Genomic DNA, 72,089 nt, shown 5'->3' on the forward strand with positions numbered 1-72,089 from the left:
TGTTTTCTAAAAATCGAATTGTTGCTTCATATTCCAGGACGGTTTTGAATGTCAAGTAGTGTATTATAGATGTTAATCCAACGATGTGAAAGGACTGTGGCCTGGTGATCATTTGAATTCAATTTCGTTTCATAATTAGTATTGTGGCCTGTTTCAACTTGAGCCATATTTCTGGGCTCACTTTGGCCTAGTGGCGTGAAGCCCTGCCAGAATAGCGCAAGACCCATTGTTGATCACTTAATTGCTAAGAACTGAAAGTTGGCGTATGTTTGGGCCCTGAAGCTCGAGCTTCTTGTGAATCGGACTGGGGCCCAACAGACTGAAACCCCATTGGACTGCTGAATCATAGCCCTAAGGTTTGGGCCTCTTTGAATGCTTCTAATGATAATTGATTGGTTAACTAATAAATTAGGGCCTTTAGAGACAAATAAAAATAGAAGAATATAGTTGCTTTTAGGTGGGTTTTTTTTTTTAATAAAATGAGACGAGCCTCGCCCAATGAAATATAAAATTGCGGGGCCCTCAGTAAAAGCTAAAAAATATTTAGAAATTCGGGACGGGCCGTTCAGCGAATTTCACGGCCTTCCTCAAAATAAATATGCGTTAGATTCTTTAGGCATGATTTTAATAAAATTATCTTCCTAAACTCGGGTGCGCATTGATGCGACCCAAATCCAAATCTCAACGAAGTCGAAATGTGTTAACAACCACGGGTGCATTGATTGCGACGTGGTTCGAGACGCGTTTTCACGACGTTGCAATTCTTTTAAAATAATAACAAAAGTGGTTTGCGAATAAAAAGCACATAAGCTAGCATGTATTTAAATCAGATAAAATCAAATACAACAGTTAAGCAACCGTGCTAAAACCACGGAACCCGGGAATGCCTAACACCTTCTCCCAGGTTAACAGAATTCCTTATCCGGATTTCTGGTTCGTAGACTGTGATACAGAGTCATATTTTTCCTCAGTTCGGGATTCAACCGGTGACTTGGGACACCATTAACCTCCCAAGTGGCGACTCTGAATAATTAATAATTAAATCCCGTTCTGATTGTCCTTTAAGTGAAAAAAACTCCTTTACGCCCTCGCGGGCGTAGGTGAAAAAGGAGGTGTGACAACTGCAATAAGAGTTGAGGATGAAACCTCAAGTTGACACTCGCCCATTAAGAAAGTCTATTAATTTATGATGAATGTCCAGGGTTAGGGTTCAAGGTTGGGGTTAGGGTTCAGGGTTTATAGACTATTAAAGAAGTTTATCAACGACTAGTGGTTGATGGAAAACAGCTAGTACTGTTCAGGAAATTAAAACATGCCCATGTGGCATATCCTTAACCATATATATTTTGACCCGTTGAAATTATCTATTTATTCCATTTAAAATTACCCATTTGACCGGCCATGTAACCAAAATAAAATTGATTATACTTCAACTATATTTTTTTGACGCGTTGAAATTAACCCATTTGACTCATTTAAAATTACCTATTTCACTTGCCATCTCAAAAAAAAAAATTGATCATATTTCAACCCCAATTTTTACTTGCCAAAAACATTATTCAAACAATTGAAAAAAATGAGTCAAGGGTCGAGTGCATCCTTTGGGTAGAGAAAGAATTGTCACTGTGGCATGGCTGCCAGTCAGTTTACAGCTACAACTCCTATGAATGTTGGTAGGTGATTCTCAAAATGTTCCAAAACTAAGGTAAGATAAATTTCATAGATTCGCCTCTTTTCCACAATTATCTGCTAGATCCAAGGATTGAACTTGAAAATATATTAGCAATAGATGTTCATGAGGAAGATGATAATGATAGAGGGATTGAACTGGAGGGAGGGCATATTCCTGTAAACTTTATAATTGGAGGGATGGTTAAGATGAATGAAATGAGGCTGAATAAGTGGGTTATGCTCTTGTGCGTTATTATCGGATTTGTTGCAGCTTGGATGATGAAGTGAGAAGGAATATTGGTCTGTCATTGGTAGAAATAGTTTAATTACTGTAAATTTATTTTGTTGCAAATATTTTGGATCATGTATTATTGTACTGATGTAATGTTAAATTTGTTGAAATTATTAAATGCAACTTTGAGTCTATTACACAACCAAGTAGCTAGTTTATTGATAGACCCAGTGTCTATTACGCAATCTCTAGCTAGCTGATGTAATGTTAAATTTGTTGAAATTATTAAACGCAACATTGAGTATATTACGCAATCAAGTAACTAGCTTAGATGGACCCAGTGTCTATTACACAACCTCCAGCTGCCTGATGCAATGTTGTATTTGATGAAGTTATTATTAGAGACTTCGAGTCTATTACGCAATCAAGTAGCTAGTTTATTGATGGACTCAGTGTCTATTACAAAATCAAGTTGCTAGTTTAGTACTAGACACATTTTCTATTATGCAGCCTCTAGATGCCTGTTGTAATACAAAAAGGAAGTGCTAAGGAAATAAAAATTATAGCATCAATAGTTAATCGACAAAAGGTAGTTTAATTACATATAGGTTGATACAAATATCACAAATTACTACAAGTTCACCCAAAATAATTTTGTCCCATGACCAACACAAACATAAATTACACTAATAAAATTAAGAAGGGGTCCATCCTTCCGCTGAAGATATCCATTGTAAACTTTTCCCTGAACAACTCCATTCTCTTGTTATTAAGTTGCACCAGTGGTGTATAGGTTAGGAGGAAGTCAACGACCTTAACTGCATTGGCTCCACTGTTTTCACTACAATAATCAAAGACACAATTAGTTATTAAAGAAACTAGAGGAATGAGTAAAACATAATGGATGGTACATCTAATTTACCTTTGTTGAATGTATGGCACATCCATAATACGCTCCTAGGACCATTTTTTCGTAAGCAAATCTTATCCTAAATCTATAAACTGCCCAGTTTTATATAAATCCTAGGCATTATGAGTGCGAGAGGTTGTACAAGTTCTTCTAGTTTACCATCATCATACAAATTGATATTGTTATCGTAAATTCGAATAAAATCCTCTGTCAAGTGAAAATAGCAGGTACAAAATACTTGTTATCAATTTACCACACACAATACATCACTTTAGCCTTGCACCACTCCACAGCACCAAGTTTTGGCATACTTCCTTGAGGATATAGCATCAGGGGTGCAAGGCACCAGTCCTGAAAAGCATCAATTGTCTGACAAAGGTCCAAATCATTTCCCTCATTGCCGGCAGCCTCCTTTATCTTATCCCATGCAGTGCATATGTTGTTGCATAATGCAATATTCATAACAACATGACTAACTACAAACATAAAGGCGTGGGCATTTTATGTTTCGTACACATATTAGTGCCAAAAGTTTTTTCATATGCTAAATATTATAAAATATTACACGTTAAATATGGATCTACTTAAAAAAGAAATACACGCCATGATTAAAGGGCTTACAAAAATTAAAACAGATGGGTTAGCAATGCACAGCTTCTCAAAAACCTCCAACCATAGCTGCCAGTCAAGACATTTTTGGGAAACTTCTCCTTTTTGTCAAACCATTCACTAAATAGTTTCTTATCTTCCTTCGAAACTTGTTGAGTATGTTTACCTTTGGTTTCTTCTTCTTGATCTGTTTTAGCTTCCTCATCTTGCTTGCAGAAATTGGAGCATTCCTCAATCTGTTTTGCAATCTTGTAACCATGTACCAAGGTGACTCAACTACTTTATAAGGTCTCTCATTCTAATTGTGCATCTCCCCAAGTATATTCAACACCTTATCCAATTTGTCATTCACAACCTCAACTCTTCGCACACATATGTATCACTTGGCTGAGCATTGCATATCCTGCATGATCCTCCTCTACCAATATCAGAAAAACCATCAACAAGTGGTAAACTAGAAATACTCCCACCCAAAGGGTCATTATCAGCAAAGTGAACTTCATCATTAGTCTCTAAGGTCACTTCATCATGTACCTTTTTAATGGCAGTCACCTATTCCAAATCAATCGCTAACTGGTCAATTATAGGATCCGCTACCTCATCGTCGTATGGTACTAAATTCTTCATGTAGTCCATATCCATCTCACGGAGTGTAGGAATAAGGTAAGGGTACACCTCCTGAAAAATAACATAGATAGAAGTCGATAGACAAGCAATACAAAAAAATTAACAGTCTCCTACTTTGGTTGATTCTAATCTACTGGTGGAGTGTTATTGCACTCCCTATCTTACCACACCAGGGTCATCAACTTTATTCTTAAAGGAATCCCAATCAGGGTGAGATGTCACTTTCTTGTTGTGCCATCTCAACATCCTTGGCAGCGACATCGGTATGACCTTTGATTTCTCGGCACTATGACCAAATAGTGAAACTGCTTCGTACGCCCATGCCTATACTTTTTTCATGAATCAAAAAGTATTAATTTTTGTCTGCAGTAAATAAAATAATAGTACTCAAGTGTAAAGAAATTTTAAGAAGGTTTTTTTAATACTTACCGTGAATGCCCATGGAAAGTCGTACAGGGCATAACTAGCTGATTTGGACTTTTTACCAGAGATTTTATTTTTCTTCCTCTTGATCACATATGATTTGTACATTAGCAACATGTCCTTCTTCGAGTACTCAATCATAATCTCAAAACACTCCTTGCCCCATAGATATTTCATGAAAACTTCTAAATTATTAGCCATACGAATCCACTTCTTATCGATGCGTGATATGTTATCCCTTGCAAGCAAGATTGAATGGACAAAACACACCAATGAAATCTAAAACCTCTCGGCTATGTCAAACCTTTTGGACTTCACTTGCTTCAAAAGCAGCTCTGCATCCACCCCCTTCCCTCTAGACTGGCAAACTTTCTCGCAGAATGTTTCGCCATCATCCATTGCTTTCTTCATTTCTTCTTTACTCGGTTTGGCACTATAGTTCAATACAGTCATCATAACAAACATGTCACGACCTAGATTTCCCACCGTCGGGATCGTGATGGCGTCTACTCGTGAAAGCTAGACAAGCCAACTACTATGATTTTAACACATTAGCAATCAACCCAAACAGACGTAAATAGTAACTAAAACTAAGTAGATATAAAGTGCGGAAGTGTTATAAAACACTCAAATACTCCAATACATGTCTACCCAAGAATCTGTTGTCACAATTTCACGAACATCTGCAAATTTCTACAAATACTAGTTTAGAAAGAAGAGTTCAACTGTTCTCGAAATCAAAAGAGACAGCAATAAGCTAAAGCGGGAAAAAAGGGGACTTCAGGCTCTGCGGATGCCAGTAGATCTACCTTGGTCTCCCTGGATGGAAGGCAGCTACCTCAAGCTTCTCACCAAATTCGGAACTAAAATCTGCACAAAGAGTGCAGAGTACAACATCAGTACAACCGACCCTATGTACTGGTAAGTGTCGAGCCTAACCTCGGCGAAGTAGTGACGAGGCTAGGACACGACAACCATATAAACTTTTGCGATTAAATCATATACAAATAGAACAATAGAAACGGGAAATAACATGTAAAGATGGGAAGGGGGACATGCTGCGGGGAATATCAAGGTCTAACAATAAACCAATAGAGAAGCATAATGAACATCATATTTGTATCAACAAGAATAATGAAACAGTAACACGTGCAAAGCATCACCCTTCGTGCTTTTACTCTCGTTCTCACCATATGAAACAGCAGAAATGGCACGGCATCATCCTTCATGCATTACCTCTCATAATCATGGCACGACATCACCCTTCGTGCATTAACTCTAAAAATATCGGCACGACATTACCCTTCATGCATTAACTCTCAATTCATGGAATGGTATCACCCTTCATGCATTAACACTCACAATATCGGTACGGCATCACCCTTCGTGCATTAACGCTCTCTCACGATATCATGCATGACATCATCCTTCGTGCCTTACACTCTTCCTCACCCAAATAATTAAAACAATACGTCCCGACAAGGGAATCAACAATAGATACAATAATATCCTAGCAAGGGATTCAGCTATAACCAATATCGTTTCAACAGTTACTTCACAAGAGGAATCTCAACTCGAGCCAATGCTCAACAATGGTCAATTACCAAGAAAATTACCACAAGTTTTGTTCAACATTGATAATCATCAATTTAGGAACAAATAGTACATTATAGAGTCACAATAATCATGGTATAAGACTCATGGGCATGATTGACACCAATGTATAGATACTCATCACCACACCTATATGTCGTACTCAATACTAACACGTAGCAAATAAGACTACAACTCCTATTACCTCAGGCTAAGGTTAGACCAAACACTTACCTCAATTCCACGGACAAGATTAAGCCTCAATTACCTCTTTACCTCTCGGTTCCACTTCCAATCCGCTTGTATCTAGTCATAATTTACTTAATAACATCAATAAATGCTAAATAAACCAATTCTAATGCATGAATATAGATTTCCGAATGTTTTCCCCAAAAAGTCAAAAATTGGCCCCGAGCCCGCTTGGTCAAAACTCGAAGTCCGAACCAAAACCCGATTACCTATTCACCCACAAACTCAAATATGCAATTGGTTTTGAAATTCGACCTCAATTTGAGGTCCAAATCCCCAAAATTTGAAAGTCCTAATTTCTACCCAAAAATACCCAATTTCCTATGAAAACCCCTAGATTTTGAAGTGAAAATTATGTAAAAAGATGAATTAGATTGAAGAAGATAAGTTAGAAATCACTTACCTAAGATTTGGAGAAGTTTGAGCCTTTGAAAAAATCGGCTAAGGATGTTTAAGGTTTGGGAAAAGTGAAAAGTAATGAAAAATCTCGTCTGAAATCTCACTTAACAGGTGCAGTTATTGCAATTGCGATCAAGGGTTCCTAATTGCGAACCCAAGAAATTTCAGCTCCCTTCGCATTTGCGACAATTACGTCGCCTTTGCGACTACTGTGACCTTCATATTTGCGAAGAAAAAGCTCGCAAATGCGAACAAGGCTGGCCAGGGCATTTATCGCAATTGCTCTCAGCCCCCTCGCGATTTCCAAACCTGACAGGCTCGCAATTGCAAAGCCTGACCTTGAAATTTCAAATGTTATGCAAATCAAAATTTTTCTAAGTCCAAACTCACTCCGTGGCCTATTGAAAACTCACCCGAGCCCTCGGGGCTCTAAACCAAACATGCACGCAAGTCTAAAAACATCAAATGGACTTGCTCGTGCGACCAAATCATCAAAATAACATCAACAATTACGAATTTAACCTCAAATTCATGAAATTCACAAGATAGTTCAAATTTTCCATTTTCTCAACCTAGGGTCCGATTTATATCAAATCAACTCTGATTCTTATCAAACTTCACATATTCGACTTAAATATTATTTTAAACCTGTACCGGGCTCCAGAACCAAAATACAGGCCTGATACCATCAAGAACATACATCATTTCATTTTCAAAAGTCTTTATATTTCCAGCAAATAGTTTTCTTTAAAAAATTCTTTTCTCGGACTAGGGACCTCGGAATTTGATTCTGAGCATACGTCCAAGTCCCATATTTTACTACGGACCCTACGGGACTGTCGAAACACAGGTCCGGATTTGTTTACCCAAAATATTGACCGAAGTCAACTTAATTCCATTTTAAATGCAAAACATAGCATTTTTCTCAAATTTTCACATAAGGGCTTTCCGGATATACGCCTGGACTGCGCACACAAATTGAGTAGAGATAAAAGGAGGTTTTCAAGGCCTCGGGATGCAGATTTGACTTCTAAAATAAGAGATGACCTTTTGGGTCATCACATTCTCCACCTCTAAAACAACCGTTCGTCCTCGAACGGATATAGAAAAATACCTGAGTTGGAGAAAAGATAGGGATATCGGCTCCGCATATCAGACTCAGACTCCCAGGTCACTTCCTCAATAGGCTGACCTCTCCACCGCACACGAACTGAACGGAAACTCTTCAATCTCAACTGACGAATCTGCCAGTCTAGAATAGCTACCGGCTCCTCCTCATAGGTTAAGTCCTTGTCCAACTAGACAGTGCTGAAGTCTAACACGTGGGATGGATCCGTGATACCTCTGAAGCATGGACACATGAAACACTAGATGCACAACAGATAAACTCGGCGGCAATGCAAGTCTGTAAGCCACCTCTCCCACTCGATCCAGAATCTCAAAGGGACCGATGAACCTAAGGCTTAGCTTGCGCTTCTTTCAAAATCTCATCACGCCCTTCATGGGCGACACCCGAAGCAATACTCGCTCTCCGACCATGAATGCCACATCGCGAACCTTACGGTCGGCATAACGTTTTTGCCTAGACTAAGCTATACAAAGCCTATCCTGATTGATCTCAACCTTTTCCAAGGAATCTTGAACTAAATCTGTACCTAACAACCGAGCCACCCCCGGCTCAAACCACCCAACTAGCGATCAATATCGTCTACCATATAATGCCTCACAAGGAGCCATCTGGATGCTCGACTGATAGTTGTTGTTGTAGGCAAACTCCGCTAATGGTAAGAACTAATCCCACGAACCTCCAAAGTCAATAACACATGCTCGGAGCCTATCCTCTAAAATTTGAATAGTACTCTTGGACTGTCCATCCGTCTGAGGATAAAATATTATGCTCAACTCGACCCGAGTACCCAACTCGCGCTGAACTACCCTCTAGAAATACCAGGTAAATTGCATACCTCGGTCAAAAATAATAGACACGGGCACACTATGAAGACGAACAATCTCCCGGATATAGATCTCGGCTAACCTCTTTGAAGAGTAGGAGACTGCCATAGGAATAAAATGCGCTGACTTAGTCAGCCTATCAAAAATAACCCATACTACATCGAACTTCCTCTGAGTCCGTGGGAGTTCAACAACAAAGTCCATAGTAATGCGCTCCCACTTCCACTCAGGAATCTCAATCTTCTGAAGCAAACCACCAGGTCTCTGATGCTCGTACTTTACCTGCTAATAATTCAAACACCGAGCTACATAGGCAACAATGTCCTTCTTCATCCTCCTCTACCAATAATGTTGTCGCAAGTCCTGATACATCTTAGGGGCGCCCGGATGAATAGAATACCAAAAGCTATAAGCCTCCTCTAGAATCAACTCTCGAAGTCCATCCACATTAGGCACAAAACTCGACCATGCATCCTCAAAACTCTATCATCTCCCACCTGCTTGGCACCACTGTGACGCACTGTGTCCCTAAGAACAAGCAAATGAGGATCATCATATTGCCGATCTCTGATACGCTCAAATAATGAAGACCGAGTGACTGTGCAAGTTAAAACACAGCTGGTCTCAGAAACATCCAACCTCATGAACAGATTGGCTAAAGCCTGAACATCCAAAGCAAGCGGTCTCTCACCGACTAGAATATACGCAAGGCTGCCCATACTGGCTGACTTCCTACTCAAAGCATCGGCCACTACATTGGCCTTCCCCGAATGATACAAGATGGTGATATCATAATCTTTCAATAGCTCCAACCACTTTCTCTGCCTCAAATTGAGCTTCTTTTGCTTGAATAAATACTGCAAACTCTTGTGATCTGTGAACACCTCACATGACACGCCATATAAATAATGCCTCCAAATCTTGCGTGAACAATGGCTGCTAGCTCCAAATAATGAACTAGATAATTCTTCTCATGAATCTTCAACTGTTGCGAAGCATATGCAATAACCTTGCCATTCTACATCAACACAGCACCAAGTCCAATACGAGATGTGTCACAATAAACTGTATATGGTCTTGAACCTATGGGCAATACCAACACCGGCGCCGTAGTCAAAGCTGTCTTGATCTTCTAAAAGCTTGCCTCACACTGATCTGACCACCTGAACTGGGCACCCTTCTGGGTCAACCTTGTCATCGGGGCTGTTATAGATAAAAATCCCTCCACAAACCGACGGTAATAACCCGCCAAACCCAAGAAACTCCGAATCTTTGTGGCTGATGTGGGTCTAGGCCAGTCCTTGATTGCCTCTATCTTCTTCGGATCCACCTGAATACCCTTTGTTGATATAATATGACCCAAGAAGGCAACTGAACTCAACCAAAACTCACACTTCGAAAATTTAGCATACAACTGACTGTCTCTCAAAGTCTGAAGAACAACTCAAAGATGTTACCCAGGCTCCTCTCGGCTGTGGGAGTAGATCAAAATATCATCAATGAAGACAATCACAAAGGAATCCAGGTAAGGCTTGAACACCTGATTCATCAAATCCATAAAGGTTTCTCGGCATTTGTCAACCCAAATGACATCACTAGGAACTCATAATGCCCATACCGAGTGCGGAAAGCTGTCTTAGGGAAACCGGATGCCCTAATCCTGAATTGATGGTAGCCAGATCTCAAATCAATCTTCGAAAACACTTTGGCACCCTGAACCTGATCAAACAAATCATCAATCCTTGTCAATGGATACTTATTCTTGATTGTGACCTTGTTCAACTACCAATAATCTATGCATATCCTCATCGACCCATCCTTCTTCTTAACAAACAATACCGGCGCACCCCAAGGCAAGACACTAGGTCTAATAAAGCCCTTGTCAAGCAAGTCTTGCAGTTGCTCTTTCAACTTTGGCGGGGCCATACGATATGGCGGAATAGAAATGGGCTAAGTGCCCGTAGCCAAATCAATACAAAAGTCAATATCCCTGTCGGGTGGCATCCTCGGCAGGTATGCAGGAAAAACCTCTGGAAACTCCCGAACAACTGGCACGGAATCCATAGAAGGTACCTTAGAACTAAAATCACGAACATATGCCAAATAAGCCAAACACCCCTTTTCAACAATACGCCGCGCCTTCATATAAGAAACAACCCTATTGACAGAATGACGAAGAGTCCCTCTCCACTCTAATTTAGGCAAACCCGGCAAGGCTAAGGTCACAGTCTTGGTGTGACAGTCCAATATGGCATGATAAGGTAACAGCCAATCCATCCCAAAAGTGACATCAAAATCGACCATGTCGAGAAGTAGGAGATCTACACGAGTCTCAAAAACCCCAATAATAACCACACACGAGTGATAACACGATCTACAATAATAGAATCACCCACCGATATGGACACATATACAACAGCACTTAAGGAATCACGAGGCACAACCAAATACGAAGTAAAATAAGATGACACATAGGAGTATGTACACCCTGGATCAAATAGAACTGAAGCATCTCTACTACATACTGAAACCGTACCTGTGATAACGGTATTGAATGCCTGGGCCTCAGGCCTAGCTGGGAAAGCATAACATCGGGGTTGGTCCCCACCACTCTGAACTACATCCCTGGGACAGCCTCCTACTGGTTGGCCTCCACCTCTAGTAGCCTGACCTCCCCCTCTAACAGCCTGATCTCCACCTTTAGCACCTCGACCTCCACCTCTAGCTGCCTGGCCCTTACCTCTAGATGGCCGAGCGGGCGTTGGAACACCCGGTGCATGAACCATAGCACGGGAACCTTGGTGCTGAGAACTGCTTGATGCTCGAGGGCAAAATCTAACAATATGCCTCGTATCACCACAAGTATAACAAGCCCTCGGCTGTTGGGATTGCTGACCAAGACGGCCTGAGTAACCACCCTGAAAACTCTGGAGCGGAGGTGCACTGATAGGAGCTGGTAATGCACTGTAAGGTAGTTGATTTGAATACTGCATATGTGAACCACTGCCACCTGGAGCACCATGAGAAGCCTGAAGTGCTGAATGAAATGTCCTGGGAGGATAGCCCCTACCAAAAATATTCCTGCCTCCAAACGAGGCACCACTGAACCTGCCAGAATGACGAGGCCTCGTGTCAGACCCCTGGTCGCTCCCTTGATCTAGAACCATCTCAACTCTCATGGACACATTGGCCGTATCCTGAAAAAAAATCTCGCTCCCTGTCTCCTTAGCCATCTGCAATCGAATAGGCTGAGCGAGTCCCTCAATGAACCTCCTTACTCTCTCTCTCTCTCTATCTCTCTCTCTCTCTCTCTCTCTCTCTCTCTCTCTCTCTCTCTCGGTGGGAAGTATAAGAAGAGTATGATGAGCCAAGTCAATAAATCTGGTCTCGTATTGAGTGACGGTCATAGAACCATGTTGGAGACACTCAAACTGCCTCTGATAGTCCTCCTTCTGAGTGATAGGAAGAAACTTCTCCAGAAATAGCTGAGAGAACTGATCCCAAGTCAAAGCCGATGACCCAGCTAGTCTAGCCAAACAATAATCCCTCCACCAAGTCTTGGCGGAACCTAACAGACGAAAAGCAGCGAAGTCGACCCCATTGGTTTCCATTATCCCCATGTTCCGAAGAACCTTGTGATAGTTGTCCAAATAGTCCTGGGGATCCTCAGAAGATGTACCTCCATATGTGGTAGTAAAAAGCTTGGTGAACCTGTCCAGTCTCCATAAGCCATCAGCAGACATAGCTGACCCATCACCGATCTGTGCCACAACACCCGGCTAAACTACCCCAACTAGATGAGTTGCCCCTACTGGAACTGTCTGGGCGGGAACCTCATCCTCAAACTCTAGCTGAGGCTCTGCCTCTGCCTTTGCCTCTAGCACGGCCTCGGCCTCTGCCCCTAGTAGGAGCTACTACTAGGGGGTCGGGCTGTTGGTCAGCTGATGAAGCGGTACGTGTTCTCACTGTCTGCGAAAGAACAGAGTGGAAGTTCAATTAGCATTGAGAAATCAAGTCGCACTACAGGAAAGAATAGATGTGAAATTATCCTAAACTTTGTAGCCTCTAGGGGATAATCACAGATGTCTCTGTACCGATCCTTCAGACTCTACCTAGCTTGTTCGTGAATTGTGAGACCTAGGCAACCTAAAGCTCTGATACCAACTTGTCCCAATTTCAAGAACATCTACAAATTTCTACAAATACTAGTTTAGAAAGAAGAGTACAATTGTTCTCAAAATGAAAAGAGACAACAACAAGCCAAAGTTGGAAAAAGGGGGACTTCAGGCTCTATGAATGCCAGCAGATTTATCTTGGTCTTCCTGGACTGAAGGCAGCTACCTTAAGCTACTCACTAGATCCGGCACCAAAATCTGCACAAAGAGTGCAGAGTGCAGCATCAGTACAACCGACCCCATGTAATGGTAAGTGTCGAGCCTAACCTCGGTGAAGTAGTGATGAGGCTAGGGGTGACGACCCGGCCAGTCATATCATGAGTTACCGCTCCATTTCTCCCATTTCAGCTTCTTTACTCTTCGTTGTCCGTATTTTATGTGATTGAGTTTATTAGTTCGAGTTCGGAGAGGATTTGGTAAGAAATGAGACACTTAGTCTATTTTAAGAATGCTTAAGTTGGAAAAGTCAACTGGATGTTGACTTATGTGTTAGAAGGCTCGGAAGTGAGTTTTGATGGTTCGGTCAGCTTTGAGAGGTGATTTGTTACTTAGGAGAGCGATCGGAATGGGTTTTGGAGTTGTAGAAAAGATTTAGGCTTGAATTGGCGAAATTGATATTTTGGCAAATTCCGGTTGATAGGTGAGATTTTGATATAGGGGTCGGAATGGAATTCCGAGAGTTGCAATAGCTTCATTGTATCATTTGGGATATGTGTGCAAAAGTTTAGGTCATTCGGACGAGATTTGATAGACCTTTTGATCAAAAGCATAATTTAAGAGTTCTTGGAGTTCTTAGGCCTGAATCCTATGTTAAATTGGTGATTTGATGTTGTTGTGAGCATTCCGAAGTTTTGAGCAAGTTTGAACGATGTCATGAGATGTGTTGGTACAATTGGTTTGAAGTTTCGGGAGTTCCGGGTAGGTTCCGGGATGTTTTAGTGCAAAAATCATAGTTGTAGCAGGTCTACAGGGGTTGCAGGCCCCAGAACTCACCCATGCGGTCCGCACAAAAATGAGTGTGCCCGCGGTGAGTGTTGTGCAGCCCACACAAAAGGGGGTGCGGCCGCGGTAGGTGTCGCGCGAACCGCACAAAATGGTGTGCGGCCGCGGTGAAGAACATTCTGCTGGTCCTACTTCGGAAGCTCATATCATTTGATCCACAAGGAATTTTGAGGTGATTCAAAAACAAAAGTTGTAGCCCTGTGTATCTCGTTTCCAGAAAGGTGATGATATCGCAATTTGGACATCTGTAGCAATAGTTATGGCCAAAATGCTAAAGCCTGTCACTGTAGAGGGAGGCCTATGCGGCCGCACGTTGCCTTTGTGCGAACCGCACTGGCTTGCGCGGACCGCATGAGTTTTGGTGCAGCCCGCGGTAGCTGAACCTGAGGGGTACCTATAAATACGAGGTTTTGGGTTTTATTTAATATTTTGACCTAGAGAGCTCGGATTTTGGCGATATTTCGAAGGTTTTTCAAGAAATTCATCGGGGTAAGTGATTTTAACTCAGATTTGGCTAGAATACATGAATCTATCACTGAATTCATCATTTAATTCATGATTTGAGATGGAATTTGGGAAGAAAATTGTGAAACCTTTCAAAAATGTAAAATGATGATTTGAAGGACCAAATGGTATCAGAATTGGATAATTTTGGTATGGTTAGACTCGTGAGGGTATGAAGATTCTGAAAATGTAAATTTTACCCGATTTTGATACGTGGGCCCAGGGCTCGGGTTTTGCTAATTTTGAGATTTTTGATATATTCGAATGTTTTCGCTTGGGCTTTGTTCCCTTAGCATATTGTGACGTATTCGTTCTGATTTTGGATAGATTCGACGCGTGTGGAGGCCAATTCGAGGGGCAAAGGCGTCGCGAGCTAGAGAATTAGCCAGTTCGAGGTGAGTAATGGTTGTAAATGATGTCCTGAGGGTTTGAAACCCCGGATTGCACATCGTAGTGCTATATTGAGGCAAGATACGCGCTGGATGATGAGCGTGGGGTCTTTCACTACTGGGGATTGTGACTTGGTCCATCCCGATTGATGACTTTACTGAATATTTGACTGAAATTCATTTGTTATCATCATGATTTGGGTTGATTGTCATATTTGGGCTTCGTGCCAACTATTTGAACCCTTCGGGGATTTTTATCACTATTTCCTCACTACTTGACTTATTATTTGAACTCAGTCCTGTTCATATCTACTATTTTACAAACTTAGCCACTTTTACTCATATTTGAAACTTAAATGATATTTCTACATCATGTTTTGGGCTGAGAACTACTGTTTTACTAATGCCCAAGGGGCTTATGATGATTTCTGGACTAAGTGAGGCCGAGGATCATATGTGAGTATATGCTGAATGATATGAGGCCGAGGGCCTGAGATACTATTTATGACATGCGGTGGCTTGAGTGATGTGAGGATATGCTGAGTGATGATGCCACGAGGTGGCTTGATATAGCGCTTGGGACGTAAGGGGCCCCTCCGGAGTCTGCACACCCACAGTGAGTGTGGGTACCCATGTGATTTGAAACAGTGGTAACAATGACACTGTATGATGCAATTTGGTCAGGTAACAATGGTTGACCATTATGCTGAGTGATTGTAAGGTAGCCCGAGGGGCTGATACTATGTTGAGCGATTGATACTGTGCCCGAGGGGCGGATTTCTACTTGTTAATTACCTGTTAAATTACCTGTATTACTTGTTTTAAAAAGGAATATCATTTGATTTCTTCACTGATTTATTGTTTTAAGTGATTTTACTACTTGATATGGAATTACTTTGTGCCTTTACGTGTTTTCATACTTTCAGCCATTATTTGTAATTATTACTCACTAAGTCGGAGTACTCACATTACTCCCTGCACCATGTGTGCAGATTCAGGTATAGCAGAGGCCGCACCTGAGTGCTGATTCCTTCCAGGCTAGGCAGTGATTTGGAGTTACGAGGTTGTTGTTGACGTCCGCAACCCCTTGTCTCTCTTATCCTCTATCATTTATGTTTTCTTCAGACTGTTGTATCGGATTCCGTACTTTGTAGACCTATAGCAGATTCTATTGTAGCTCATGACTTGTGACACCCCGGTTTGGGCTGTGTCGGGATGGTTCCTGCTGTTATTATCGTTAAATTCCGCAATTTATGAATATTATATTATATGTTACTACTGTTTATGATGATTAACTATTTAAAAGAGGTGTTCCATTTTGGTTTGGTTGGCCTTGTCTCCGCGAGAGGCGCCATCACGATCGGGTTCGGGGATTGGGTCGTGACAAGTTGGTATAAGAGCCTAGGTTACTTAGGTCTCACGAGTCATGAGCAGGTTTAGTAGAGTCTCGCGGATCGGTACGGAGACGTCTGTATTTATCCTCGAGAGGCTGCAGAACCTTTAGGAAAGAACTTCACATTCTTGAATTCTTATCGTACGTCCTTGATTCAGCTTGAAAAGTAACTCTTGAAATTCCTTCCACGTGTTCGTATGCGCGTATGAGCACTCAGTATCAGATGTGCATCAATGGCTTGTGATTCCCCGATCGAGGGGCGAGATGTGATCTCTATGAGTTGATGTTGGGCCGGTCTGGAGGACTTGAGGTCGGATCTTTGCCTATGGCTTGAGCACCAATGTGTTGATTGTGTGAGCAAGTGTTTTGAACTTATATGTTCGGTATTGCCCCTATTGGTTTGAATGACAGCTGGATAGCTACGTGATGAGTATGTTAGTATTGCGAGATGTATCTATATGACCCGGAAGTGGCGAGGAAGGTCTGTTGGATGATAGATGAACCATTAAGTGTTTGATTTCCATTGTAATTGGATGTGTAGCCCCTAGTTATGGGCGCGTGAATAATCTTTTCATGTCTCCTATTTGGAGTGAATTAAATTTCGTGTTACAGTATGAGTTTAGACTCAGGAAGATTAAGTGACTGTGTAATGTGTATGACAGTGGAAGGTATACAAAATGTTAATTGGAGGCAAAACAAGTGGGTTATCTCTTGCGGAGTGTTCTAAGGTGGTGTGATCCTTATGTTGTCTATTAGAAGATCTCATTTACAAGTGAAGAATATGCGTTGAAATCTAAATTGTGCTGCCTAGAGAGTAAGCTTAACTATTGTGTGAGTGAATGCAAGAATTGCAGAAGAGTTAAAATTCCAGATGATTTGTGTTTCCACAAGCTTATGAAGGAATGAGTTCAATCTCACTATGGTATTACAGCAACAATAGAGTATGTGCGTTATGATTTATTGAGTATGTTTTGTTATATGGCTTTGATCCAAGTTGGGGAGTTTGCTATTAATTAAGTTGATTGCACGGTTAAGAGCTTTATTGTTCCAGTCTCCACAGAGATGCCTCGGTATTATTTGATCCCGATTCCACCTTTTCTTATGTGTCATCATACTTTGCTCGTTATTTAGGTACGCCACGTGAGTTTTTTGCTTTACCTGTTCATGTATCTACCCCAGTGGGCGATACTGTTGTTGTAGACCATGTGTACCGGTCATGTGTAGTGACTATTGGGGGTCTGGAGACCCGAGTGAATCTACTGCTATTGAGCATGGTGGATTTTGATGTAATTTTGGGCATGGATTGGCTATCTCCGTGTCATGCTATTCTAGACTGTCATGCTAAGATAGTCACTTTGGCTATGTCGGGTGTACCGCAGATCGAGTGGCGTGGTGCGACTGATTATATCCCTAGTAGAGTGATCTCTTTCTTGAGGGCCCAGCGTATGGTTGGGAAGGGTTGCCTTTCATATCTAGCAATTGTGAGGGATGTTGGAGCTGAGACTCCTAGTATTGATTCTGTCCCAGTTGTGAGGGATTTTCCCGATGTTTTTCTTGCAGACCTGCCGGGCATGCCACTGGATAGGGATATTAATTTTGATATTGACCTGGTGCCGGGTACTCAGCCCATTTCTATTCCGCCATATCGTATGGCACCAGCAGAGTTGAAGGAATTGAAAGAACAGCTTCAGGAACTCCTAGATAAGGGGTTCATTCGGCCTAGTATGTCACCTTGGGGTGCACCAGTTTTGTTTGTGAAGAAGAAGGATGGCACGATGAGAATGTGCATTGATTATAGGCAATTGAACAAAGTAACAATCAAGAACAAGTATCATTTGCCTTGCATTGATGATTTATTTGATCAGCTTTAGGGAGCGAGGGTGTTCTCCAAGATTGATCTCCGTTCGGGTTATCACCAGTTGAAGATCAAGGATTCAGATATTCTTAAGACTGATTTCAGGACTAGATATGGTCATTATGAGTTTCTTGTTATGTCCTTCGGGCTAACCAATGCCCCATCAGCATTCATGCATTTGATAAACAGTGTATTTCGGCCTTATCTAGATTCGTTCATTGATGATATTCTGGTGTACTCGCATAGTCAGGAGGAGCACGCGGAGCATTTGAGAGTTGTGTTGCAGAGACTAAGGGAGGAGAAGCTTTATGCAAAATTCTCCAAGTGTGAGTTTTGGCTCAGTTCAGTGTCTTTCTTGGGGCACGTGGTGTCCCGCGAGGGTATACGGGTTGATCCGAAGAAGATATAGGCGATTTAGAGTTGGCCCAGACCGTCCTCAGCCACAGAGATTCGTAGCTTTCTTGGGTTAGCAGGCTATTATCGTCGGTTTGTTCAAGGATTTTCATCCATTGCATCGCCCTTGACCAAGTTGACTCAGAAGGGTGCTCCATTCGTATGGTTGGACGAGTGTGAGGAGAGCTTTCAGAAGCTCAAGATAGCCTTGACCACGGCTCCAGTGTTGGTTTTGCCATTAGCTTCAGGTTCATATACTGTGTATTGTGATGCTTCAAGAGTTGGGATTGATTGTGTGTTGATACATGAGGGTAGAGTTATTGCTTATGCTTCTCGGCAGTTGAAGCCCCATGAAAAGAACTACCCCGTTCATGATTTGGAGTTGGTTGTCATAGTTCACGCATTGAAGATTTGGAGGCATTACTTGTATGGCGTATCTTGTGAGGTGTTCACTGATCATCGCAGTCTTCAGCATTTGTTCAAGCAAAAGGATCTTAATTTGAGGCAGCGGAGATGGTTGGAGTTGCTTAAGGATTATGATATCACTATATTGTACCATCCGGGAAAGGCCAATGTGGTGGCCGATGCTTTAAGCCGAAAGGCAATGAGTATGGGTAGTTTGGCATATATTCCAGTAGGGGAGAGACCTCTTGCGGTTTATGTTCAGACCTTGGCCAATCGGTTCATGAGGTTGGATATTTCGGAGCCCAGTCGGGTGTTGGCTTATGTGGTTTCTCGGTCTTCTTTATATGATCGCATCAGAGAGCGCCAGTATGATGATCCGTATTTGCTTGTCCTTAGGGACAGAGTCCAGCATGATGATGCCAGAGATGTGACCGTCGGTGATGATGGTGTGTTGAGGATACAGGGCCGGATTTGTGTGCCCAATGTGGATGGGCTTAGAGAGCTGATTCTGGAGGAGGCCCATAGCTCACGGTATTCCATTCATCCGGGTGCCGCGAAGATGTATCAAGATTTGAGGCAGCACTATTGGTGGGAAGAATGAAGAAAGATATTGTGGGATTTGTAGCTCGGTATCTCAACTGTCAGTAGTTGAAGTATGAGCATCAGAGACCGGGTGGCTTATTTCAGTAGATGGTTATTCCCGAGTGAAAGTGGGAGAGAATCACTATGGACTTTGTGGTTGGACTTCCTCGGACTTTGAAGAAGTTTGATGCTATTTGGGTGATTGTGGATCGGCTGACCAAGTCTGCGCACTGCATTCCTGTGTGTACTCCCTATTCTTCAGAGCGGTTGGCAGGGATTTATATCCGGGAGATTGTTCGGTTGCATGGCGTTCCTGTTTCCATCATCTCAGATAGAGGTACCCAATTTACTTCGCAGTTTTGGAGAGTCGTGCAGAGAGAGTTGGGTACTCAGGTAGAGTTGAGCACAGCGTTTCATCCTCAGACGGATGGACAGTCCAAGCGTACTATTCAAATATTGGAGGACATGTTGCGTGCTTGTGTTATTGACTTTGGAGGTTCATGGGATAAGTTTCTACCACTTGCACAGTTTGCTTACAACAACAGCTACCAGTCGAGTATTCAGATGGCTCCATATGAGGCTTTGTACGGGAGGCGGTGTAGATCTCCGGTTGGTTGGTTCGAGCCCGGCGAGGCTAAACTATTGGGGACAGATTTGGTTCAGGGTGCCTTAGAGAAGGTGAAGGTGATTCAGGAGAGGCTTCGTACAGCGCAGTCACATCAGAAGATTTATGCGGACCGGAAGGTTCGAGATGTGTCCTACATGGTCGGTGAGAAGGTCTTGCTGAAGGTTTTGCCCATGAAGGGTGTTATGAGATTTGGGAAGAAAGGCAAGTTGAGTCCTCGGTTCATTGGGCCTTTTGAGGTGCTTCGGAGGATTGGGGAGGTGGCTTATGAGCTTGCTTTGCCACCCAGCCTGTCGAGTGTGCATCCGGTATTTCATGTTTCTATGCTCCGGAAGTATATTGGGGATCTGTCTCATGTTTTGGACTACAGCACGGTTCGGTTGGATAATGATTTGACCTTTGATGTGGAGCCAGTAGCTATTTTGGGTCGCCAGGTTCGGAAGTTGAGGTCAAAGGACATAGCTTCAGTGAAGGTGCAGTGGAGAGGTCGGCCCGTGGAGGAGGCTATCTGGGAGACCGAGTGGGAGATACGGAGCAGATATCCTCATCTGTTTGAGGCTTCAGGTATGTTTCTTGACTCGTTCGAGGACGAACGTTTGTTTAAGTTAGGGAGGATGTGACGACCCGGCCAGTCGTCTCATGAGTTACCGCTCCATTTCCCCCATTTCAGCTTCTTTACGCTTTGTTATCCGTATTTTATGTGATTGAGTTTATTAGTTCGAGTTCGGAGAGGATTTGGTAAGAAATGAGACACTTAGTCTCTTTTAAGAAGGCTTAAGTTGGAAAAGTCAACCGGATGTTGACTTATGTGTTAGAAGGCTCTGAAGTGAGTTCCAATGGTTCGGTTAGCTTCGGGAGGTGATTTGTTACTTAGGAGCGCGATCGGAATGGGTTTTGGACTTGTAGAGAAGATTTAGGCTTGAATTGGCGAAATTGATATTTTGGCAAATTCCGGTTGACCGGTGAGATTTTGATATAGGGGTCGGAATGGAATTCCGAGAGTTGCAGTAGCTTCATTGTGTCATTTGGGATATGTGTGCAAAATTTCAGGTCATTCGGACGAGATTTGATAGACCTTTTGATAAAAAGCATAATTTAAGAGTTCTTTGAGTTCTTAGGCCTAAATCCTATGTTAAATTGGTGATTTGATGTTGTTGTGAGCGTTCCGAAGTTTTGAGAAAGTTTGAACGATGTCATGAGATGTGTTGGTACAATTGGTTTGAAGTTTCGGGAGCTCCGGGTAGGTTCCGGGATGTTTTAGCGCAAAAATCATAGTTGTAGCAGGTCTACACGGGTTGCAGGCCCCAGAACTCACCCATGCGGTCCATACAAAAATGAGTGCGCCCGCGGTGAGTGCTGTGCGGCCCACACAAAAGCGGGTGAGGTCGCGGTAGGCATCGCGCGGACCGCACAAAATGGTGTGCGCCCGTGGTGAAGAACATTCCGCTGGTCCTTTTTCGGAAGCTCATATCATTTGATCCACAATGAATTTTGAGGTGATTCAAAAACGAAAGTTGTAGACCTTTGAGTTTCGTTTCCAAAAAGGTAATGATATTGCCATTTGGACATCTGTAGCAAAAGTTATGGCCAAAAATCTAAAGTCTGGCACTGCAGAGAGAGGCCTGTGCGGCCGCACGTTGCCTTTGTGCGAACCGCACTGGCTTGCGCGGACCGCGTGAGTTTTGGTGCGGCCCACGGTAGCTGAACCTGAGGGATACCTATAAATACGAGGTTTTGGGTTTTATTTAATATTTTGACCTAGAGAGCTCGGATTTTGGCGATTTTTGGAAGGTATTTCAAGAAATTCATCGGGGTAAGTGATTTTAACTCAGATTTGGCTAGAATACATGAATTTATCACTGAATTCATCATTTAATTCGTGATTTGAGATGGAATTTGGGAAGAAAATTGTGAAGTCTTTCAAAAATGTAAAATGATGATTTGAAGGACCAAATGGTATCAGAATTGGATAATTTTGGTATGGTTAGACTCGTGAGGGTATGAGGATTCTGAAAAAGTAAATTTTACCCGATTTTGAGACGTGGGCCCGGGGCTCGGGTTTTGCTAATTTCGAGATTTTTGATATTTTTCGAATGTTTTCGCTTGGGCTTTGTTTCCTTAGCATATTGTGACGTATTCGTTCTGATTTTGGATAGATTCGACGCGTGTGGAGGCCAATTCGAGGGGCAAAGGCGTCGCGAGCTAGAGAATTAGCTAGTTCGAGGTGAGTAATGGTTGTAAATGATGCCATGAGGGTTTGAAACCCCGAATTTCACATCGTAGTGCTATATTGAGGCAAGATATGCGCTGGATGATGAGCGTGGGGTCTTTCACTACTAGGGATTGTGACTTGGTCCATCCCGATTGATGACTTTACTGAATATTTGACTGAAATTCATTTGTTATCATCATGATGTGGGCTGATTGCCATATTTGGGCTTCGTGCCAACTATTTGAACCCTTCGGAGATTTTTATCACTGTTTCCTCACTACTTGACTTATTATTTGAACTCAGTCCTGTTCATATCTACTGTTTTACAAACTTAGCCACTTTTACTCAGATTTGAAACTTAAATGATATTTCTACATCATGTTTTGGGCTGCGAACTATTGTTTTACTAATGCCCAAGGGGCTTATGATGATTTCTGGACTGAGTGAGGCCGAGGGCCATATGTGAGGATATGCTGAGTGATATGAGGCCGAGGGCCTGAGATACTATTTATGTCATGCGGTGGCTTGAGTGATGTAAGGATATGCTGAGTGATGATGCCACAAGGTGGCGTGATATAGCGCTTGGGCCGTAAGGGGCACCTCCGGAGTCTGCACACCCACAGTGAGTGCGGGTACCCATGTGATTTGAAACAGCGGTAACAATGACACTGTATGATGCAATTTGGTCAGGTAACAATGGCTGACCATTATGCTGAGTGATTGTGAGGTAGCCCGAGGGGCTGATACTATGCTGAGCGATTGATACTGTGCCCGAGGGGCGGATTTCTACTTGTTAATTACCTGTTAAATTACCTGTTTTACTTGTTTTAAAAAGGAATATCATTTGATTTCTTCACTGATTTATTGCTTTAAGTGATTTTACTGCTTGATATGGAATTTCTTTGTGCCTTTACGTGTTTTCATACTTTCAGCCATTATTTGTAATTATTACTCACTGAGTCGGAGTACTCACATTACTCCCTGCACCATGTGTGTAGATTCAGGTATAGCAGAGGCCGCATCTGAGCACTGATTCCTTCCAGGCTAGGCAGTGATTTGGAGTTACGAGGTTGCTGTTGACGTCCGCAGCCCCTTGTCTCTCTTATCCTCTATCATTTATGTTTTCTTCAGATTGTTGTATCGGATTCCGTACTTTGTAGACCTATAGCAGATTCTATAGTAGCTCATGACTTGTGACACCCCGGTTTGGGATGTGTCGGGATGGTTCCTGCTGTTATTATCGTTAAATTCCGCAATTTATGAATATTATATTATATGTTACTACTGTTTATGATGATTAACTATTTAAAAGGGGTGTTCCATTTTGGTCTGGCTAGCCTTGTCTCCGCGAGAGGTGCCATCACGACCAGGTTCGGGGATTGGGTCGTGACAAGTTGGTATCAGAGCCAAGGTTACTTAGGTCTCACGAGTCATGAGCGGGTTTAGTAGAGTCTCGCGGATTGGTACGGAGACGTCTGTATTTATCCTCGAGAGGCTGCAGAACCTTTAGGAAAGAACTTCACATTCTTGAATTCTTATCGTGCGTCCTTGATTCAGCTTGAAAAGTAACTCTTGAAATTCCTTCCACGTGTTCGTATGCGCGTATGAGCGCTCAGTATCAGATGTGCATCAACGGCTTGTGATTCCCCAATCGAGGGGCGAGATGTGATCTCTATAAGTTGATGTTGGGCCGATCTGGAGGACTTGAGGTCGGATCTTTACCTATGGCTTGAGCACCGAGGTGTTGATTTTGTGAGCAAGTGTTTTGAACTTATATGTTCGCTATTTCCCCTATTGGTTTGAATGACGGCTGGATAGCTACGTGATGAGTATGTTAGTACTGCGAGATGTATCTATATGACCCGGAAGTGGCGAGGAAGGTCTGTTGGATGATAGATGAACCATTAAGTGTTTGATTTCCATTGTAATTGGATGTGTAGCCCCGAGTTATGGGCGCGTGAATAATCTTTTCATGTATCCTATTTGGAGTGAAGTAAATTTCATGTTACGGTATGAGTTTAGACTCAGGAAGATTAAGTGACTGTGTAATGTGTATGACAGTGGAAGGTATACAAAATGTTAATTGGAGGCAAAACAGGTGGGTTATCTCCTGCGGAGTATTCTAAGGTGGTGTGATCCTTATGTTGTCTATTAGAAGATCTCATTTACAAGTGAAGAATATGCGTTGAAATCTAAATTGTGCTGCCTAGAGAGTGAGCTTAACTATTGTGTGAGTGAATGCAAGAATTGCAGAAGAGTTAAAATTCCAGATGATTTGTGTTTCCACAAGCTTATGAAGGAATGAGTTCAATCTCACTATGGTATTACAGCAACAATAGAGTATGTGCGTTATGATTTATTGAGTGTGTTTTGTTATATGGCTTTGATCCAAGTTGGGGAGTTTGCTATTAATTAAGTTGATTGCACGGTTAAGAGCTTTATTGTTCCAGTCTGCCACAGAGATGCCTCGGTATTATTTGATCCCGGTTCCACCTTTTCTTATGTGTCATCATACTTTGCTCGTTATTTGGGTACGCCCCGTTAGTTTCTTGCTTTACCTGTTCATGTATCTACCCTAGTGGGTGATACTGTTGGTGTAGACCGTGTGTATCGGTCATGTGTAGTGACTATTGGGGGTCTGGAGATCCGAGTGGATCTATTGCTATTGAGCATGGTGGATTTTGATGTCATTTTGGGCATGGATTGGCTATCTCTGTGTCGTGCTATTCTAGATTGTCATGCTAAGATAGTCACTTTGGCTATGTCGGGTGTACCGCAGATGGAGTGGCGTGGTGCGACTGATTATATCCCTAGTAGAGTGATCTCTTTCTTGAGGGCCCAACATATGGTTGGGAAGGGTTGCCTTTCATATCTAACAATTGTGAGGGATGTTGGAGCTGAGACTCCTATTATTTATTATGTCCCAGTTGTGAGGGATTTTCCCGATGTTTTTCTTGCAGACCTGTCGGGCATGCCACTGGATAGGGATATTAATTTTGGTATTGACCTGGTGCCGGGTACTCAGCCATTTCTATTCCGCCATATCGTATGGCACCAGCAGAGTTGAAGGAATTGAAAGAACAACTTCAGGAACTCCTAGATAAGGGGTTCATTCGGCCTAATGTGTCACCTTGGGGTGCACCAGTTTTGTTTGTGAAGAAGAAGGATGGCACGATGAGAATGTGCATTGATTATAGGCAATTGAACAAAGTAACAATCAAAAACAAGTATCATTTGCCTCGCATTGATGATTTATTTGATCAGCTTCAGCGAGCGAGGGTGTTCTCCAAGATTGATCTCCGTTCGGGTTATCACCAGTTGAAGATCAAGGATTCAGATATTCTTAAGACTGATTTCAGGACTAGATATGGTCATTATGAGTTTCTTGTTATGTCCTTCGGGCTAACCAATGCCCCATAAGCATTCATGCATTTGATAAACAGTGTATTTCGGCCTTATCTAGATTCGTTCGTTATTGTATTCATTGATGATATTCTGGTGTACTCGCGTAGTCAAGAGGGGCACGCGGAGCATTTGAGAGTTGTGTTGCAGAGACTGAGGGAGGAGAAGTTTTATGCAAAATTCTCCAGGTGTGAGTTTTGGCTCAGTTCAGTGTCTTTCTTGGGGCACGTGGTGTCCAGCGAGGGTATACGGGTTGATCCGAAGAAGATAGAGGCGATTTAATGTTGGCCCAGACCGTCCTCATCCAAAGAGATTCGTAGCTTTCTTGGGTTAGCAGGCTATTATCGCCGGTTTGTTCATGGATTTTCATCCATTGCATTACCCTTGACCAAGTTGACTCAGAAGGGTGCTCCATTCGTATGGTCGGACGAGTGTGAGGAGAGCTTTCAGAAGCTCAAGATAGCCTTGACCACGGCTCCAGTGTTGGTTTTGCCATTAGCTTCAGGTTCATATACTGTGTATTGTGATGCTTCAATAGTTGGGATTGGTTGTGTGTTGATGCAGGAGGGTAGAGTTATTGCTTATGCTTCTTGGCAGTTGAAGCCCCATGAGAAGAACTACCCCGTTCATGATTTGGAGTTGGTTGCCATAGTTCACGCATTGAATATTTGGAGGCATTACTTGTATGGCGTATCTTGTGAGGTGTTCACTGATCATCGCAGTCTTCAGCATTTGTTCAAGCAAAAGGATCTTAATTTGAGGCAGCGGAGATGGTTGGAGTTGCTTAAGGATTATGATATCACTATATTGTACCATCCGGGAATGGCCAATGTGGTGGCCGATGCTTTGAGCCGAAAAGAAATGAGTATGGGTAGTTTGGCATATATTCCAGTTGGGGAGAGACCTCTTGCGGTTGATGTTCAGGCCTTGGCCAATCGGTTCGTGAGGTTGGATATTTCGGAGCCCAGTCGGGTGTTGGCTTGTGTGGTTTCTCGGTCTTCTTTATATGATCGCATCAGAGAGCACCAGTATGATGATTCGCATTTGCTTGTCCTTAGGGACAAAGTCCAGCATGATGATGTCAGAGATGTGACCGTCGGTGATGATGGTGTGTTGAGGATGCAGGGCCGGATTTGTGTGCCCAATGTGGATGGTCTTAGAGAGCTGATTCTGGAGGAGGCCCACAGCTCGCGGTATTCCATTCATCCGGGTGCCACGAAGATGTATCAGGATTTGAGGCAGCACTATAGGTGGAGAAGAATGAAGAAAGATATTGTGGGATTTGTAGCTTGGTGTCTCAACTGTTAGCAGTTGAAGTATGAGTATCAGAGACCGGGTGGCTTGTTTCAGTAGATGGTTATTCCCGAGTGAAAGTGGGAGAGAATCACTATGGACTTTGTGGTTGGACTTCCTCGGACTTTGAAGAAGTTCGATGCTATTTGGGTAATTGTGGATCGGCTGACCAAGGCTGCGCACTTCATTCCTGTGTGTACTACCTATTCTTCAGAGCGGTTGGCAGGGATTTATATCCGGGAGATTGTTCGGTTGCATGGCGTTCCTGTTTCCATCATCTCAGATAGAGGTACCCAATTTACTTCGCAGTTTTGGAGAGCCGTGCGGAGAGAGTTGGGTACTCAGGTAGAGTTGAGCACAGCGTTTCATCCTCAGACGGACGGACAATCCGAGCGTACTATTCAAATATTGGAAGACATGTTGCGTGCTTGTGTTATTGACTTTGGAGGTTCATGGGATAAGTTTCTACCACTTGCACAGTTTGCTTACAACAACAGCTACCAGTCGAGTATTCATATGGCTCCATATGAGGCTTTGTACGGGAGGCGGTGTAGATCTCCGGTTGGTTGGTTCGAGCCCGGCGAGGCTAGACTATTGGGGACAGATTTGGTTCAGGATGCCTTAGAGAAGGTGAAGGTGATTCGGGAGAAGCTTCGTATAGCGCAGTCACGTCAGAAGATTTATGCGGACCGGAAGGTTCGAGATGTGTCCTACATGGTCGGTGAGAAGGTCTTGTTGAAGGTTTCGCCCATGAAGGGTGTTATGAGATTTAGGAAGAAAGGCAAGTTGAGTCCTCGGTTCATTGGGCCTTTTGAGGTGCTTCAGAGGATTGGGGAGGTGGCTTATGAGCTTGCTTTGCCACCCAGCCTGTCGAGTGTGCATCCGGTATTTCATGTTTCTATGCTCCGGAAGTATATTGGGGATCCATCTCATGTTTTGGACTACAACACGGTTCGGTTGGATGATGATTTGACCTTTGATGTGGAGGCAGTAGCTATTTTGGGTCGCCAGGTTCGGAAGTTGAGGTCAAAGGATATAGCTTCAGTGAAGGTGCAGTGGAGTGGTCGGCCCGTGGAGGAGGCTACCTGGGAGACCGAGCGGGAGATACGGAGCAGATATCCTCATCTGTTTGAGGCTTCAGGTATGTTTCTTGACTCATTCGAGGACGAACGTTTGTTTAAGTTGGGGAGGATGTGACGACCCGACCAGTCGTCTCATGCGTTACCGCTCCATTTCCCCCATTTCAGCTTCTTTACGCTTCGTTATCCGTATTTTATGTGATTGAGTTTATTAGTTCGAGTTCGGAGAGGATTTGGTAAGAAATGAGACACTTAGTCTCTTTTAAGAAGGCTTAAGTTGGAAAAGTCAACCGGATGTTGACTTATGTGTTAGAAGGCTCGGAAGTGAGTTCCGATGGTTCGGTTAGCTTCGGGAGGTGATTTGTGACTTAGGAGCGCGATCGGAATGGATTTTGGAGTTGTAGAGAAGATTTAGGCTTGAATTGGAGAAATTGATATTTTGGCAAATTCTGGTTGATAGGTGAGATTTTGATATAGGGGTCGGAATAGAATTCCGAGAGTTGCAGTAGCTTCATTGTGTCATTTGGGATATGTGTGCAAAATTTCAGGTCATTTGGACAAGATTTGATAGACCTTTTGATCAAAAGCATAATTTAAGAGTTCTTGGAGTTCTTAGGCCTGAATCCTATGTTAAATTGGTGATTTGATGTTGTTGTGAGCGTTCCGAAGTTTTTAGCAAGTTTGAACGATGTCATGAGATGTGTTGGTACAATTGGTTTGAAGTTCCGGGAGTTCCGGGTAGGTTCCGGGATGTTTTAGTGCAAAAATCATAGTTGTAGCAGGTCTACAGGGGTTGCAGGCCCTAGAACTCACCCATGCAGTCCGCACAAAAATGAGTGCGCCCGCGGTGAGTGCTGTGCGGCCCGCACAAAAGCGCGTGCGGCCGCGGTAGGCATCGCGCGGACCGCACAAAATGGTGTGCGGCCGCGGTGAAGAACATTCCGCTAGTCCTACTTCGGAAGCTCATATCATTTGATCCACAAGTAATTGTTAGGTGATTTAAAAACGAAAGTTGTAGCCCTTCATATCTAGTTTCCGGAAAGGTAAAGATATCGCAATTTGGACATCTGTAGCAAAAGTTATGGCCAAAATACTAAAGCTTATCACTGCAGAGGGAGGCCTGTGCGGCCGTACGTTGCCTTTGCGCGGACCGCACTGGCTTGCGCGGACCGCGTGAGTTTTGGTGCGGCCCGCGGTAGCTGAACCTGAGGGGTACCTATAAATACGAGGTTTTGGGTTTTATTTAATATTTTGACCTAGAGAGCTCGGATTTTGGCGATTTTTCGAAGGTTTTTCAAGAAATTCATCGGGGTAAGTGATTTTAACTCAGATTTGGCTAGAATACATGAATCTATCACTGAATTCATCATTTAATTCGTGATTTGAGATGGAATTTGGGAAGAAAATTGTGAAACCTTTCAAAAATATAAAATGATGATTTGAAGGACCAAATGGTATCGGAATTTGGATAATTTTGGTATGGTTAGACTCGTGAGGGTATGAGGATTCTGAAAATGAAAATTTTACCCGATTTCGAGATGTGGGCCCGAGGCTCGGGTTTTGCTAATTTCGAGATTTTTGATATTTTTCGAATGTTTTCGCTTGGTCTTTGTTCCCTTAGCATATTGTGACGTATTCGTTCTGATTTTGGATAGATTCGATGCGTGTGGAGGCCAATTCGAGGGGCAAAGGCATCGCGAGCTAGAGAATTAGCTAGTTCGAGGTGAGTAATGGTTGTAAATGATGTCATGAGGGTTTGAAACCCCGGATTTCACATCGTATTGCTATATTGAGGCAAGATACGCGCTGGATGATAAGCGTGGGGTATTTCACTACTGGGGATTGTGACTTGGTCCATCCCGATTGATGACTTTACTGAATATTTGACTGAAATTCATTTGTTATCATCATGATTTGGGCTGATTGCCATATTTGGGCTTCGTGCCAACTATTTGAACCCTTCGGGGATTTTTATCACTGTTTCCTCACTACTTGACTTATTATTTGAACTCAGTCCTGTTGATATCTACTGTTTTACAAACTTAGCCACTTTTACTCAGATTTGAAACTTAAATGATATTTCTACATCATGTTTTGGGCTGAGAACTACTGTTTTACTAATGCCCAAGGGGCTTATGATGATTTCTGGACTGAGTGAGGCCGAGGGCCATATGTGAGGATATGCTGAGTGATATGAGGCCGAGGGCCTGAGATACTATTTATGCCATGCGGTGGCTTGAGTGATGTGAGTATATGCTGAGTGATGATGCCACGAGGTGGCTTGATATAGCGCTTGGGCCGTAAGGGGCCCCTCCGGAGTCTGCACACCCACAGTGAGCGCGGGTAGCCATGTGATTTGAAACAGCGGTAACAATGACACTGTATGATGCAATTTGGTCAGGTAACAATGGCTGACCATTATGCTGAGTGATTATGAGGTAGCCCGAGGGGCTGATACTATGCTGAGCGATTGATACTGTGCCCGAGGGGCGGATTTCTACTTGTTAATTACCTGTTAAATTACCTGTTTTACTTGTTTTAAAAAGGAATATCATTTGATTTCTTCACTGATTTATTGCTTTAAGTAATTTTACTGCTTGATATGGAATTGCTTTGTGCCTTTACGTGTTTTCATACTTTCAGCCATTATTTGTAATTATTACTCACTGAGTCGGAGTACTCACATTACTCACTGCACCATGTGTGCAGATTCAGGTATAGCAGAGGCCGCACCTGAGCGTTGATTCCTTCCAGGCTAGGCAGTGATTTGGAGTTACGAGGTAGTTGTTGATGTCCGCAGCTCCTTGTCTCTCTTATCCTCTATCATTTATGTTTTTTTCAGACTGTTGTATCGGATTCCATACTTTGTAGACCTATAGCAGATTCTGTAGTAGCTCATGACTTGTGACACCCCGGTTTGGGCTCTGTCAGGATGGTTCCTGTTGTTATTATCGTTAAATTCCGCAATTTATGAATATTATATTATATGTTACTACTGTTTATGATGATTAAATGTTTAAAAGAGGTGTTCCATTTTGATCTTGCTAGCCTTGTCTCCGCGAGAGGCGCCATCACGACCAGGTTCGGGTATTGGGTCGTGACACTAGGACACGACAACCATATAAACTTGTGCATTTAAATCATATACAAACAGAACAATAGAAACAAGAAATAACAGGTAAAGATGGGGAGGGGAACATGATGCGGGGAATATCAAGGTCTAACAATAAACCAATAGAGAAGCATAATGAACATTATATTTGTATTAACAAGAATAATTAAATAGTAACCATTGCATGGCATCACCCTTCATGCTTTTACTCTTGTTTTCATTATATGAAACAACAGAAACGGCACAGCATCACCCTTCGTGCATTACCTCTTATAATCATGGCATGGCATCACCATTTGTGCATTAACTCTCAAAATATTGGCACGACGTCACCCTTCGTGCATTAACTCTCAATTCATGGCACGACATCACCCTTCGTGCATTAACACTCACAATATCAGCACATCATCACCCTTTGTGCATTAACTCTCTCTTGCGATATTATGCACGGTATCACCCTTCGTTTTTTACACTCTTCCTCACCTAAACAATAAAAACAATACGTCCCGGCAAGGGAATCAATAAGAGATACAATAACATCCTGGCATGGGATTTAGCTATAACCAATATCGTTTCAACAGTTACTTCACACGATGAATCTCAACTCGAGCCAATGCTCAACAATGGTCAATTACCAAGAAAATTACCACAAGTTTTGTTCAACATTGATAATCATCAATTTCGGAGCGAATAGTACATTATAGAGTCACAACAATCATGGTATAAAACTCACAGTCATGATTGACATCAACGTATAGATACTCGTCACCACACCTATACGTCGTGCTCAATACTAACACGTAGAAAATAAGACTACAACTCATATTCACTCAAGCTAAGGTTAGACCAAACACTTACCTCAATTCCACGGACAAGATTAAGCCTCAATTGTCGCTTTACCTCTCGGTTCCACTTCCAATTCTCTTGTATCTAGTCATAATTTACTTAATAACATCAATAAATGCTAAATAAACCAATTCTAATGCATGAATATAGATTTTCCAATGTTTTCCCCAAAATGTCAAAAATAGACCCCGAACCTGCTTAGTCAAAACTCGAAGTCCGAACCAAAATCCGATTACCCATTCACCCACGAACTCAAATATGCAATTAGTTTTGAAATCCTGCCTCAATTTGAGGTCCAAATTCCCAAAATTTGAAAGTCCTAATTTCTACCCAAAAAAAACAATTTTCTATGAAAAGCCCTAGATTTTGAAGTGAAATTATGTAAAAAGATGAATTGGATTGAAGAAGATGAGTTAGAAATCACTTACCTAAGATTTGGAGAAGTTTGAGCCTTTGAAAAATTGCCTAAAGATGATTAGAGTTTGGGAAAAGTGAAACGTGATGAAAAATCCCATCTGAAATCTCACTTAACAGGTGCAGTTATTGCAATTGCGATCAGGGGTTCGCAATTAAAAAATTTGCTCCCTTCATATTTGCGACAATTACGTCGTATTTGCGACTACTGTGACCTTCGCATTTGCGAAGAAAAAGCTTGCAAATGCGAACAAGGCTGGCCTGGGCATTCATTGCAATTGCAATCAGCCCCCTTGCAATTACTAAACCTGACAGGCGTGCAATTGCGAAGCCTGACCTCGCAATTGCAAGATCAGAGCCTGCAACAAATACCATATGCAAATCAGAAATTTTCTAAGTCCAAACTCACTCCGTGGCCTATCCAAAACTCACCCGAGCCCTCGGGGCTCTAAACCAAACATGCACGCAAGTCTAAAAATATCATATGGACTTGCTCGTACGACCAAATCATCAAAATAACATCAACAACTTCGAATTTAACCTCAAATTCATGAAATTCACAAGATAGTTCAAATTTTCCATTTTCTCAACCTAGGGTCCAATTTATATCAAATCATCTCCGATTCTTACCAAATTTCATATATTCGACTTAAATATTATTTTAAACCTATACCGAGCTCCAGAACTAAAATACGGGTCTGATACCATCAAGAACACACATCATTTCTTTTCCAAAAGTCTTTATATTTTCCAGCAAATACTTTTCTTTAAAAAAATCTTTTCTCGGACTAAGGACCTCGGAATTCGATTTCAGGCATACGCCCAAGTTTTATATTTTACTACGGACCCTATGAGACCGTCGAAACACGGGTCCGGGTCCGTTTACCCAAAATGTTGACCGAAGTTAACTTAATTCCATTTTAAAGGCAAAACTTAGCATTTTTCTCAAATTTTCATATAAAGGCTTTCTAGATATATGCCCGAACTGTGCACGCAAATCGAGGAGAGATAAAAGGAGGTATTCAAGGCCTCGGGATGTAGATTTGACTTATAAAATAAGAGATGACCTTTTGGGTCATCACAAAACTCCTTCAATCCAAAATGAATAGGCGTGTCTCCAACTAAAAACCATATGTAACGACCCGGCCTGTCGTTTGATAGTGTAGCCATGTTCTCCTATTTACTGTTCATTTTGTTCTTTATAGCTGTTATGTGACTTGTCGGGGTAGTTGGTTCAGGTCTGGAGAGACTTCTGAATGAATTGAGACACTTAGTCAAGTTAGAAGCTTAAGTTGAAAAGGTTGACCGGATGTTGACTTATGTGTAAATGACTCCGGAATGGAGTTTTGATGGTTTCGGTAGCTCCGTTGGGTGATTTTTAACTTAGGAGCATTTCCGGATTGTGATTTGGAGGCCTATAGTTGAATTAGGCTTAAAATGATGAAAGTTGGAAATTTGGAAGTTTGACCAAGAGTGAACTTTGGGGTTACCGGGCTTGGATTGGGGTTTTGGGAGTTGGAGTAGGTCAGTAGTATCATTTGTGACTTGTGTGCAAAATTTGAGGTCAATCGGACGTGATTTGATAGGTGTCGGCATCGTTTGTAGAAGTTAGAATTCCTTAGTTTCAATAGGCTTGAATTGGGATGTGCTTCATGTTTTGATATCTTTTTATGTGATTTGAAGGCTCGACTAAGTTCGTATGATCTTTTAGGACTTGATGGCATGTTTGGTTGAGGTCCTAGGGGCCTTGGGTCAGTTTCGGATAGTTAACGGATCGATTTTGGACTTGGTGTTATGGCTGAAGATTTTCTGGTGTGTGTATCTGGTTTCCTTATACGCGATCACGTGGGCAGGGTCGCGATCGCGTAGGATTGTTTGGGGAAGTGGTTATTTTTGCCCTATGCATTCGTGAGTGGTGGTATGCGTTTGCGTAGGTTTGGCTAGGCAGTGCATCGCGAATGCGTGGGCATTGCCACGTTCGCGAAGAGGTGAGGAGGCAACTGGGTGTCACGTATTTGTACTTCGCGATCGCGTGAGGTGAGACGCAATCGCGTAGGTTGGAGGAAGTTGTGGTACGCGTTCGCATGGAGTTCTCCGTGTTCGCGTAAGGTAAGTTAGAGGGGCAGACTATTTTGTGATTGGTGATCACGAGGCAATTTTTGCGATCGCGATTAAGGATCACTAGGCAGAACTTTAAATATTTCAAAACGAGGGTTTGAGTTCATAACACAAAAATTGATTTGGGAGCTCAGTAGGAGGCGATTCTTGGAGATATTTTCACGTGGGTGCTTGGGGTAAGTTATTCTTACTTAGTTTTGGTTAATTTTCATGATTATGCCTTTGATTTCATCAATTAAATTTGTGAGTTGGGGTGGAAAATTTGGAAAAGTGGAGAAAAGTTCCTAGGCAAAATTTTGAGGTTTTGATCAATATTTTAGTATCAGATTTGAGTAACTTTTGTATGGGTGGACTCGTGGTCGAATGGATGTTATGATTTTATGACTTTTACCCAATTCCGAGATGGGGGCCTAGTGGCCAACTTTTGAGCTGACTTTTTAAATTTTGATTTAAAGCTTAGTATTTTCCTATGGAATTGATTCCTTTAGCTCGTGTTGATCATATAGAATTATTTGTGGCTAGATTCAAGGCATTCAGAGGCTCTTTTGCGAGGCAAAGATGTGTTGGAGTAGAGATTTGCATAGCTTGAGGTAAGTAACAGTCCTAAATTTGGTTCTGAGGGTATGAAACCCCTTATTATGTGTCATGTGATTGGTTTTGAGGTAACACACCTACTAGGTGACGGGCGTGTGGGCGTGCACTGTAGGAATGGTGAATTGGTTAATTCCATGGAACTGTATAGTCGAATAATCTATTTTTTATCTGTATATTCTCCATGTGTTATAGTAATATAACTACAAATCATGTTTAGGCTATGTGTTGGTATTATAGGTACCCACAGAGGTTGTGTTACATGTTATTGTTTGTACTCAGTCTTAGTTTTACTTGCATATCATGTCTAAGTCTCTATTGTTCCTTGTTGATACATTATATCATTTCTGTTTGGGATGATTTTTATGATTACTAAGAGCCCGAGAGACTAGAGAGGTTGATGACTGAGTGAGGCTGAGGGTTTGATTGTGAGGATATTTATGGGATCGGGTTGCACGCTGCAGCATATTTCGTTGATTTATGACATGATTGGCTTGTTATAGTGATTGGGCTAAATGAGCCCCTCCGGAGTCTATACACACACCCAGTGAGTACATGTACCTATTGAGTGCGAGTGCCGAGTGCCGATTGTTGTGCGACTGAAAGGAATGAGTGACTGTAAGGAATAGGTGATTGTGAGGTTAGAGTGAATGGGAGGACTGAGTGACTGTTGCTCTAAGAGGATGCATTTGACTTGTTTACTATTGCACTCAGCTGTCATATATTATTGTCTTGAAATTCCTGAGAGATATTATATTCTGTTTCACATGAACTTGACGTGAATTAACTGATTTGACTTAAATTGTCGAACTTGAAAGCATGTCTACCTTCCTATATTGAAATTACTGTAATTGAACTCTAATTGTGGAGCTCGTCACTACTTTCAGTTCTTTATTTGGTATTGTTACCTACTGAGTTGCTTGTACTCGCGCTATACCATGCACTTCGTGTGTAGATCCAGGTATTTCAAGACACGGTGGGTGTTGATTCCTTTGCACAATTGATCATTTGGAGATTTCAATGTAGTTGCCCGACGTTTCGCGGGCTTTCCGATTTATGTATTTAGTTTTAGACTATTATAGACAGTACTCCTAGACTTGTGTTGTATAGACGCTCATATACTCCGTAACACCCCGATATTGGGAATTTTCGTGTTGTGTTTTGGGTTTTCTATCCTGTTTATGAGAACTTTTATTATTTAAACTACTTGACTCATTTCAGCTTCTTCGCGTAATAAATTCGGCGAATCAGCAGGGAATGGACAAGTTGTCCATTGAACTGTGTCCAGTGCTCTGAAAGTTTTGCAAATTGTCCAAAACAACTAATACTAAACTTTATCATCAATTTGATTGTTCTAAGTTTATCCTTGAACTCATGAAATACAAATTCTAGACCTGACACTAATCTTGGCTGGAAAACGTTTATGCTTTCTTAAAGAAGTCCTGGATTTGTATTTAGATACATCGATCGCACTTACAAACACACGAATTGACAGAGCATCTTTGTCACCTTCAACTGCTGTATGTATTTCAGTTTCCAACCCATCTTCAAGTTGTTCATCATTTTCTTCATCATCATCTTCTTTTTTTTCTTCTTCAGCATTTTTATCAACCTCCTGAGCAGCATTATCACCATTTTCATCATCCTCCCCATCTAAAGATTCATCATCACTGTCCTCTCTTTTTTTTACAATTGTTTTTTGGAAACTTGTTCTTCCATTTGAGTTTGTGCTGCATTTATATCCAAGTCTTCTTCCTCCTCCTCATCAACACCCTCTAATATGCTTCTTTGCAATTGATTTCTTCCTTATGTTACCTACTTGAAAATATGCAATGTCATATTTAATAATTTGAAACTTATGATCGGAATAGGAAAAATAAGCCCAAATTCTAGCAAACATCTATGACCAGAAGACAATCGACTGCATTCTGAGTAACAATACAGTGCTTGTCGGGTCTATAGTGATGATTCCCCCCAAAATCAAAGCTTGATTCTTGTCTCTTTCCGTCGGAAACCACTGTGCTCGAGAGGGTTGAGTGAGATATAGAAGAGAGAGCAGAGAGTAGGGAGATGACATAGAATTTGAGTAAAAAAATAAGAGAAAAATATTATTTTTCAAACCTTATAGATGACCCACAAATTTTTAAAATATTAAAAAGATACTATCCACCTTAACTCACTCATTTAATCATTTTCTAACCCAAAAGAAATTGAAAAAGAAGGTCACTTGACCAATTTAAGTTTTGAGGAGTTGTTCTTGACAATTCCTCTCGAGTAACCCAATGAACTTTATAAGTCATTTCTATAACTTGGATTCAAGGAATTAACTGTCCCTTTTAATTACCTTGGTAGAGTTATGTCACTCAATTACATGTTTCAAGATGAGGTCTTTACGAGGATACCTCATGATTTGCCACCCTATGAGGATTACACTTCAGACGATGTGCTGGAAACACCCCTATTTCTCTTTTTCGTTTGAAAACGCGTTGAACCCAAATGACTGCCGTAAGTGTGACGTTTCTTCCGCAAAAGCAGATACATAACTCAGAAGAAGTTTGTGACTATATGCGTCAAAAAGTTTGAAAAACACACATCCAAAGAAGTCAAAAGTAGTCCAAGGGTAGAGTTGTCATTACATCTCACATTAACCGCAGGTCCTGGAGTCATTTCGGTCATAATGTAAAAACTCACTCTTCATTGCCATCACCATCTACTCATCAATAGTACGAAGAGAGTGCTCTCAAGCAAAGGATTTTTCTAGAGAGAGAGCGCGAGTGTGTGTGTGTGAAAGAGAGAGAGAAATAGAGATGGCGAGGAGACCGGACGAGGAGTACGATTACTTGTTCAAGATAGTGTTAATCGGAGATTCAGGAGTAGGCAAATCCAATTTGCTCTCCAGATTCACTAGAAATGAGTTTTGCTTGGAGTCCAAATCTACTATCGGCGTTGAATTCGCCACTCGTACTCTCCAGGTCCTCTTTTAAATACGACGAATCCATCTTTTTTTATTATTCATTTCAAACTGTATGCAATCTCTGTTTCTCCTCGCTCTTGCGAATTCGAATTTTACATTTCTGCGTCTCTGGACCTATGCATCAGTGCACTGTCATTGATCATATATTAGCTCGATTTTACTTAAGACCTGGATGATGTGTGTGCATTCCCTCGTTTTGTGGCATGAACTTAGTTTTCGTGATTTGGATTAAATAATGCGCTTGTGCTTGAATATTTGCGATTTTTTTGGATCTATGGCACGGCAGCCTTCTTTTTACTTCTTAGATCTTTGCAATCTAGCCGAGCCTGGTTACTTAATTTTTTTCATCGATTCAAGTTATTAAGTAGGCGTTTGGAGTATACTTGAGTTGACGTTCAGAAAAGAGTATTTGAAGTTGAAAAAAAGTTTGTTGATATTGTGTTTTAGCAAGAGCTTTATGGGAAGTTTTCCTTTTTTGAGAAAGTTAAAGATTTGTGAGTGGAAATGAGAATTTCACTTGAAAGATGCCTTCAAACCAATATTTCGTTTCTTGTTCAATTACTGAACTACATTTGCAAATACTCGTGGTCAAACTAATATTTTTGATTATTGACGTATACTGCAACAACAACAAACTTTACCCCTACCTTATGAAGGAAGAAAGGTTGTTTCCGATAGACCCTCGGCTCGTAATTATTGAAGTATAGTATTTGTAAATATTGATATCTAGACAGGCCCTATAAGCTTCTTGGGATCCCCAGATCACTTAATGCAATATTAGATGTTTGGATTTGAAGAAACATAAATAAGGAAAAGTAAGAGTGCCGGATTAAGAAAAAGAATAAGTGAGGTTATTGAAAATTCACTCCATTTTCTTGAACTTTTTGGAATCTATATTTAAAGCGAATATTTAACAGAATTATGTGAGAATATAATTTTTTTAAAATAAGTATATTAAAAAAATATAAACTAGTTTTACTTGATTCCTTTTTGAATTTGTATTTAAACTGGATGACTAACAACATAATTTGAAATATGAACAGGGGCAGAAGGGCGACGGGTTCGGCCGAACCTAGTAGCTTTGGTCCAAACATTATATTTGTCTTAAGAAATTTATTGAATATACACAAATTATTAAGTTAGAACCCAGTAACTTAAAAGAACTTGAATCCTGAACCCATAAGCTTCAAATCCTGGCTCCGCATTTGAATATGAACACACTTTGAGAGTGACTTGGTTTCCATAACAATATCGATACAACTAACATGAGCCTGTTTTTGTTCATGTTACAAAGGTTTATTTGGTATTATACATATTTATTGGTAATTCAAATGTACCATACTCAGGAAAATTTACATTTATGGTTTACATGGTTATTCATAGAAGTCTGTGATCGATGTTTCAGATTGAAGAAAAGCGAAACAGGGAGTATAAAAGCCATAAGCTTACTGGAGCATATATGTTTGGGTGAGAAAAGAGAGATAGATAGAAAGAAAGGGATAAAATCATGAGTATTAATTTACGTTCCATTTTTGTCCAAGGTGAGAGAAGTAGATAAAACCTCTTATAATGAATGTCTTTGTATTGCCTAATATATCTTTGCTTGTAGATAGAAGAAATACTTTCATTACGGATATTAGTGTCAGTGGCGACATGACACAATCCTTTTGTTTCCTAATCAATCCAAAAATAGAATAGTAACGGTCCTCTCTTCATTCCTCTCTTTTCTGCATCAGATGGTCTCTCTCTTTTCTCTTCCTTTGTCTCAATTATTATCCATTTTATGTTTGGGAAAAAAACTCATAACCTATCCTTTTGACGTGCTTTGACTAATGAGGAGGGAGTTGTTTTCGTGGTTGCAATCTGTGTAATTGTATTTGCTTCATGGTTTTACGTTTCTCAAAAGTCCTTGTGTGGTTGATGGCCATCTTGTTAATATGCTCTGATTTGGGTGCCCATTTAGGAGGTGCCAAACAGACCAGGTCCAGTCATTATATAATGCATTAATAATACCGGGCTGATATCATTAACCGTGCTAATTTTGGTATGGAAGTTATGCATGAACGTAATGCTCACAACTTCCCGATAAGTTTTGGCTAATGTGATAAAGATGCCAATTAGTGTTTATGAGCATATTCACTACAAGGAGAGAGCACAACAGAAGAGGCTAGAGTTGTTTTGCATTTTTTCCTAATTGCTAACTTCACGGGGTAGGTCTTTTTACTGGGAGTCACCGATAACAATGCTAGTAGCATCCTCTTTGCTTGAAATGGTGATGAATGAAGATGCTAAAATGCAATTAATTAAGAAGATTATCCTCCTGATCTAATCTGAAGGCTGATACAAAACTGATACATGAGAGGTTGTAAATGGTAGATACATCATAGTAAAATATTTTATTATGGAAGAAGCTTCATAATTACTGAAAGGAACATGGTTCACATTCCCAATCTGCATCATATGGACTCTCTAGAAGGAAAATAATTTCAGATGTTTTGACGGAAAAACTAATCCTGTTTATAGATTGAAGGCTTTGTCTCTAACTAAGCTTTTCAGGTGTAACTTTCATTTTGTAGGTGATTGAGGCTCCCTACAGTTATAACAGGATTGGCCTAACTACTTTTGTAACTTACAGCACTTCCTTAGTGCTAATTTGTGAGTTATACAAAGTTACCTTTCATAAAATTAAAAGAAAAATCACTTTATTAAGAACTCAACATTTTATGCAGTGATGACATTTGGTATTAATTCCACAAAGTTAAGGAAAACATAGCCTTTATGACTACTACAAACATAGTTACATTATGTCTTGCTTGATTTTGGATCCAATTATTTGTTTTCAAGTTTTGGAACTCTTAGAAACCTAAGACATGATGCCAACGGTCCTTGTACATTTAAAAAAGCTTAGTCCTCTCTATTTAACCTTCTCTTCTTTTTTTTCCCTTGAACTTTGCACAGAAGAAGCAAAATAGAAAGGGGCATTCTAATAATAAATAATAGATGGCTTTGCACTGCCTTAGTGCGTTTTTTATAATACACTTGTTACCATTCACAAAAAAAAAAAAAAAAAAAAAAAAAAAAAGAGAAACGATCTTGTATTTTGCATATTAAGCGTGTGATGTACAGCACAGTTGACTTCACTGGAATAATGGAAAAGTAGCCAGGAGTTCCAAAATTAAGAGTAAAGTTATGCTCCAAGTCACTAGGAGGTCAAACGTGATTGCTAGAAACCATTTAAGTGAAGTCTACCTTTGTATAGATGTCATGATATTTTCCATGTATTTAAATATTCAGACATGCTTTTGACATGCTGTAAGCAAGTAAATATCACTTTTCTGTTTGTTGAATGAGCAAATGTAAATTGCCACCTCTGTGGGTGTTTCTATATTACCAAACGGTGCACTTTGAAAAAATTCTTTCATGCTAAACTGATGATATATGCACAGGTTGAGGGAAGGATCATTAAGTCTCAGATCTGGGACACCGCTGGACAGGAGAGATATAGAGCCATTACAAGTGCTTACTATAGGGGTGCACTTGGAGCTCTTCTGGTATATGATGTGACAAAACCTATGTCCTTTGAAAATGTCAGCCGGTGGTTAAAGGAACTGAGGGATCATGCAGACTCCAACATTGTGATTATGCTCATTGGAAACAAGACTGATCTGAAGCATCTGCGAGCAGTACCTACAGAGGATGCTCAGGGCTACGCTGAAAGAGAAGGGCTTTCTTTCATTGAAACATCTGCTTTGGAGGCAACGAACGTAGAAAAAGCTTTCCAGATGAATCTTTCAGAAATCTATCGGATAATCAGTAAGAAGTCGCTCTCTTCAGGAGAGGACCCAGCACCTGCTAACATTAAAGAAGGGAAGACTCTTGTTGTTGGAGCAGAGGAGATAAACACCAAGAAAGCATGTTGCTCTTCTTAATGGTCATCAGCTCGTTCAATCCGCTGTTTGATTCCAATTCACAATTGATTGCTTTTATCCTTTTGTTTTTATCTATTTGTTATCATTATTCTAATTAAATTTTGAACGTATTTGTTTTATATTTTCTATCAATCGGTTTGATCCTTTTTTTATGATTATTGTAATTAATTTTTGAACATTTTCTTGATTGAGGTCAAATAGAAGTGCTCATACTTCAAGCTTTACGAGTTCCTTTCCCATGCAATTAAGCTATTCTCACGTAAGGGGAATCAAACCTCCTACGGCTACACTCTTGTTAGTATACCAAATTGGTGAAGCCCTCCGTACCCAATTTCAAAGCTAGTATTTTAACTTAGCATTCAGCCTACTGAAGCTACTTGTTCCAATACGTAACATTTGATTATTTATTTATATATTTATTTTATAATGATGATGTCTGATCTTCCACCAGCACAAATACTGAGTAACTTTCTTCACCAAAAATTAAGCAAATGGAAAAAAAAAATCGCATTGTCTTTTTACTCTGTTGAGATTTGGGAGTTACTCATGATTTCACCAACTTCATTAATTGTTAGGCTGCATGTTTGTTCGTGTTGAGAACAGAAAAAACACTTAATAACCAAGCAAGGCCACAATGCTAACACATGGTTATGGACATAGCAGCAGGAGCATGCTATAACAGCTTTGCCAAGCAAGTAATGCTTCTTCTAAAGTCAGGTGTGTCTCTGTGCATTATGTTTTTCACCAAGCAATTCTCACAAGTGCATTATGTACGAGATCCATAGGACACTCTAAAAATTGTATGCTCTTGACACAACATATTCAACATTTTGTAGTCGAACAGAAAGGTACAGAATAAGCAGTTAACCACAACAGTTGCTCTTTTGCTCAATTGGTTGTCCCTTAATCTGAACACCCCTACCTGAGTTCTTCGTTCCAGCTGGTTGGCTACCCATTCTGCAGAATTACAATTGGGAGATGTAGTTCAGCCGAGAATAGACAAATTCTGTTATTGTTAATGTCATTGTCTCAATATTATCATTATTAATCTAATAAGCATATCGCAAATGGTTAGTAGCTATGTTGCGGACTCTCCAAAATGATGCCGCACCCGTGTCGGATCCTCCAAAATTACACTATTTTGGAGGATCCGACACGCACCTGGCAATATTTTCGGAGAGTCGAGCAACATAGGTTTGTAGTAGCAGATGTGATTACATTTGTGGCAAGAAATTAACCATAAGGAACACAGTTTAATATCCACCAATGCAATCTACGTTTAAAAGCTTAAAAATGACACATTGAAATCGATCATTGCCCTCATCTACTAGAATTGAGAATAGCTTAAATGACTTTGGTTGAGAAGACATGGTGTAACTTAAAAAATGTGAGTACTTTTGCAGATTGGTTAAAGACATGAAAAGAAAATTTCAAGAACTTACTTTTTCTTAATCTCTCCAGCCATCGTCAAGAAAGCCTGCTCCACATTAATGGAATCTTTTGCGCTTGTCTCAAGGAAAGGGATACCTAACTCATCTGCAAATGCCTGCAATTCATCACAAGGAAATCACTTGGAAATCATTCGGAATGAGAACATAACTAAGGATTAGGTTCTTCCATATCATACAATTATGAACTGAATATAAAGAGTGGACAAGATGTGGTAGTCGTAGAATATTATTCTCGTCAGACTTAAACGTTTTCAACATCCACAGAATGAATGAACTGTATGATTATTAAACAAAGAATTGGACAATAATTCAAAAGAAAAAGGAAAACTAATGAATATTCGGATCACCAACTTTCTTTTTCTGATTGTAATTTTGTCATCTTCCAAAGAATCAATTCCTTGGAACACAGCCTTTTAGAATGGAAGTAGTTATCCATACATGAATGATGTCATAATCCCCTAAATTGTTTATTCCCTAAGGGATCGTTTGGTTTAGAAACAAGTTATGCAGGGCTTGTAATACAGGGATTAGTAATGCAGAGATTAGTAATGCAAGGATTGTAATACATAAATTATTTCTTATCAAACATTTGGTTCATTGTATTAAAAGCTGCACATACAGTGAATAACTTAAACTTATGTTTGGTTTAAACCTGCACAAAATTTTGTTTATACCCTTGGATTTTCATAGGCTATTCTATTTCATTTAACTGATTAATCATATCAGACAATGCCTTCAACAGTGAGCTATTTGATTACTGATTAGGAATGAGATGATAAAAAAAGATTCTAATTAAACTAGCCAGGAGAAGAACAACTTTCTCTCATTAGGTTTGTTAGTTTATGAAAAAATAATTTTGTTTGTAGCTGTAATGAAGGATAAAGGAGCTTTTGTCTACTAGAGTACTAGTACTATATGTTATTACTGCATACTGCAAATTTGAGTGAAACAGACAATTTGGTTACATTATATTATTCTAAACGGTAGGTAATTTCTGCCCAGATTTTCCATCCTCGCCATGGATTATTCTCTGGAAAGCTTCGTGATTGGTTGTTAATTTAATTGAAAACGACCAAATAATTTCACGCTCATTATCATTTATCTGTCAAAGATTCTGATTGTTATCATACTCATTTAATATCTTAACAAAAAGACCAATGTTATTATTAGTATGAGGTAGCAGAGTTTTAGCAAAAAAAATTGCTCATTGAAAAGATTATTGGGAGTAGGGTAGTTTTGCCATGTTCAATCTTTATTCATGTATAGATAATCATGGTATTAGTTATTCCATCTTGGGGATGGTATAGAATAATTGGGGTATGACGCAGAAGCATACGTGGACGTGAGGCTTGATACACAAGTTATCCCTAAGAGAGATAATTTCAAGTAACTTGGGTTAGTAATCCAAAGAAATGGAGAGATTGACGAGGATGTCACACATCGTATTGGAGTGGGGTGGATGAAATATAGGCTTGCATCCGGTGTTTTGTGTGATAAGAATGTACCACCAAACCTTAAAGGTAAGTTCTACAGAGTGGTGGTTAGATCAACTATGTTGTATGGGGCAGAGGTTTGGCCAGCCAAAAACTCTCATTTCTAGAAGATGAAAATTAGCAAAAATGAGAATGTTGAGATTATCAAGACAGATGCCCTAGGAATGAAGTTATTCCGGACTAGGTGAAGTAGTCCTCGTGGAGGACAAAATATGGGAAGCGAGGCTTAAATAGTTCAGGCATGTTAAGCAGAGAGACACAGATGCACCAATAAGGAGGTGTGAGTAAGGAGGTGTGAGAGATTGGCCTTGGTGGGTCTGAGAAAGGGTGAAGGTAGGCCAAAGAAGTACTCAGAAGACGTAATTAGGCTAGACATGGCGATGTTTCAACTCACTGAGGACATGACTCTTGATAGGAAGTGTGGAGGTCGAAAATTAGGGCAGAGCATTAATATATAGTCGTGCGCTTTTCTTTTCAATACCAATAGTATTAGGGTAGTCTTATATTTTTTTTATTCGTAGATTTCTATTATTACTTGTTGTTTCTTTCGTTTTGGTTTTTTACCATCTTGTTGTTGTTACTGCTTGTTGCTACTATTGTTTTTTATCTTTTCTTGAGTCGAGGGTTTATCAGAAACAACATTTCTACCTTCTTAAGGTAAGGGTAAGTCGCATACACACTACCCTCTCTAAACCTCACTTGTGGGATTACACTGGGCTTGTTGTTGTTGTAAATTGGGGTATGAGTTATACAAGGATTAAATATACTGAATTTAAAATTTAAACCAAACACTAGGGGACAAAAGTTTATGCAGATATTTATACCATGATTATTTGCTAATACATCACAATAAACAGCCCCTAAATGTCTACCACAAATTCAATAAGAGAGCTAAGTTAAGGTGCTGGCCCCTGATCAGTCTTCTTTCTCCACCCAAAATCATAATAAATTAATGGCCAAATACATAGACAGCCCCCTAATCTCGTCCGAATTTTTTATTTAGCCACCTTAACTAAGCTCATAATCTATTGAACACCTAATGTTAATTGAAATTATATCAATTAGACACTGGTTGTAGACATGGCACTGTGCATGTAGTGCAACTCTTTTAAGAGCGTGGAAAGACATGAACTTTTTATTTTAATCTTTTTCTTTCTCCTTCATCTTCTATTGGCAGACACCCTCCCTTTGCATTGACAACATAAGATTAGTGAAATGGAGATTTAGATATTTTATTCATTGGAGTGAAATGATGGAAGAGATACATTCATGTTCTTGAACCCACCAAAGGAACAGATATTCAGAAGAAGCTATGTCGAAGAAGATTCCCCGCGAAGTCAAAGCCAAAGGGAATATCCCTAGAGGAAAAATTATGCAGAAAAAGAAGAGGCGTATGAAGATGAGTGAAGCTGTGTTAGCTCATGAGGCTTACACGAAGAGAAGAGCTAATACGAAGATCTGATCTTTCTTATCGCTCGGAGCTCATCAGATTTTTCACAAATGTGAACAGTTGAAGACATATACAATTTTCAGTGGCTGTTCTTTTGGCATGTGCATCGTGTCTTTGGTTATTACTCTTTCCCTTTGTTTTGCACTAATCCCTTCTATTTTCCATGTGACAAATTGTCGAGCACCTAAACTGAATTCTCTGTATTGTTCTTTATTTATACTGTTTGCCATGTCTTCTTATCCCCTTATTATTTATCAACAACAACCTCCTCATTCTCCAACGCAACAACAGATTTCCTTGGTCAACAATCAAGTTTTATTTCTGAGCACACTGAGTTTTAGGGGCGGACCTCGGTCGGTTATTATAAAAGTACGGTTCGGTTTATCGGTTTTTGATTTTGTAATATTAATATTTTTTATTTGATAAGGTAAATTGTATTAATCAAAAGGGAGAGAACTCCCGTATACAGGAAGTATACCAAAAAGTAGAGAATTTACATCAGAATATGATTCTCTACAAAAGACGCCCAATCTTCCATACAAATAGGGGCTACATGAGTACACCAAAAAGCGATCAAAGATAAAAGACTATTCTTAAGATCTGAAAAAGGAGACTTAATCCCCTTAAAAGCTCTCATATTTCTCTCCCCCCAAACTATCCACATGAGAGCTAACGGGGCGAACTTCCACGCCTTTTGCTTTCTTCTTCTACGGAAACCAGCCCAGCTATATAGTATTTCCTTTACCGTGCTTGGCATCACCCATTGAATGCCAAAAAGGTTCAGGATCGCCCTCCACAAAGCCAAGGACACAGGGCAATGCAACAAAAGATGATCAACTTCTTCCCCTGAGCTTTTACACATATAGCACCAACTAACAAGTGTAATTCCTTTCTTTCGCAGATTCTCAGCAGTCAAAATCACTCCCCTCGCCACTAGCCATGCAAAAAAACACACCTTTGTGGACGCCTTAGGAATCCAGATCGAGGAGTATGGAAAAGAGGCCTCCTCTCTCACCAACATGGTAAAAGGACTTTACGGAGAACAGACCATCGCCACGCAAACCCCATCTCCAAGAATCAAAAGATGGTCGGGGCATGTCTTGCCCATATTGCAGTGTCAATAAATCTTGGAGCTCCGCAATCTCCCAATCTTGCATGTTCCTTCTAAATGAGAGGTCCCATACTACCCCCCCCCCCTTCATGCTCCTTACGAATCTGTTGGACCATCAATTCCTTCTGGTTTGAAACTCTGAAGACGTGGGTAAGGAGACCCTCACAGTATCCCCTCCACACCACATATGATTCCAAAAGCTGATTCTCCTTCCATCTCCTACCCTGTAAGAGATGTTGCCACTGAAGGATTCCCAATTCTTCATGATGCTCCTCCACATGCCACACCCGAGAGGTTTTGTGATTGCCTTGGTCCTCCAACCCCCTCCCGTGGAATTGTACTTTTCTACTATGACCTCCCTCCATAGAGCATGCTCTTCTACCCCGAATCTCCACAGTCATTTCCCCAACAAAGCTCTGTTGAATACCCTAAGATCTTTTACCCCGAGTCCACCCCACTTCTTTGGGGGAGTGACTGTCTGCTAATTCACTAGATGATACTTTCTAGTTCTATCCGCTGCATCCCAAAGAAAATTCCTTTGAAGTCGCTCCAGTTTTTCTGTGATGCTCACAGAAGCTTATAACAGGGACAAGTAATAGGTGGGCATACTCAATAAAGTGCTTTTAATGAGCACTTCCTTTCCGCCTTTTGACAAGTACCATTTCTGTCAACCTGCTAATCTTTTTTCAACCCTTTCGATCACTGAATTCCAAACCGTAGTATCCTTATGTGAAGCACCCAATGAGAGGCCCAAGTAAGTAGTGGAAAGGGAGCTCACCTTACATCTGAGAACATAAGACAAAGCATCAATGTTAGCGACCTCACCCACCGAAAAAATCTCACACTTGTTGAGGTTGATTTTGAGACTTGATACTATCTGAAACCACTGCAGGACCTGCTTCAGGTAGGTCAACTGATCCATATCGGCATCACAAAAAACCAGGGTGTCATCCGCAAAAAGCAAATGAGAGACTCTTCGGGCACTGGGCACCCCGATCGGAGCTGAGAATCCTCTCAAGAAGCCTCCGCCCGCCGCACGATCCATCATTTTACTCAAAGCATCCATCACTAGAATGAATAGCATGGGAGATAGGGGGTCTCCTTGCCTGAGACCCCTGGAGCTGCCAAAGAAACCACACGGACTACCATTAACCAGGACAGAGAATCTGACTAAGGAAATGCAGAACTTGATCCATCCCCTCCATCTTGCCCCAAACCCCATCCGCACCATAATGAAATCCAGGAACTCCCAATTGACACGGTCGAAAGCCTTCTCAAGGTCTAACTTGCATAGTAAGCCGGGATCTCTATTTTTCCTTCTGGAGTCTACAAGTTCATTTGCCACCAAAGCGGCATCCAGGATCTGTCTACCTTCCCCAAACGCATTCTGGGAGGACGAAACAGACACGTCAAGAACCTTCTTGAGTCTGTTGGAAAGCACTTTAGAAATAATTTTGTAAATGCTCCCCACGAGACTAATAGGCCCGTAGTCACTGATACAAGATGCACCTTCTTTCTTAGGCACAATAGTAATAAAAGAAACATTGATACTTCTCTCGAAAACACCATCCACAGGGAAGTATTCAACGGTTTCCATGAACTCCCCCTTGATGGTGTCCCAACAGAGCTGGAAGAAGTCCAAGGAGAAACCATCAAGGTCGGGGGTCTTATCACCAGCACAACTCGATACAGCCTCGTGCACCTCCTCGAAAGCCCTTTCTAGCCACTCACTGTCTCCTTCCCCTATGTGGTGGAACTCTATTCCCCCACAAAGTCGGCCTCCAACTAACTTCCTCTTTGTATAAGTTCTCATTAAAACCCCACTATCGCCCCTTTTACCTCCTCCCCTCCCTCAATCCTCACCCCATCCACAACTAAGGACTCTATGAAGTTTCTCCTTCGATTTGCAATCGCCACCCTATGGAAAAATTTGGTATTCGAATCCTCTTCCTTTAACTATAGCGCCCTCGATTTTTGCCGCCAGCTAGTCTCTTGAGCTATTGCTAACTCGACTATTTCCCTCTTAACCTCCCCCAATCTCTCTTTCTCAGATTCATCTAACTCCCTCACCCCTTCTCCTCTCTCTAGATCCCCCAATTCATGCATAAGCTCCCTCATTTTAACCTCTACCCTCCCAAAAACCTCCTTGTTCCACCTAATAATATCTCCCTTGAGCAATTTAAGCTTCTTCGAAAGACGGAATGAAGGTGTCCCCGATACCCCGTAGCTTGTCCACCATTCTTTCACCTTGTCACCAAATCCTGGCACTTTCAACCACATGTTCTCGAATCGGAAGGGAGCACGCACCCCCTCCCTCTGCATTCATCTAGCAAGATAGGCAAATGATCCGAAGTCAGCCTAGGTAACCAAATCAAAACAAAGTATCTACGGTTCGGTGCGATTTTTTCAAGGTTCGGTTCGGTTATTTCCGGTTTACTTTTTCGGTTATTAACGGTTCAAGATTTTTATATCCGATGTAGACTACGGATCTCTAATTGTAGCAAATTCTTTCACTGTTTGTAGTTGGCAGTCCGACACTCTCAAAACACCAGTTATACCACTAGATTTTAAGCCTTCACAATGCATGAAAAAGAACAGAAAAAAGATTGCAGAAATGTCTGCAAACCTCAAACAGTCGAAAATCTTCGAAATATACCTACCTTCCTCTCACAGTGGATCATTACTATCAATATCAAAGTCCCGGAAGCATAGCATTAGAATTTGAAACATTAAGAAAGAACCAAAGACTAACACCTGCAAAACTGAACTATTCTGCAAACGATGTTAAGATTAAACTCATAACTTTGTACACAAATACGGTTATTGCTTATCTCAACTATTATCACCTATTGCTAATTAATATCTTACGCAAAATATCTAATGGAAATAAATAAAAGAACTTTAATGACAGAGAAGATTCACGGCTATTGCTTATCTCAACTCATACCCAATATTTCGATTTTTCTAGTTTAACCGAAAACCGAAACACCAAAACCGTAAACCGCACCGAATACCAAAATTTAATAATTCAAAAATCGCACACCGACCGAATAACCGATTAAATCGAAATCGAAAAATCGAAATTCACGGTTCGGCCGGTTTTTTCCGTTCGGCCGGTATTATGCCCACCCCTACTAAGTTTCTTCTTTATTGTTTGTATTTTTGGTTTCCATTTCTTCATCTCTTAACAGAAAGGTCAACTGGAAGGTGATAACTTATAAAAAGAAGAATAAAACACGTTTTTTATCAAACCCAGGTGATCAATAACTAAGCATCCTTGATCAAGACCGAACTGATGTAAGGCAACGTTTTTGAGAACAGATGTTACGATGAGGGGAGGAAGAAGAAAGGTTAGGTGCTTTGTGTTTGTTTTAGCGTCTGATTTCAATGTAAAAAGTGGAAGAAATAACAACAACAACAACAACAACGGCCCAGTATAATCCCACAAGTGGGGTCTGGGGAGGGTAATATGTACGCAGACCTTACCCCTACCCCGAGGGGCAGAGAGGTTGTTTCCAGGAGACCCTCGACTCAAGAAAGTAACAAGAGACGATATATTAGTACGATCAATTGACTCATAATAAATAACATAAAATAACATAAACTACAAAATAACAGTAATATAAGAAATGTACGAAATATAGAAATACTAAAAAGATGAAAGGTGGAAGGTGGAAGAAATAAGAAGGAAAAAAAAGGCACGTCTGGTTTCCATGGAAAGAGGTAGAAATAAAAAAAGAAAGAAGAAAAAAGAAGGGAATAAGTAAAACCTTAATATCTGTAGCTTTTTTTTTCCGTCACATGTCTTTATTTTATTTGTTCATTGCCACTTTATCCGCGTGTGAACTACATGCATTTTTGTTTTTTGACAAATTTTTTTGAAGGGTTTAATACACACACATTGAGTACGGTTAAAGTGTTCAATAGATCATGAGCTTAGTTCGGGTGAAATATTGGGGCAAGTTAAAGGGGATGTCTATGTATTCGGCATAAATTAATCTCTCTCCAGGTCTTCATCCACCTCCCTTGGTTAATTCACTACCCAAGCAATGTAGATGCCAACAAAAACCAATCTTGTGCACCCAGCCAGAGATAATAGGTACAGATGAACTTGAGCATAGAGATCTAATTAATGGGTGGCTCAGGTGACTAAATCAAGGTGTTCTAGGCCCCACATTAAAAAGAGCGTATATGTTTTCTGATTGATGACCCAGCCTCCAGGCAAGTGCGATGTCCGGTGCTAATAATGTGTGAGCCAATGGTAATTGCTAAGATATGCAAATCTCTCATGGCAAAGAATAACAAATTTCAAAGGACACATATCTCAAACATAAATGGAATGGAATCAAATGTGAGAACATAAAAATGATCTCTGCCCTTTGCACAACAAGCCAGTATAATAGTCTGATTGTATCATCAAAGCTGAAAGAGTGAGCAGAACAAAAACATAAACGAACTAAATGAATCTGATGCAAAGGGAACAAGCAATACCTTTGCTGTCTGTGTGTCCACAACCTTATTTTCTACCAAATCGCATTTGTTTCCAACCAGAAGCTTGCAAACACTTTCATTTGCATATCTATCAATTTCACTCAGCCATTGCTTGACATTGTCGAAGCTCTCCTTTTCAGTTACATCATAAACAATCTATAACAATATAATTGCAAATTAGAACACTTCAAGAACAAAAGGAAGCCTCATAACTGGGTTTTTTCCTAAAGAGTATGTTAACGACTATGACATTACTAAACTGAATAAAAGAAAAGAAGCAAGTGAAAAAGATTTATAAGTAGGGATGCTGTGAATCTCCCATCTTACTTGCAGGAGAATATTGATGTCAGGCTTACTTGAAGTAGAATATTTATAAAACGGTGCAACTTATAAAAATCTAAAATTGATTTCTACAGCGTGTCCTTAATTTCATGTGAAAAAGTAGAATTAACATCATGGAATCAAATATGCCTAAGTTTTCACATTCTCTGCTTTTAAAAAACAAAAATGAGATATCTATAATTAGTACTGCGATATATTGTTACTGCCTCTAAGAACAACAAAACTGTCAGTTCATTAAAGCTTATAGCCACTACTAGCATAACAATTACCTAAAATTTGAATGGTAACTCATAAAATCTTGATTCAGAGTTGTCCATACATGGATAATAATGCATGTAAATTGTGGTAGTTTCTTCCTTCAGAAGTATTCTTAGAGAAAAGATATGAATGGATATATTTTGCTTCATTCTTTAAGATCCAATAACCTAAGCATTGGGACCCACACTAAAATTGTATCATCAGCAGAATGCCACTAGAAATATCTGTTTCCAGAAATGAGATACTAGAGTAGTGCTGAAAATAATGCTCAAGTAGTTTACGAGCTTTTATGGGCTGAGCAAGTTCTAATCAGATCTAGGTAAGGGAGTATCTCACAATAATCCCATGTGCTCCACGATAGTAACTGCTTGTTATAGTCCGGAACCGTTCCTGCCCAGCAGTATCCCACTGGAAATACAGAAAAGTGGCATTATAGTATGTAAGTCATGACAAAAATAACATTCAAACAATGAGCTGATAAGTTTGAGCAATGACACTCTTTTAGCGAATACCAGCCTCCTAACACTCTGATAATCAATACCTAATTAGAGTAAAATAATATGAACTTTTTGGCAATGATACAATACAACTGAAATTGCTAAAGAAAGTTCCGTCTAATATGCTAGAAAAGAACATTACAAGGACCAACCAGCAGCAGGACATGCCAAGGACTGCAAATAGTTCAAAGAAGTAACAGAGCAAAAAAAAGAACGGCTGTCCATTTCTCTTCTCTCCCAGCCGAAAACCTTTTTCCTTTCCCTTCTGGCCTCATCCTAATACAATAGCTTTTCTTACCCTTTCTTCCCTAAATCTTATGCGCTTCAAGCATAAGACAATTGAAAACTCACTTTCATCTTATAACAATTTTTTGAAAAAGTTAAAGCCGAATTCAAAAGATTTTAAACAAGCTAAGCAGCTTTCAGCATGAGCTCAACATTATTAACCAAATCATCAGCAGCTTTATCTATAAATTTACATAGCACCGATGGACTATACTTACAATTTGCAGCTTGATTGTCTTTCCATCCAGCTCCACGGTCCTAATTTTCTATAAGTAAAAATCCAAGTAGAAAAAGATTACTTCAAAGATCAAACCACCGAGTAAGGATAAGAGCGACAAACTAGGAGAGAGATAGAGAGCCTTACGAAATCAACCCCAATTGTGCTTATGTAACTATCAACGTACGAATCATCCTAAAATAACAAACCAAGTAAAATATCAATACCGCAACACAATATCCACAAAGAAAATCATTAAACCAGAAAAGACTTTCTAACAAAATTGACTATTCCTTCATTCATATCAATCATCAATCCATCAACTACGCCTCAATTTCCAAACTAGTCAGGGTGTCTACATGAATCATCTGCACCCATCTCAGCTCCATCTGGACTCATTTCATTCTAGGCCACCATATGTTTTTTGATAACCAAGAAATGTCTAAGTGCCAGTGGCACAAGGTTCAAAAGTTGGTGGATAATGGGCCCGCCCCTCTAACCGTCTCCACTTAAATACAAGACTTTTGTCTGCGGCAGTATTCAAACCCGAAATTTTTTGTATTATTGTACATAGGAAGAGGGAATCGAACTCCAACCAACAAGGTGGGCGTTGAGGTAGCCAACCAACTGGGCTACCATGATTCCCCTAATTTGGGGTCACTATATGAATCCTAACATCTTTTCCGCTATATCAAGACCCATTTCATTCCAAATATTAAATAACTCACGGTCGTTATATGATTCCTTCGCATTCATTTTCACTCTATTTGCGACCCATTTCATTCCAATATTGGTATCTTTTATATGAATCCTTGCATCATTTCGTTCCAATACTAAGTAATTTTACTTTAGGGCACATCAGACTTCTCTAAAACTAAGTAGTCTCTAAGTATGGTACCCGAAAATAATAATAATAACCACACACATTGCATATTTGCATTACACAAACGTTTATTCAAACACACAAACATATAGACACATAAAGCAGTGGGAACAGTAAAGAATGTACAGCGAATCTGAGAAGAAGACAAGATTTGCCAACAGAAGAATCTCCGATTAACAGTAGTTTGAACAAGTAATCACTGCAAAAAAAATAAAAAAAAAATCAATAAATGAAAATCAGTAAGAAGAAAAATGTTATACAGAAAAAAATAGAACAGCAGAATAAATGTAGGAAGAGTAGAATAACATTACTATTCGTTGCTCATATTCTTTTTCCCCGGAGGATTTTGTCTTTGTGTGTTTCTTTCGACTGTTCGGAGTTTTTGAGGCCGTGAGAGGGGAACACTTATGTTGTTTTTTTGTAAATAAAAGGAAAAGGGAATTTGTTTGATATTGATGTAGAAATTTATTCTAGTAAGCGGCCCTTTTCTTTATCCACTTCCTTTTATCTTTTCAAATCCTTGTCCAAGCACTATATTATATTTTCACACAATAACTGACAACAGCGCCGCGTGGCCTGACAATGCCGCGCGCAGATTCTGATGCCTCGTCAGCGCCCAGCTGCAGGCCCATTCCAACAGCGCCTCGCGCATAGACCCTGATGCCAAACACCAGTGCCCAGCCTCAGGCCAGCACATCAAGTGTCGCGCGCGCCCACAGCAACGCGCGCGCAGACCCTGACCCGCAAGACAAAGTTGCTGTCATCGGACTTAGTTTTACCTTGTAATAATCTAAGTCCTTTTCATTGTAATCATAGGCTAGTTTACATCATTTTCATTTCAGTGTGCTTCTACAGCTTTATTAGGACTAGTCATGTAATGTTAGTTTATTTTTTTTAAGCATTATTAAAGGGGACCAAACAATCAAACATTTCAAGCAAGCATTTTCTGATGTCTCTCCCCCTCGACACCGCATCTTTGTAATCAGCATTATCATTCATCAATAAAATCATCATCATCGTTCAAAACCCAATTCTCTCTCAGCTTCCGCAATTGCTCATGACATTGGTTTTCCCGCACGGCACTAACAATCTAGTCTAGTGTGCGGAGAGGACCTCATTGGCGGACAGCAACCACACTGACATCGGTTGCTTAGCCTTACGTTGTTCTTCCAAAGAACATCAGGAAGGCATTGTGTAACATAATTAATGGGAGTAAGAGGGTCTTAACTACTATAACCCATATTTCTCTTGTTCAAAGACGAATTTAATATATAACTAGTCAATCTGTTCGTGTTTCGCGCGGCCATGAAAAATCGTATCAAATTTATGAAGTAATCTTTTTTCTAATGTTCAAATTCAAATTAATTAGATTTCAAATAGAATTTACCTTATTATTTATACTCAATTCTATATCTTTCTTTAATTTTGCATCACATGACAAAATTGAAGCATACAACGACTCTCACAATTGTAAGTAAAGCTTCTTAGCCTAATCGTATGTGAATATTCAAATTGAAGCAAGCAATGACTCTGAAAAATATAAATTAAGTTATATTTTCAACGGGCTTAACCTCATATATAATAAATTATATATAAAAAATTATAACATTGATGATCCCATACAATTCTGGAGTCACAATCTTCAAACTGATAGAAATAATTTTCAATCAAAATACATAAAATATACAATAACATAATATTAAAACTTGAAATTTTTTCAATATTGTCGTAATATTATCAAATAGGAATCTAGGCATTAAGAGTGTGTCAAGTCACCTTAACTATAACCAACTAATTTATATAATACATAGATAGATATAGAATACTAAATAAAAATTAGGAAAGTATTACTTTCAAAATATTGAACACAGATATTCAACACAATTTTTTACTTCTCCGTATATTTTAGTAAAACATTTATATTTTTATGATATTATAATAGTTTCAAGAATACCAAATATTGAAAATCCTACACAAATGTTATTTTTATTTTTATGATATATTCTTCGTTCTCTACTTCCTTTGTATTTAGAGAAATGTAAAACATCTTTGTCTGCTAGTTGGCAGTCTAAGAATTGTGTTTGATATTTTTGTTTTTGGTATATAATATTTGTGTATTTTTCTAATATTATACTAATTCAAATTTTCCGAGAAATCGTCACAACGTATCTCTATGTGAAACATTTGAAGTCTCAAGAATATTGATACTCCATATTTTTCTCGGCCAATTTAACTTATAACATTAACAATAATACTTAATTTTCTGAATTTAGAAATTTAATGCCACATATAACAACAACATATCAACATTTCATACAACTGAATAAAAGAAAAAATCAGTTCTAAAATAGAACAATAGTAAATTTAAAGTACATGACAATATTTTTGTAAAACCTAAAGCATATTCTAGGCTCTAGTTACTAAACGTGAAAATAGATTATTGTACCATGGTAACTAAGAAAAGAAAGCAACAAATATTTTATTTGAAATGAAATACATGAGCACAATTTGTGAATTTAAATGTGACGACCCAAAGGGTCATCACCTGTTTTCTTATCCATTATGTGCTTCCGAGGCCTTGAAAACCTTATTTAGAGTCGCCTCGATTTGCGTGCGCAGTCCGGACGCGTAGCCGGAAATGAATTTTTTTTTGTAAAATTGTTTTCTGAAAATGTTTAAGGAATTTTGAAATGAAATGAAATTTGATTAGAACGTGTTGGTATCGGACCCGTATTTTGGTTCCGGTGCCCGGTACAGGTCTTATATATGATTTAAGATGTTTTTGTAAAGTTTGGTTAAAATTGGACGTCGTTTGACGTGTTTCGGACTTAAAATCCTAAATTTGAAACTTGATGAAGTTTTTGGAAAAAACTCTTGATTTTGAGGTTTGATTCGTTGTTTTTGAGGTTAGTTTGGCGATTTGATCGCACGGATAAGTTCGTATGATGTTGTTGAGTTAGTGTGTGTGTTTGGTTAGGAGCCTCGAGGGCTCGGGTGTGATTCGGATGTGTTTCGGAAGGTTTCGGACTTGGAAAATGTTGTAGGTTTTTTCCAGTTGTTGGGTTTCTGATGCTTCCTTCTTCGAGTTCGCGGGAGTACCCACGCGAACGCGATGAGTAAAGTTCGACGAAGGGAAATGCTTCTACGCAAACGCGTAGCCCAGTACGCGAACGCGAGGCAATGGGGGTTTATACCTTCGCGAACGCGGACCTGGCCACGCTAACGCGAAGGCCAAATGGCCTGGGCAAGGGGTGGGGCAATTACCCTACGCGAACGCGACCGGTTGGACGCGAGCGCGAGGGCTCGAGGGGATCTCTCTCCGCGAACGCGATCCCGTTCACGCAAACGCGAAGGCTTATCCAGCCTGACCCATTGTGAACGCGAAGGGTCTATCGCGAATGTGAAGGGCATTTTTGCCCAGTGATTTAAAAGACCAAAAACAGAACACTTACGGGATTTCATAACATTTTCATAAACCCTTTCTTCTCCAAAGCTCCTAGGCGATTTTTGAAGTATTTCTTCACCAAAGTTTCTTGGGTAAGCATTGTTTAACTCGTTTTCTTCATTTTCCATCAACATCTATTGAAATTCTAGGCCTAAAACATATAATTAAGGGTAGAAATAAGGGAATTAGGTAGAGTTAGGGTTTTTTTATTTTTCTTGATTTAGACATCGTTTTGGGGTCGAATTTGAAAATAAATTATATATTCGGGCTCGTGGGTGAATGGGTGATTTGATTTTGGTCTGAGCCTCGTGTTTTGACCAAGCGGGCCCGGGGTCGATTTTTGAGATTTTGGGAAGAATGCTTGAAAAGCTATAATTAGGCATTGGGTTCGCATTGTTTAGCATTTATTGATGTATTGAAGTCATTATTGTATAGATACAATCAATTTGGAGCCAAATTCGAGAGAAAAAGTGGTAATTGAGGATTGATTTGACCTTGGAAGTTTGAGGTAAGTGTTTGGTCTAACCTTAGCTTGAGGGATTAGGAGTTGAGTCTTATTTGCTACGTGCTAATTGTCGAGTATGGCGTATAGGCATGGTGACGAGTACCTATACGTTGGTGTCTAACATGACCGTGAGTCTTTAAATTGCGGATATTCTGATTTTTATTGTATCTTTCATGCCTACGTGATGATTTCTATATGTTGTAAAAAGGATGTGAAAGAAATTATCATCTTTAAACTTCGAGGAGCATTGGCTCGAGTTATAATACGAATTGTGAAAGTACATGAGATACTTGAACCCTCTGGAGTATTGACTCAAGTGGTAAAGTGAGTATAAAGTAAGAAGTGAAAGAAAGAGAAAGAGTTAGATATTGTTCCCTTGCCGGGATTTAGCTGTTTAATTGTATTCCCTTGCCGGGATTTCTATTATTATTTGTTTACTCCCTTGCCCCTTGTTTGTGATTGTTTTTTGAGTGAGGAAGAGCGATAAAGCACGAAGGGTGATGACGTGCATTGCTTGCTATTGTGAGGAAAGAGTGTAAAGCACGAAGGGTGATGTCGTATCGTACGATGTACCATTCCGTACCGATATTTATTGATTATATGGTAAGGAAAGAGTGTAAAGCACGAAGGGTGATGTCGTGCCGCACGATGTACCATCCCGTGCTGATTTTATTGATTATATGGTGAGGAAAGAGAGTAAAAGCACGAAGGGTGATGCCGTGCATTTGTTGACTTCTGATTCTTTGTTGATATCCGAGTTATGTTGTTTCTTTTATTACTTGTTGTTATTTGATTTACTTTGAGATTATAGATTCCTTTACTCTATTTGTCTTGTGATTGTTGTTTGGGTGAGGAAGAACGTAAAGCACGAAGGGTGATGCCGTGTATTATTTTGGTGAGAATGAGAGTAAAAGCACGAAGGGTGATGCCGTGCAAATTATTGATTTCTGTTTCCTTGTTGATATTCTAGTTATGTTGATTTTTTCCTTACTTGATGCCTTTCCATTCGGAACTATTATCTCCCCCACAACATTTTTCCCCCTCCCACATTGACTGGTTATTTCTGTATCTCTTTTCCATTGTATATATATATATATGAACTGCACAGGTTTATTTGGAGTCTGGTCCTAGCCTCGTCACTACTTCGCCGAGGTTAGGCTGGACACTTACCAGTACATCGGGTCGGTTGTGCTGATACTATACTCTGTGCTCTTTTGCACAGATCTAGTTATTGGACAACACCAGTAGCGCAGGAGCTAGCCTTCAGTCCATCGAGACACCGAGGTAGCCTTGTAGGCGTTCGCAGGCTCGGTCTCCTCTATCTTATATTTTATTCTGTTATATCATGTATTCGAGACAAACAGTGTTATATTTCTTTCAAACGGTTGTATTTAATACTCTTAGTAGTTCGTGAGTGATGTGACACCAGTTCTTGGGTAGAGGCACATGTTGATTTCCGCATTGTTGTTCAGCCTATTTAATTTAGGTCTTTCACTTATTTATTTATTTAATTCTGCTATTTTCATGATATCACTGATAATTGTTAAATGAAGTAGTTTGTTAATGAAGTAAGTAGTTAAGGATTGGCTTGCCTAGCTCACATTAGTAGGCGCCAACACGACTCCCGAGGTGGGAAATCCGGGTCGTGACAAGTTGGTATCAGAGCTCTAGGTTACATAGGTCTCATAACTCACGGACAAGCTCAGTAGAGTCTGAAGGATCGGTACGGAGAAGTCTGTATTTATCCCCAGAGGCTACAGAGTTAGGAAAATTATACATTAGTTCTTTCTTGTCGTGCGGATTTGTTCCTCAAATGCTAATTGGATTTTCACTCTGTTCTTTCGCAGATGGCAAGAACATGCGCTTCCTCATCTACCGCTCATCAGCCCGAGCCCCCAGCAGCAGCTCCCACTAGGGGCAGAGGGCGAGGGCGAGGCCGTTCTAGAGGCCGAGGTAGGGCCAGAGCTCAGGCCCGAGCAGCAGCACCAGTGGCGGAGCCTCAGGCTGATTTTGAATAGGATGTTCCGGCCCAGCAGTTCTAGTGGGCCCAGCTCAGGTCCCAGAGAGGTTCATTGCCACTCTAGTTCTTTAGGACGCTCTGGTCTGATTGGTGGGCCTCATGGAGAGTGTCACCCGAGCAGGTTTGCTTCCTGTAGCACCAGCCACTTCTCAGGCTGGAGGAGGGACTCAGACTCCTACTACGCGCACTCCGGAGCAGGTAGCTCCCTAGGTTTAAGTTCCAGCGGTTCAACCAGCTGTGGCAGTTCAGCCGGGTGTAGTGGCTCAGACCGGTGATGGAGCGGCTATGTCCGCCGATGCTTTGTGGAGGCTGGATAGGTTCACCAAGCTCTTCACTTCTACATTCAGCGGTGCATCCACTAAGGATCCCCAAGATTATCTGGATAGTTGTCACGAGGTTCTTCGGAACATGGGGATCGTTGAGACCAATGGAGTTGATTTTGCTACCTTTCGTCTATCTGGATCCGCCAAGACATGGTGGAGAGATTACTGCTTAGCCAGGCCAATTGGTTCGCCATCTTTGACATGTGAGCAGTTTACAATGTTGTTTCTGGAGAAGTTTCTCTCCATTACTCAGAGAGAGGCCTATCGGAAGCAGTTTGAGAACCTCTAGCAGGGTTCCATGATGGTCACCCAGTATAAGACTAGGTTCATCGATCTAGCTCGCCATGCTCTTGTCATACTTCCCACTGAGAGAGAGGGTAGAAGGTTTATTGATGGTCTTATTCAGCCAATTCGTCTTCAGATGTCCAAGGAGGCATGGAGTGAGATCACCTTTTAGGAGGCGACCAATGTGGCCCACAGAGTTGAGATGGTTCTGCCACAGGGAGGTGGTCATGGGTCAAATAAGAGGCCCCGTCATTCAGGCAGATTCAGTAGTACCTCGTCTGGAGGTAGAGATTCATATGGTAGAGGCCATCCTCCTAGGCCCTTTCAGTCAGTTCTCCAGGTCTCACATGGTACTTCAAGCGGTCGTGATTCTCAGACGCATTATTCGGATCAGCAGCCTTACAGTGCACCACCAGCTCTCATCATTTCACTGCCGCTTCAGAGTTTCCGAGGTGGTCATTTAGGTCGACAAGGCCAGCAGTCTCAGCAGCCGAGGGCTTGTTACACTTGTGGTGATCCGGGTCACATTGCCAGGTTTTGCTTTCGAGCACCGGGTAGCTCTCAGCATCAGGGTTCTCGTGTTATGGTACAGGCACCAAGTGTTCCACAGCCCTCCCAGCCAGTTAGAGGTGGGGGTAGAGGTGCTAGAGGTGGAGGTAGAGGTCCTAGAGGTGGAGCTCAAGCCGCCAGAGGTGGAGCCCAGCCAGGAGCAGGCCGTCCTAGAGAGGTAGTTTAGGGTGGTGGGGCCCAACCCCAATGTTACGCCCTTCCAGCTAGGCCTAAGGCTGAGGCTTCAAATGCAGTCATTACAGGTACCATTCTAGTTTGTGATAGAGATGCTTCAGTGCTATTTGATCCAGGGTTTACGTATTCGTATGTGCCATCTTAATTTGCACCGTATCTGGTTCTGCCTAGTGATTCACTGAGTATTCCTATTTATGTATCTACACCGGTGGGTGATTCTATTGTGGTAGATCGAGTCCATCGCTCTTGTGTAGTTGTGATTGGGGGTCTTGAGACTCGCGTGGATTTGTTGCTTCTAGACATGGTCGATTTCGATGTTATATTGGGAATGGATTGGTTATCACCTTACCACGCTATCTTGGACTGTCATGCCAAGACTGTGACCTTAGCCTTACCGGATTTTCCCCTCTTAGAGTAGAGAGGGACTCCTGGTCATTCTATCCGTAGTGTTATTTCGTATGTGAAGGCTCGACGTAAGGTCGAGAAGGGGTGTTTGGCCTATTTGGCTTATGTTCGTGATTCCAGTGCTGAGGTTCCCTCTATTGATTCTGTGCCCGTGGTTCATGAGTTCCCTGAGGTTTTCCCATAGGGATATTGATTTTTACATCGATTTGGCTCCGGGCACTCAGCCCATGTCTATTATGCCATATCGCATGGCCCCGCCAGAGTTGAAAGAGTTAAAGGAGCAGGTGCAAGACTTGCTTGAGAAGGGTTTCATTAGACCTAGTGTTTCGCCTTGGGGTGCGCTGGTGTTGTTTGTTAAGAAGAAGGACGGGTCGATAAGAATGTGCATTGATTACCGACAGTTGAACAAGGTTACACTCAAGAATAAGTATCCATTGTCGAGGAGCGATGATTTGTTTGATCAGCTTCAGGGTGCTAAGGTATTTTCAAAGATTGATTTGAGATCTAGCTACCATCAGTTGAGGATTAGGGCATCCGATGTCCCTAAGACAGCTTTCCGCACTCGGTACGGGCATTATGAGTTCTTGGTCATGTCATTTGGGTTGAACAATGCCCCAGCAGCTTTTATGGATTTGATGAACCGAGTGTTCAGGCCTTATTTAGACTCGTTCGTGATAGTCTTCATTGATGATATTCTGATATATTCCCGCAGCTAGGAAGAGCACGAGCAACATCTCAGAGTGGTCCTTAAGACTCTGAAGGATAGTCAGCTATATGCGAAGTTCTTGAAGTGTGAGTTCTGGTTGAGTTCAATTGCATTCCTGGGTCAGGCCGTATCAACAGAGGGTATTCAGGTTGACCTAAAGAAGATTGAGGCCGTCAAGTACTGGCCTAGACCAACATCAACTACAGAGATTCAGAGTTTCTTGGGATTGGCAGGTTACTATCATCGGTTCGTGGAGGGATTCTCATCTATCGTAGCCCCAATGACCAGGTTGATCCAGAAGGGTTCCCAATTCAGGTGGTCGAACGAGTGTGAGACGAGCTTTCAGAGGCTCAAGATAGCTCTGACTACAGCACCGGTGTTAGTATTGCCCACAGGTTCAGGGCCTTACACAGTCTATTGTGATGCTTCCCATATTGGGCTTGGTGTAGTGTTAATGCAGGATGGCAAGGTCATTGCCTATGTTTCGAGGCAGTTGAAGGTTCATGAGAAGAACTATCTAGTGCATGATTTAGAGTTGGCAGCCATTGTTCACGCATTGAAGATTTGGGGGCACTATCTGTATGGTGTGGCGTGTGAGGTGTTCACGGATCATAAGAGTCTTCAGTATTTGTTCAAGCAAAAGGAGTTGAATTTGAGGCAAAGGAGGTAGTTGGAGTTGTTGAAAGATTATGACATCACTATCTTATATCACCCGGGAAAGGTCAATGTGGTGGCCGATGCCTTAAGTAGAAAGTCAGCCAGTATGGGTAGTCTTGCTTATATTCCAGTCGGTGAGAGGCCGCTTGTTTTGGATGTTCAGGCTTTGGCCAATCGATTTGTGAGGTTGGATATTTTTGAGCCTAGTCGAGTATTAGCTTGCACGGTCGCTCGTTCTTCGTTATTGGAGCGTATCTGTGATCGGTAATTTGATGATCCCCATTTGTGTGTCCTTAGAGACACGGTGCAGCGTGGAGGTGCCAAGCATGTTACCTTAGATGCTGATAGAGTTTTGAGATTGTAGGGTCGAGTTTGTGTGCCTACTGTAGATAGGCTTCAGGAGTTGATTTTAGAGGAGGCCCATAGTTCCCGGTACTCTATTCATCCGGGCGCCGCGAAGATGTATCAGGATTTGCAACAATATTATTGGTGGCGTAGAATGAAGAAGGATAATGTGGCATATGTGGCATAATGTTTGAATTGTCAGCAGGTTAAGTACGAGCATCAGAGGCCTGGTGGTTTATATTAGAGGATTGAGCTTCCCGAGTGGAAGTGGGAGCGAATCACTATGGACTTTGTTACTGGATTTCCGCTGACTCGGAAGAGGTTCGACGCAGTTTGGGTCATTGTTGATAGGTTGACCAAGTCAGCGCATTTTATTCATGTGGCAGTATCATATTCATCCGAGAGGTTAGCTAAGATCTATATTCGGGAGATTATTCGCCTTCATGGTGTGCCGGTATCTATCATTTCGGACCGAGGTACGCAGTTCACCTTGCATTTCTGGAGAGCATTCAGCGAAAGTTGGGCACCTAGGTTGAGTTGAGTACGGTATTTCATCCTCAGACGGACGAGCAGTCCGAGCGGACTATTCAGATATTAGAGGATATGCTCCGAGCTTGTGTTATTGACTTTGGAGGTTCATGGTATCAGTTCCTGCCTTTAACAGAGTTTTCCTACAACAACAGCTACCAGTCGAGTATCCAGATGGCTCCTTATGAGGCTTTATATGGTAGGCAGTGTCGATCTACGATTGGATGGTTTGAGCCGGGATAGGCTCGATTGTTGGGTACGGATCTGGTTCAAGAGGCCATGGACAAGGTCAGGATCCTCCAAGATAGGCTTCGTACAGCCCAGTCCAGGCAAAAGAGCTATGCAGATCATAAGGTTCGAGATATGGCTTTTATGGTTGGTGAGCTGGTATTTGCTCTGAGTGTCGCCTATGAAGGGCGTGATGAGATTTGTGAAGAAGGGCAAGCTTAGCCTTAGGTTCATTGGTCCGTTTGAGATTCTTGATCGAGTGGGGGATGTGGCTTATAGACTTGCATTGCCGCCGAGCTTATCAGCCGTGCATCCAGTGTTCCATGTGTCCATGCTTCGTAAGTATCACGACGATCCATCCCACGTGTTAGATTTCAGCACTGTCCAGTTGGACAATGACTTGTCCTATGAGGAAGAGCCGGTAGTTATTCTAGACCGGTAGGTTCGTTAGTTGAGATCCAAGAGTTTCCCTTCTGTTCGTGTTCAGTGGAGAGATCAGCCTCCTGAGGCATCAACCTAGGAGTCCGAGTCCGATATGCGGAGCCGTTATCCTCATCTATTCCCCGACTCAGGTACTTCCTTCTTCTGTCCGTTCGAGGACGAACGATTGTTTTAGAAGTGGAAAATGTGACGACCCAAAGGGTCATCACCTATTTTCTTATCCATTCTATGCTTTTTAGGCCTTGAAAATCTCATTTAGATTCGCCTCGATTTGCGTGCACAGTCCGGGCGCGTAGCTGGAAAGCTTAAATATGAAATTCTATAAAAAATGCTAAGTTTTGATGTTAAAATAAATAAATTTGACTTCGGCCAACATTTTGGGTAAACGGACCCAGACCCATGATTTGATGGTCTCGGAGGGTCCGTAGAAAAATATAGGACTCGGGCGTATGCCCGAAATCGAATTCCGAGGTCCCAAGCCCGAGAAATGATTTTTTTTGTAAAATTATTTTCTGAAAATGTTTAAGGAATTTTGAAATGAAATTTGATTAGAACGTGTTGGTATCGGGCCTGTATTTTGGTTTTGGCGCCCGGTACAGGTCTTATATATGATTTAAGATGTTTCTATAAAGTTTGGTTAAAATCGGACGTCGTTTGACGTGTTTCGGACTTGAAATCCTAAATTTGAAACTTGATGAAGTTTTTGAAAAAAAACTCTTGATTTTGAGGTTTGATTCATTGTTTTTGAGGTTAGTTTGGCGATTTGATCGCACGGATAAGTTCGTATGATGTTGTTGAGTTAGTGCGTGTGTTTGGTTAGGATCCCCGAGGGCTCGGGTGTGATTCGGAAGGTTTCGGACTTGGAAAATGTTGCAGGTTTTTTCAGCTATTGGGTTTCTGATGCTTCCTTCTTCGCGTTCGCAGGGGTACCCACGCGAACGCGATGAGTAAAGTTCGACGAAGGTAAATCCTTCTATGTGAACGCGTAGCCCAGGACGCGAACACGAGGCAATGGGGGTTTATACCTTCGCGAACGCGGACCTGGCCACGCGAACGCGAAGGCCAAGTGGCCTGGGCAGGGGGTGGGGCAATTACCCTACGCGAACGCAATCGGTTGGACGCGAAACCGAGGGCTCGAGGGGATGTTTCTCTGCGAACACGATCCCGTTCACGCGAACGCGAAGGCTTATCCAACCTGACCCATCGCGAACGCGAAGGGTCTATCGCGAACGCGAAGGGCATTTTCGCCCAGTGATTTAAAAGACCAAAAACAGAACACTTACGGGATTTCAAAACATTTTGATGAACCCTTTCTTCTCCAAAGCTCCTAGGTGATTTTTGAAGCATTTCTTCACCAAAGTTTCTTGGGTAAGCATTGTTTAACTCGTTTTCTCCATTTTCCATCAGCATTTATTGAAATTCTAGGCCTAAAATATGTAATTAAGGGTAGAAATTAGGGAATTGGGTAGAGTTAGGGCTTTTGATTTTTCTTGATTTAGACCTCGTTTTGAGGTCGAATTTGAAAATAAATTATATATTCGGGCTCGTGGGTGAATGTGTGATTTGATTTTGGTCCGAGCCTCATATTTTGACCAAGCGGGCCCGAGGTCGATTTTTGAAATTTTGGGAAGAATGCTTGGAAAGCTATAATTATGCATTGGGTTCGCATTGTTTAGCATTTATTGATGTATTGAAGTCACTATGGTATAGATACAATCGATTTGGAGCCAAATTTGAGAGGAAAAGTGGTAATTGAGGATTGATTTGACCGTGGAAGTTTGAGGTAAGTGTTTGGTCTAACCTTAACTTGAGGGATTAGGAGTTGAGTCTTGTTTGCTACGTGCTAATTGTCGAGTACGACGTATAGGCATGGTGACGAGTATCTATACGTTGGTGTCTAGCATGACCGTGAGTCTTTAAATTGTGGATATTCTGATTTTTGTTGTATCTTTTATGCCTAGATGATGATTTCTATATGTTCTAAAAAGGATGTGAAAGAAATTGTGATCTTTGAACTTTGAGGAGCATTGGCTCGAGTTATAATACGAATTGTGAAAGTACATGAGATAATTGAACCCTTTGGAGCATTGACTCAAGTGGTAAAGTGAGTTATAAAGTAATAAGTGAAAGAAAGAGAAAGAGTTATTGAATTGTTCCCTTGCCGGGATGTTTGTTGCTTTGTTGATTATCTCCCTTGGCGGGATATTGAGATTTATTGATATTGTTCCCTTGCTGGGATTTAGCTGTTTAATTGTATTCCCTTGTCGAGATTTCTATAATTATTTGTTTACTCCCTTGCCCCTTGTTTGTGATTGTTGTTTGGGTGAGGAAGAGCGATAAAGCACGAAGGGTGATGCCGTGCATTGTTTGCTATTGTGAGGAAAGAGTGTAAAGCATAAAGGGTGATGCTGTGCCGTACGATATACCATTCCGTAATAATATTTATTGATTATATGGTGAGGAAAGAGTGTAAAGCACGAAGGGTGATGCCGTGCCGTACGATGTACCATTCCGTGCCGATTTTATTGATTATATGGTGAGGAAAGAGAGTAAAAGCACGAAGGGTGATGCCGTGCATTTGTTGACTTCTGATTCTTTGTTGATATCCTAGTTATGTTGTTTCTTTTATTACTTGTTGTTATTTGATTTACTTCGAGATTATAGATTCCTTTACCCTATTTGCCATGTGATTGTTGTTTGGGTGAGGAAGAGCGTAAAACACGAAGGGTGATGCCGTGTATTTTTTTTGGTGAGAACGAGAGTAAAAGCACGAAGGGTGATGCCATGCAAATTGTTGATTTCTGTTTCCTTGTTGATATTCTAGTTATGTTGATTCTTTTCTTACTTGATGCCTTTCCATTCAGAACCATTATCTCCCCCACAACATGTTTCTCCCTCCCTCATTGACTGGTTATTTCTGTATCTCTTTTCCGCTATATATATATATATATATATATATATATATATATATATATATATATATGTATATATATGAACTACACAGGTTTATTTGGAGTCTGGTCCTAGCCTCGTCACTACTTCGCCGAGGTTAGGCTAGACACTTACCAGCACATGGGGTCGGTTATGCTGATACTACACTCTGTGCTCTTTTGCACAGATCCAGGTATCGGGCAGCAGTAGTAGCGCGGGAGCCAGCCTTCAGTCCACCGAGACACCGAGGTAGCCTTGCAAGCGTCCGCAGGCCCGATGTCTCCTCTATCTTATATTTTATTCTGTTATCTCATGTATTCGAGACAAACAGTGTTATATTTCTTTCAAACGGTTGTATTTAGTACTCTTAGTAGTTCGTGAGTGATGTGACACCAGTTCTTGGGTAGAGACACATGTTGATTTCCGCATTGTTGTTCAGCCTATTTAATTTAGGTCTTTCGCTTATTTATTTATTTAATTTCGCTGTTTTCATGCTATCACTGATAATTGTTAAAGGAAGTAATTTGTTAATGAAGTAAGCAGTTAAGGATTGACTTGCCTAGCTCACATTAGTAGGCGCCAACACTACTCCGGAGAATGGAAAATACGGGTCGTGACATTAAAAAAGATCTAACACAAAGTAATCTTGAGCAAACAAATTGCTAAAGTCCACAACGTCAAAACGTAGCTGCTCACATTGTTGAGGAGAGGTGATTGCTTCATTAATATTTGGGGAGATAATAGAATTTGCCAAATATGAGGCTCCACAACTACCTTCTCATGTCCTGATCCTTACTCCACTACTTCATGACTGGGTCCCTCCCTCACGATAATGTTTCATGCGCCTAGTCGCAATTATAGTAACCTATACCTCCCAATGCAATAATGACAAACACAAGCATACAATGACATACTTATATTCCTTTGTTTTAATTGCTTTTGCCGTCTCTGATTCTTCTAAATTATGAAAGCTAATTACTCCCTTACCATTAATTAGGTGTTATATAGAGGAGTGGGGATTTGTTTGGTCATGAAGAATTAAGAAGCCGTTTCTGATTGCTCATTATTTAATTCCTTAATACAAACTTTTGAGCTTTCTAATATAATTTAAATTTCAAAGAAAATAATGAGAGAAAAGAAGCAAAAAAAAAAGGAGAAAAAAGATAAATGTGATTTTTGGCCTAAGACAAGTGTCAAGTCACTTTTTTCGTTCCCACCTTTATATATATATATATATATATTGGAATATATACTATTAATCATGTGTTGAATTATAGAATAATTATTTATTTAATTTTAATAAAGATTTAAATATGTATTCGCATGTATCCTTTAATTATATAGTAGATAATTTAATATATAGAGTTTAACTTATACACTAACACTTTGTTTGAATGGTTGTTATTCATCGTATTGTATTGTATTGTTATCCCAAAACAATGTTTGTTTTGATTGTTTATTTAAAATTGATTGTATTGTATTGTTAAATTCATTGTTTCGTAGCAATAAAAAAGCTCATTTTAAATAACCGATTTATTGTGGTGGGATTATTTTCTATTTTTTTTCCAATTATGCCCTTACTTATTACTCTATAATTCTATTTTACTCTTTACCTTTTTAAAAAAAATCCAAATCTCCAACCTATTGACCTACTTTATCTTCGTCCATCTTTTCCAGGATTAGTCTGTGCCGTTCTTTTCATCTAAATCTCCATTTGTTTCTTTGTCTCTTTCCATCGTTCTATGATTATTTTTTTGCTAATGATAGTTAACCTTTTTCTTCATGTTTTTGCTCCTGTTTCCAAGCTACATAATTGATGATAAATTAATAGAACGATGTCTTCTTAAATTATTTTATGCATAATTCTTGATAAATTTAATATTTAAAATAATTGAAGGTATTTTAGAAAATGTATTAGTTATAAACAGTCAAATCAAACAACAAAAATATTATTTAACAACAATAAACGATATAATATATTCAAACGTTGTAACCATAAAATGATACAATACAATACGATATAGTACAATACAATACATTATAAAAACGATGGGTAACAATGATCCAAACATAATATAAAGATTAAATTATCGGTTCTTATAAGTTATAAATATTATGTTCACAATCTAATGATAAAATTGGACAAACAACCAAAATAATTATATTACAAGATTAAATATAATTTATTTTGATTATGAAAATGATATATTTTGACTTCTTGTGCTAGTGCATCTTGTATATATTGAAGGGACAAGTAGAGATCAGTATCTTATATTGATCGAATAAAATAAAAACTCTAGTCTATTAAATATACTTATACTCTTAATCATGATATAATAATTATTATTATTATTGTTTTGAGTGTATTTATTAGTTTGATTTATTAAAGGACAAGATTATTTTATTGGTCAATATTGTCACACCTCCTTTTTACCTACACCCTCGTGAAGGGACATAACGAGAGTTTTTTCAATTAAAGGGCAATCGAAACAGGATTTATTATTTAATTCAGAGTCGCCACTTGGGAGATTTATGGTGTCCCAAGTCACCGGTTGAATCCCGAATCGAGGAAAAGATTAACTCTGTATTACAGTCCGCGAACCAGAAATCCGGATAAGGAATTCTGTTAACCCGGGAGAAGGTGTTAGGCATTCCCGAGTTCCGTGGTTCTAGCACGGTCGCTCAACTGTCATATTCGGCTTATTTATCTGATTTTAATTCATATTGAACCTATGCGCAAATTTAAACTTTTTACCACTTTTATTATTGTTATTTTTTTTCAACGAGAATTGCAACGCCGTGAAAACGCATCTCGAACCACGTCACATCAATGCACCCGTGGTTGTTAACACATCTCAACTCCGTTGAGATTTGGATTTGGGTCACATAAGTGTGCACCCGAGTTTAAGAAAGTAAATTATTAAAGGCGCTCCTAAAGCGACTAGCGTATTATTATTTTGGGTAAGGCCGTGAAATTTTGCTATACGGCCCACCCCGAAGTCTAAGTAATTTTATCAACACGTATAGAGGGCCCCGCAGCTTGTATATTTTTGTTTGTCGAGGCTCTTCTCACTCATTATTAGGTCCATCCTAAAGTGAACTAAGATTTTCTAATTAATTTGTCTCTAAAAATAAGGAAAAATCTTAATCAATTTTGTCAAGGGCCTAAAACAATAATTGTAAACCAAATATGTCTCAGGGCTCAAGGATAAGCCCGAAAAATGTGAATTGGCACAACCAAAAGCCGGCTCAACGTAGTCTTTGGCCCAGGCCCATGCGAGTATACAAATAAGGTAAAACCCGGGCCATTCGTTAAAGCGCTAAAGCTCAGATGGCCTGGAATTAGGCTGACCACTAGACCGATGCAGCTTCCGTTGAATCAAATCAAGTACCCATCGAAATTACTGCGTCCTTTTACTCAAATGAACAGAACATGGTTTGAAGGTTAGATTATTTTAACTACTGGTCCGTTTTTACTAAAGGTGAAAGAGCAAATTAAGAGGTAGCTTTGAGTTCGACAACAAGATTGCATATCAAGCCTTCAAGGATTAGACTATTGGTCATACACTTCTACCAACGCTAGTTAACACCTATATATTAAGAACTAATCTGCATGATATGAGTTACTGCAATACAATACATGCTCAACTGGACATCAAACTCGATTTCAAATCCAACTGTTTCCGACTTTTCGTTTTAAACATAAAAGAACACTAAACTACACATACACCCATTGTACTGAATTGCAATTAGATAGTCACGAATTTGAATTGGTTCGAAGCAGTTCAAAGGCAGTTTATTACAAGCTGTAGATTCAGCCATTCCAAATTACTTAAACAAACAATCCTAATTACAATTCAAACCATTACATTCAATTAGAAGGAAGATATAGTAGCTACTGAAGTTTTCCAATGAAATTAGGTTTCCATTTCATTTTATTTCAGTCAAACTCTACATAATGTGGAGATTCAACATGTACCTGGATTGGAAAACAGGACAAGAAGAATGAGAAGTCAGCAGCAGGTAAGCAGCAGACAATACAGCAGCAATGGGATTCAGAACAGCTCCAAAAACCAGTTTTAAAACCAG

The 72,089-nt window shown here is 40.6% G+C and overlaps 2 protein-coding genes across 2 annotated transcripts; one reads left to right on the forward strand and one right to left on the reverse strand.

Moving 5' to 3' along the window:
* Positions 1 to 37,629: 37,629 nt before the first annotated feature.
* On the forward strand, positions 37,630 to 42,183 carry LOC104215946 (ras-related protein RABA2a-like). Its single transcript, XM_009765887.2, has 2 exons — positions 37,630 to 38,028; positions 41,477 to 42,183. Exons 1-2 carry the CDS (start codon positions 37,864 to 37,866, stop codon positions 41,957 to 41,959), a joined length of 648 nt encoding a protein of 215 aa, XP_009764189.1. The 5' UTR covers positions 37,630 to 37,863; the 3' UTR covers positions 41,960 to 42,183.
* Positions 42,184 to 42,607: 424 nt separating this feature from the next.
* Positions 42,608 to 54,907, reverse strand: LOC104215947 (ras-related protein RABD1-like). The gene is made up of 8 exons (XM_009765889.2): positions 54,749 to 54,907; positions 54,564 to 54,636; positions 53,702 to 53,749; positions 53,556 to 53,603; positions 52,892 to 52,963; positions 51,956 to 52,111; positions 43,402 to 43,505; positions 42,608 to 42,916 (listed from the first exon to the last, which is right to left on the reverse strand). Exons 1-8 carry the CDS (start codon positions 54,760 to 54,762, stop codon positions 42,823 to 42,825), a joined length of 609 nt encoding a protein of 202 aa, XP_009764191.1. The 5' UTR covers positions 54,763 to 54,907; the 3' UTR covers positions 42,608 to 42,822.
* Positions 54,908 to 72,089: the final 17,182 nt, after the last annotated feature.

Source organism: Nicotiana sylvestris, chromosome 7, assembly GCF_000393655.2.
Source record: "Nicotiana sylvestris chromosome 7, ASM39365v2, whole genome shotgun sequence".
NCBI classification, from domain to species: domain Eukaryota; kingdom Viridiplantae; phylum Streptophyta; class Magnoliopsida; order Solanales; family Solanaceae; genus Nicotiana; species Nicotiana sylvestris.

Coding starts and splice junctions, on each gene's coding strand:
- LOC104215947 (XM_009765889.2), bottom strand. Junction 53,750..54,563: donor GTCTTCTTCTCAGATTCGCT/GTACATTCTTTA, acceptor TTGTTATTTTAG/GATGATTCGTACGTTGATAG. Junction 53,604..53,701: donor GCACAATTGGGGTTGATTTC/GTAAGGCTCTCT, acceptor TTTTACTTATAG/AAAATTAGGACCGTGGAGCT.
- LOC104215946 (XM_009765887.2), top strand. CDS start 37,864: ATGGCGAGGAGACCGGACGAGGAGTACGATTACTTGTTCAAGATAGTG. Junction 38,029..41,476: donor TCGCCACTCGTACTCTCCAG/GTCCTCTTTTAA, acceptor ATATATGCACAG/GTTGAGGGAAGGATCATTAA.